This window comes from Dermacentor andersoni, chromosome 11 (genome assembly GCF_023375885.2).
Source record: "Dermacentor andersoni chromosome 11, qqDerAnde1_hic_scaffold, whole genome shotgun sequence".
In the NCBI taxonomy this organism is placed as follows: Eukaryota; Metazoa; Arthropoda; class Arachnida; order Ixodida; family Ixodidae; genus Dermacentor; species Dermacentor andersoni.
Genome location: NC_092824.1, coordinates 102,452,637 through 102,518,639, shown reverse-complemented (window position 1 = coordinate 102,518,639; position 66,003 = coordinate 102,452,637). Strand labels below are relative to the sequence as shown.

The 66,003-nt window shown below is 45.6% G+C and overlaps 1 long non-coding RNA gene and 1 other non-coding gene across 2 annotated transcripts; one reads left to right on the top strand and one right to left on the bottom strand.

Annotated features, from left to right (window-relative positions):
* The first annotated feature begins 5,986 nt into the window (after window positions 1–5,986).
* Window positions 5,987–64,918, top strand: LOC140214022 (uncharacterized). Its single transcript, XR_011890922.1, has 3 exons — window positions 5,987–6,343; window positions 52,843–52,980; window positions 64,811–64,918. It is a non-coding gene; the product is annotated as an uncharacterized lncRNA (long non-coding RNA).
* TRNAS-GGA (transfer RNA serine (anticodon GGA)) lies at window positions 10,376–10,450 on the bottom strand. Its single transcript has one exon. It is a non-coding gene; the product is annotated as a tRNA-Ser (tRNA).
* Window positions 64,919–66,003: the final 1,085 nt, after the last annotated feature.

Sequence of the window (66,003 nt, the reverse complement as noted above, 5' to 3'; positions counted from 1 at the left end):
GCTCAAGAAATATCACAAATAGCGAGAGTATGTAGAACCATCACGGGAACATCAATCCTGGACAAGATCGTGATCAACCCCATTACGGATCCAGCACAGTTCACTAAAGTTCATCAATAATTCGCAGAGAACATAATTGTCGCACCGTTACCCAGGAATATGCATCCAACACATAACATCAACAGGAGAGTTGCACGAGCCAGGACGTTAATCAAGAAAATTAATAAAGGGCGTAGAGGATCACCAGGGCAAATGCACCAACTGCGCCACGGTCTACACTAGCAAACCTGAAGTCGCTAAAAAAGTTGCCATTGCGTGGGGTAACAGACGATAGATACACAGAAATACATAGTGACTCGAAAGCGGCTATTTTAGCTTTCAATAGGGGCAACATTGCCCCCCAGGCTGCGAGAATAATTAACATAAGAAAACAAATGTTAAACATTACATTTGTTGGTTCCAGGCGCAACTTGGTTCACTTGATGACATTGCTGTCAATCCAAATGAATCGGCCACCCGCCGTGGTTGCTCAGTGGCTATGGTGTTAGGCTGCTGAGCACGAGGTCGCGGGATCGAATCCCGGCCACGGCAGCCGCCTTTCGATGGGGGCGAAATGCGAAAACACCCATGTACTTAGATTTAGGTGCACGTTAAAGAACCCCAGGTGGTCGAAATTTCCGGAGGCCTCCACTACGGCTTGCCTCATAGTCAGAAAGTGGTTGTGGCACGTAAAACCCCATAATTCAAATGAATCGGCCAACAGCGTCACCCGCGAACTTACAGACCAGGCCACTTCTACATATGTCTTTGATTATGCTGGATGGGAAAACCTACAGAGAGATACACTTATTGCATACTATGAAATTACAAAACATTACTACATGGGAAGGAGGGAGATTGCACCCGTTCACTATAGGGTAAACAGAGCACAAGCAGTTACACTTAGGCACTTAACAAACACTGTCTTATTATTCACCTGCACAAATGAAGGAATGGTATGACATTGCAGACATGAATATTGTATGCAAAGCATGCGAAAAGGAGATATGTAAGCTTGAACATATGCTCTGGGAGTGTGGGTCACTCGGCCCTGGCATTCCCGGAATCGGTTTTTAGGAATGATTAGATCCCACGATCATATCCCTCAAGTCCAAGCTGTCCAGTACGCCCGTGATAGGGCTAGGAGGCTTGACCTCCCGGTCCCAACATGGGACTAGCCAGGCAGGTGGCAACACCTTATACAGGACCAAAATAAAGTATTTTTTCCTCCTTCCCCTTCCTCGCGGCTCTGCTCACACTGCACCGAAAGAGTGCGCGCGCAGCTATATGGCTGTATTTCATGTTAGAAACTGGCTTCGGACCAAAGCGAAGTCAAAATGTCGGTTTCATTTTTCGTGAGGTTGTATACCTGTTGCAAAAACAAGCTCGTGGAAAAAAATAAAAGTGAATAAACAGACGTTGACGGGGCCTACGTCTAGAGAAAGGGGAAAGCCGATGCCTTCAATATAGTAATTGTACCACTTCTAAATGAGCCGAATTTGCAATCGGGACGTCTGAACAAAAAACATCAGAAAAAGAAAACCATCAGATTTCAGTGCGCCGTTATTATCTGAATTCGTAGGCGCCATTGAACACCAGCTGCTGCCTAGAGTACGTGTTCGAATAGGTGTCGTTGTGCAGCTACGCAGTACTGAGTCCGCTTTATCACATCTTTAGTGGCTTTCTTGATGACCGACGCTGGAATTCTATGGCAGACATCAGTTAGCCTTGCCTTGAGCTCAACTAACGTCCGTCTCGATACTATAAACACAATATCCCACATAACCCAAATGGAAGAAATCGAGTGGAGGCAGGTCAGGTGACCTAGTTGGCCAATCCACAGGCCCGTGCCGTCCAATCTATTGCGCCTGAAAAGCTGGATCCAGCCAGTTTCGCGCACGGCTTCTGCTGTGTGCTGGTGCCCCACCCTGCTGATACCACAGAAGAGGAAGGCGTGACAGCGAGACTTCGCTGAGGAACTCATCCACCACTCTTTTAAGGATTTCGTCCACGTAACGCTGTCCAGTCAGTGTGTGATCGAAGAAGATGGGACCCGTCATAGCACCGGCGTAAATTCCGCACCACACATTGAACGACCCCTGGCCCAGTGCGCTTTACTCAGTGTGGATTAGAGTCACTGCAAAAATGTGCATTAGACAAATTACCTGGGCGTTTCTGAAAAGATTGGCTTCATCTGTGCACATCATGTTGCTAACAAAGACTGGTGGCTCATCGACTTTTGAGAGGAACCAATTCAAGAAATCTGGACGATTCTGCAGGTCCCTACCTTGCAAGCGTTGGTGCTGGTTAAAGTGGTACGAGTGAAAGGCCGAGTGATTTAGAATCCTCCAAACTGATGACTTGGAAATTGATAACTGGGCGGCCACGTCTCGCACGCTAGCATGGTGTTTGTGGCAACAAATGCTAGAACATCAGTACGTAGGCTGTGACTCAAAGAGTCCTACGCTGTTGTTTCTGGGAGCTGCCGGTTTGTCTCATGTTTTCATAGTTTCTGATTGCAGTCGATATGCTAGGTCTACCGCCACACTTCCATGAAATATATATTTGCGGCCTTCGTGTTGCTATTTGCAGCTCTCAAGGCAACGATCATGTTTTCCTCCTGCTCATTAGAGAAAGACATGGCAACTGGGACGAAACAAAACGCATCTTTAAACTTTTGCACTGATGCTGTCAATTTGCTTTTGTGATGGTAGGTTTCGTGGCAAGAAAAAAAAGGAAAAAACAACAACAGAGAACCATTCGCGCACTTTACGCTCAGATAACAGCTATCGCAGCTTTTTTTCCAACATCAAATGCGACGCGTTACTTCAGCAGAGGCCCGGAAGATAAAGCTCGATCACGATGTTTTTCTTTATTTCCTTTATTTCGTTCTGGCTAAATCAGAGAGAGCCTCTTCGAGGGCGTCGTTTTAAGATGCAGTTGCGAGCGCAGTCACGTGGCATTTTTCATTATTCGCGGGGTTTATTCATCAGTCGGGAAGAAATTAGTACGCAGTCAGTACGTCGCTGAATGTACCGCAGTTAGATGTACCTTGGCTGTGCGTACAAATCCCTCACTGACACTTTGATAATTAGGATAGTACGTCTCGGGGCAGATAGTCATTTACATTTATCAAAATAACTGTCAGCAACGAAAAAATTACTGAAGGCTACTCTACTGCACTGAAAACAACATGCCCTGAGTTCTTTTTTTCGCATTACCCAATTGATCTTTTTTAAAATGTTTGTGCATGATAGTCAATTGGAACAGCCTGCATATTTTATGACCTCTGCATGGAAGTTTCGATGTTTATATCCCTAATAAATGTTGTAATGTTGTAACTTATTAAAGGAGTTTCTCTTTTTTTTTGGAGGAGTCGTTAGCATTGCTTACTGGAAAGAGATGCAATACTGAAACACATATCATTCGCGGGGCCTTTCACACACCGTTGACAAAAGACTCTGCTCAAGGGATCACTGAAGTCTGCAGGTTCTTTAGGGTCAAAAAGGCACGAAAAGGAATTTGAAGCAAGGTGAACATACAGCAACATATTCATTATCTATGCGTAGGCTTATCCATAACTTTAGAAATAATTGTTAATAGGCTATCTCCTCGGTTTTCAAAAATATAATCAACTTTGTCCAGTGTCTGTATTTAAATGTATTGTGCATGTGCAGGGTGCTTACAGTGGAAATTTGAAACCATGTTGAAGTGAAAAAAATACGGATGAGGCAATCGTCGCTGATGATTCTAATGCGCTGGCGATCATATTATCAGGATTGGAAGAAATAAAGGGAAATTGTGAATGAGAAGTCGTGCACGTCCGCGCCAACAATGATGCAGTAAGCTATTAGCGCAGATAAAATTTTAGGTGGAAATCTAGGGACAAGTCAAAGGAAACCTCAAATGATGTGGGTGACAAAACACTGGTAATGACATTTTAGGTGCGTGTTGTGTGGTGGGATGGGGGGGGGGGGGGGGGAGGCTTAGGTTTCGTAATCGCTGGAGGCCCCCGGCGGAAAACTTCGGAAGGGGCTCGGCTTCCGGACCCCCCCCCCCCCCCCCCCCCATATTCAGCGCCTATGATTCGAGGCCCTCTCTTCGTATAAATGACAGCGCGCACTGTTTATGAACTGATCCACACGCAAGTTTTAAATAGCTCATCACGCGAGAACTTCTGACTCCCTGGTAGTTTGTGAAGTTCAAGCTGTCGAAGTGAGCGGTAACCAATAATGCGGCGACAACAGCCAGCTATCAAAGGCGGAGCTTGATCACGTTGTCCATGATTTTCGTATATGAGCGTGTTATGCAGGTTTTCCCGCATAACTTGAGCGAAGGTTTTAAAAATGACAGGCACTCCGTACGCGAGTTGAACCGAATGCATAATGTCGCACTGGCCTAGAGTTAATCAGCCTATTTTTATTTTCCTCTAAACTAACGGATTAGTTATGTTTAATTAATCAACATTTTGAGTATTGGGTGCAGACCCCAAATGTGATACGCAAAGTTGTAGAGCACCTTGAGAAACCTCTCAATAAATTGTTTCCAATACGATCTATCTCACGTGGTCCTTCTTTCCGCATTACAAAGAAAGCTCGCGAAATATGAAAAAATACGACGTGACGAGGCGATTGCGCACTGTTATTGTGCTGCTCTCAAGCGTGCGATGGATGAACAAGGTCGGCTGCAGCGAGACTGGCCCGCGACAGGGCGTTATATCTGGTGTAGACATCTGGGCATGCGGATCTCATCGCGTGACGGTGCAAATGCAGGCTGCTGGCCGAGCGTTGGCGACCTTGTTCATCCATCGCACGCTTGAGAGCAGCACAATAACAGTGCGCAAGCGCCCTGTGACGTGGTATTTTTAAATATTTTGCAGGCTTTCTTTGGAACGCAGAAGAAAGGACCACGTCAGATATTTCATGATGGAAACAATTTATTGACAAGTTTCTCAAGGTGCTCTATAACTTTGCATATCACACTTGGGGTTGCAGCCAATACTTAAAAAGTTGATTAATTAAATATAACTGATCCGTTAGTTAAGGGTAACACAAAAATATAGCCTGAGTAACTCTAGGCCCGTGACAACATTATGCGTTTGGTTCAACTTGCGTCCGGAGTACCTTTCATTTTGAAAACTTTGCTCAAATTATGTGGGACAACCTATATAGCGTAGTATGGCGTGTCATTTATGGGAATAGTGTTTGTTAGGGTTCAGTATGCCGGAAAACGCAGAATTTGTCCGTGCTAATTGAGTTGCCTGACTAATACCTAGTCACGTAGTTCTATAGGTTGCGACGAAGCTGTGGCGACTGTCTTTTGCTCTTTAGCAGTTACGCTTTCGGTGCTTGCGCTCACAGATCCTTATACTTCGCTCAAAACAGCTTCAAAGCAATAACCTTACGACGTGCTATCATTCCATAAGTATCTACTGACCTATATACGCTGTCCGCGTACGCGGCAGACAGCGTCTCTGGCGCTGTGCCAGCAAGTCAAGTCCAGTGCTGAGTCACAAGAAATGTCACGATGTCGATAGTATATACGTATATCTCTGAGCATTTCCGGAAGTTATCGCCCAAAAAATATCGCTCCTAAGGGCCGCAGCACCGTGGGCTGCTAGGAAGCCTACGTACGCGTGTGATTACTACACTTTTAAGCAAAATTGCACCTTTTGCGTCGTATCTTGCCACACAATAATAATCGTCACCTGTCTTGTCCGCATCTTGTCTGACGCTGCGAGCCCGGTACTTTCAAGTCACGAACGGCAAGCTAGTTACCGGCATGACATAGCATTCTCGGCAAGAAAGTAGCGAGCGCAGCGTTTTTAAGAACGGTAACGCAAGCAAGGCAGATCACGATTATCATTGTGTCAAATATACACCCCAGGGGTGTCAATTTGTCTAAGAGTGTATGTATGCACTCCCTACGCTCGGCGCGAGAACTTCGGCCCTCGTGGCGTCTCCGGCGTGACGTAGCCGACGCTGCGGGCCTGGCGTGCCAGATAGGCCAGTCGCCTCCCTGATACCTTTCCACCCTCCGCCTCCTTCAGTTGCGGCGCTTGCGAGAGACACTTAGGTCGTTTTAACCCTTTAATATCTGCGATGTGCTCGTGTGCCGCCTCCACCACGTGTTTGGCTGCAGTTTTTTGGACGGATATAGCATTCGGCGCCATCCCCGATTTCATCAGCAACATGTGACAACATGAGCGACAGCGCAGGAAGCCTGCAAAGGGCGCGCTGTGCCCGCTGCTTGAACGCGGGCCGGAGCCTCCAGGCCAAGTTTTACACTTCGCCGCGGACGAAGGGTAAGCAAGGTTACCGTTGCTCAGAAGGGTATAAGCGCAGGACCAAATGTAACAGCTATAGGTGACGTGACGATGGAAACAATCCCGACGGTGCGAGCGACAATCGGCCAAGGTGAATGTGGAAAAAAGCACGTCGAACGCGACACGCAGGACGTGCCTGTTCACCGATACACTTCGCTAACGCGTCTAGGAGCCATTGTCTCCAACTCTTTCGCTATTGCTTTATTTGAACGGGGGCTGCGGTAACCCAGAATGAACGGGTGGAACAAGCGCTGTAGCCAGTCGCGCAGGGCGCTCATATCTGCTGCGCTGGGCAAATATTTAAAAAAAGTACATTATGGGGTTTTACGTGCCAAAACCACTTTCTGATTATGAGGCACGCCGTAGTGGGGGACTCCGGAAATTAGGACCACCTGGGGTTCTTTAACGTACACCTAAATCTAAGTACACTGGTGTTTTCGCATTTCGCCCCCATCGAAATGTGGCCGCCGTGGCCGAGATTCGATCCTGCGACCTTGTGCATCGCGGCCGAACACCATAGCCACTAAGCAGCCACGGCGGGTGGCAAATATTCCATGCGCAATATGCAAGTCGAAAGATTTCGCAAACAATTCTTAGCTGAACATTCCTCAGAAATGGTTACAATATATAGGCGCATCGGCTCAAGACTGCAGTCCTGAAAGCCATACACCGTTGCTTTATATTCTCCGCGACATTGACCGAAAAGGCTAGTAAGGCGAGACAAATTTTGCTGCTTTTCTAGGAGCAATACCAAAGCTATAACGAATTTTCGGAGGTTTTTGCTGCAGTAGAAAAAAATGCACGCAGAAACATCTCTGGGAGTTGTCTAGCTATGCGTAAGCATTGTGCCAGTTGCTTATCTCCACGCAGCACGGTGGCATAGGTAATTTATGAAACACGATCCAACCAGTATAAACCCATCTGAACCCTTATCGGTCGTTGTAAACACTATCGGACTAGATACGACCCTTATCAACCCTTTTGGGTTATCAATCTTATCGTACTCGATTCATGACAATGCATGACAATGACGCAATGACGATGATGAATTGAGAATAGAGACATGAGCTGAATTGAATGACGATGACTACGGGAAGCTTTAAGGAATTTTTCCACTGTACTGCGGGCGCAATCGGTGGGTAATGCGCGTGGGGTTTCCTGGAAACCCTACGCGCAGGAAACCAGCACCCACCCAGGCTTCCTGGTGTTACAGGAAACCATCATGTAGCCGAACACACCTCACCTCTGGAAGCACCTTCTGAGGCCTCTCTGATTTATCTCGCTGCTGAAGGCGCCAAACCTGCGAAATTGAGAAACGAGCAAAGAAAAGCTAATGATTTACAAAGACGCCGTGGCAGAAAAAACAGCCGCCAGTTTCCGGTACCAGCGCCGCCACTTGGTCCGCACTCCTGTCTTGTTCACGTTCGGTTTCCTCATCGGTCAATGACACCAGGTACCGTGCCCAATAAAACTCTTCCTCCACTGCCCTTTCCATATTATATAGGTTTAAAGAAAAGGCTACACTGGCCATGATCAGTTGTTAACGTTTTAGAAGGGAGCAGAGTTGGTTCCGAAATGTCAGGTTTAAATATCTTCCGTATTTGCTTGAAGGCGTTCTTGAATTGCTAATTCGTGAGTTATGTTCTTATCTTAATTTATTAGGACAACGTTGCTGGTCCTTCGCCGTCACTGCAACCTGCCGTGGTTGCTTAGTGGCTATAGTGTTCAGCTGGAGGTTGCGGCATTGAATCCCAGACGGCGGCCGCATTTCGATGGGGGCGAAATGCGAAAACACCCGTGTGCTCAGATTTAGCTGCATGTTAAAAAACGTCAGGTGGTAGAAATTTTAGGAGTCCTCTACTACGGCGTGCCTCACAATCAGATCGTGGTTTTGACCCGTCAACCCTCATAATTTTAACTTTTACCTGGTGCTACAACGTGTAGGCATAAGGTTAAAAGCTTTCGAATAAAACCTAACGGCTGATGCGACACCTTGGCAACATTGAGCATGTCATCTATAGTCACTGGTTTCACGCGGGAGTGTTAATAGATGATGCATGTTCACCCATTTTTCTTAGAGATGTAGCTTTCAGTATTTTCCTATCGAAAGCATAATGAAAGGGTCCTTCTGTAGAGAGTGGTATGGCCTAAAGGCTATTTTGAGCGATTAGCCGCACTGCATCACTCCGTGGTAGCTTACATTAGATGAGCCTTGGTATCTTTAATAAATTGTTTTAGGCTCGATGGAGACACTTAAATTGTTTGCAGGGAGTCACCTTAGCTTATTTTGTTGTTTGAACGGTAGTGTATTTTACCTAGTGTCTATCTATAAGGACAGGAACATCTAACAAAGAACCAAAATTCGACATGGCGATAAGATGGTATTTCTTGGGGTTTTTCTTTTCCAAGTCAAGAGGAGCGAAACACAACTTCACCAATATTCTTTACCTAGGGGAAATTATCATTCCACCGAAATGCTTTCGGTGTTTGTCTAGGAAAGGCCAGAGAACTGAGTACACGAGCAAAGTGAATGACATGAAAACAGTGATAAGGCACTGAATGACATCATGGTACACTTTTCTAAAGAGACATTAAAGAGGGAAAAAAGTTGTGGTGCAGTGCATTATCCTTGCACATTATCCCTAAAGAAAATCCACTTTCTGAGGAGATTTGGTCAACCAGAAAAGGCGCAAGTACGAAAGAAAGGTGTCAAGGACACCTTGAGCTCCCTGCACTAGCTTATCCTGACGTCATGGATTTTAACGTCATCAGCTCTAGTCCAGCTAATGTTTGTAAGTAAAGACGTACTGCACTATATTCTAAGAGAGTGAAAGGTTAAACTTAGAAGGTTTCGAGAGCCTTTAGTGAGTCACAACGGCCCAAATATCAGAAAATGCGTAGACAGTCGTGACGTCACACCTTCCTGCCGGCGCCGGGTTATCAGCGCGCGCCTGTAAAACAGAAATTTGGCTTTAGTGCACTTTACAGAAATATATTTTTGAAAGAAGACTTGATCAGGCTAAAGTGACTTAGTTTTTTCTTTCATTTCCCTTTAATGTAAGCACGTCGTGATGGCTTCGCTAAGCCATTTGGTGAAGTAGGCGCTTTTTACCCTTTTTTCGGCCTCTATTCGTAATGTGGTTATTTCTGGGTGAACAAACTACTGGTGACCGGATATATTCGTACAAATCCTGCAGGTATGAGAAGATGAGGAGGGGAGGAAGGGTAGGGAGTGTTACCACATTGTTGGAATATTATCTCAAAGAGGTTGGCACCAGATAATCGTTGTTCCAGTGCAAGAAAGCTGAATAACCAGCGGACCAGCGACTTTATTTGCACTGATTTATACCGACAGCAGCTGGCCTCTCGCAACTGACACCACCACCTTGCATCTCGAATATTGTGCTCATCTGCATCCAGCCTACTCCGCGTCCGCAGTGGTATTGACCATTGTGGCCTCCGAAATACTTGCACTGATGCCGCCCATCTCGGTGCTTTTGTTGTTCATGAAGCCTCATAGCAATCGTTTATCGCTAAAGCTGTGCGATGACGCTGTGGTAAGCCCGCACATGAACCACAGGGCTGCAGATTAATCCGCAGTAGCACCGTAAGATGCTACTGCGCCATATGGTTTTCTTCATCTTATGGTGACGGTGAAGCTGTGACTGGAAAGCAGACAAGCGGCAAACACAACTGCACATTATTCATCGCTACACTTAGCTGCACAACCATATAGTATATGACAAAGTTAAACATTCAGTTTTAACTTCACTGCTGCCTTTTGCTAGTGTGCTCCATGCCATCCACTGCCGAATGAGACTGAAAGCATGGGAGATCAACTAACTTAATTTCTTAATATTATTTCATAAAATTTTCACAGTAAATAATTTGTTGTACCTAATTTCATTTTAAATAAAGGGAAAATCAGACATCCACCCGTTCGTAGCAATTGCTACAAAGGATACCCATACGGGTTCCTCGAAAGAAAAGCCTCATAGTTGAAGAAAAATTCGTCCTGGTCCGGGACTCGAACCCGGGACCACCGCCTTTCCGGGGCAGCCGCTCTACCATCTGAGCTAACCAGGCGGCTAGCAGATGGCAGGGCGAAGTCGAATTTGTCGACAACACGAAGCAAAAGCAAGAGTTTGACGTAGTAGTTCTGCGGAAACCCGCAAGGTGGAGAGGAGTAATGAATAAAGGGAAAATCAGACATCCACCCGTTCGTAGCAATTGCTACAAAGGAAACCCATACGGGTTCCTCGAAAGAAAAGAATTTCATTTACTTGACGTATTTCGCTACTGTGATGATCCCTGCTTCTCTTCGCCGAATCCATTCGGATGCCGTTTCCAGTGAATAAAGACCGTTGCCAGAAAGAACACTGACGTCAGCACATTTACATTTAAGTACGAGTTCTAGAGTGACGTCGATATCCAATTCTATGCGCGTAGGCACCTCACGTTCGCTGGGCCCTGCTGAACCATGACATCGTCTAGGGTTTGAAAACAAGCTTTGAAATGCTAAACGGAGCTGGTTTTCATTTTTAATTTATTTCCCTGCTAAGTGCGCAGAGGGCGTGTGCACGAGGTCGCCTACAAGCCGAGATTCACGCGCCTGTGACGTATACGAATCAATGCCTATATCCTATGTAGTGCGGTTCTCTAAGTAAGATAGCAATGTACCCAATAGTAATGGTGGCGTTTTTTTAATAATGACCTTTGGCGACGACACGAATAAACTTAATAATGGCCACCTTCAACACAGCCGTGGCCGCGGTCTAAGGTAATCAATAGAAATTATATATAGGTGTGGCTTAGTGTTTCGATGGTTTAATTTGTTGGTATTGCAGTTGAGTGTGTCTGCCCTAAAAATCATTTCTGAAAACTGAGTCTTCATTGAAACACCTTTTTCGGGAAGAAAAGGGTATGAGGGAGAAAAAGAAATAAGGGAGGTGTATAAAAAATCTACAATGAGAACAAACAAACAAATGAACATGTATACCCGATAAAATCAAGCTGGCTAGGTGACTATATCAGCACCCCGTTTCAGAGGGGATGCCAGTAAATCGTCGTCATCATAAAATTGCATCGTACCACTTGTCTTGCGATGTGGAACGCGAGCCCAGTAGCGTCTATTCGTGCTTACATTGAATTGCCTTTGCATATTATTACACCATGCGAGCCGCCATGTAGCCGTTGAATAGGTAGTGGTACAAGGTAACTAGTAAATTCTTGAGGAAGAATAAGATTATTGATATGTATAAGAATTATTCTAATGAGAAATATGTATCGCATACCCGATTAAATCAAGCAGTCAAGGTGACGGTCATCACCCATTTTCAATGGGGATACCAATAAATAATAATAATAATAATATTAATAATAATAATAATAATAATAATAATAATAATAATAATAATAATGATTATCATCGTGTCATGCCACTTCTTGCGCGATGTGAGATTCATGCTGCATAGCGTCGATACGTGGGCATTTTGTACTGCAGTTGCGTATTATTGCACAAGGAGGCACGCCATGCACAGTTGCATAGGTAGTGGTAGAAGGTAGATATTTAAGAGAAGGTTTGAGGAAGAAAAAAAATTAAGGATATGTATGCAACAGATGCTAGAAGAAAAAAAAACATGTATATAGCGAACCTGTATAAATCAAGCGGGCTAGGTGACTTTGTTAGCGTCAAATTTTTAAGGGAATGCCAAGAAATCCCCGTCATCATGATTAGCATCGTATCGTGCCATTTTTCACGCGATGTGACAGGCGCGCCGTCCAGTGTCGATACGTTCGCACCTTGCATTGTAGTTGCATTGTATTGCACCAGGTGTCCCAACATGTAGCCTTGCATGTAGCTCAGGGAGGTTATATAAAACTTCTAGAGTGGCAGTCCCAGCCGCCGCCTATACTGGAGCGAGTGAAGCCACCAGGGGCGATATCGCTCAAGCTTGTTAACTATTGATGTTGCCTGTGAAAGGTGTTCGGTGCTGTTGAAATTCCCCTACTACCTACTTCATCGCAGGTTCCATCGAATGCAGCTGAGACGATGTAGGTTACAATATTCTCCCTAAACGCAATGAAAATGTCTGGCCTGTGGAAGGAACGAAGAGACTACAGGGAGAGCTATGTTGTGTAGAGGAATTATTAGCAAATATGTGCCTGGTAGTGTAGTACTTCACGATCATGGAAGCCAGTGTTGTGTGTAAAATGGCTGCTTGAGGCATGTTCTTCTTGGACTCTTTCAGGGATGTACTTTCGAATGTGCAGGGGAAACAGCATCCACAGAGGGAACGGTAATGACATCATCCGTGGTACCTGTTTGGGGATAGTAAGTCGCATTTCGCCGACAGCTTGCCTGAATCTGGAATTATTTTGCGTTTTGAACCACGCAGCTTATATGCAAGCGGGTCGTTTTCTGGTTTCGTAGCAGGTTAGGACTGAAGCAGTTAGCCTCAGCTGTTGGTAATCTACAAGACGAACCCTTTCGCAAGACCGAGATAGACAGGCAGGCAATTGTTACGTGTCGATTCCTAGCTTTTATTGTTAGTTTGGGACAGTTGCTGCACTATAAGAAGGCTATAGCGCAGGAGGCCGCCAAAGTAAGCATTATGAAGCGTCACCATCGAGCGGCAGTCGCTGCATCACCGAGATCCCGCAAGAAAACTAATAATGTGGTATGCGCCGGAGATTCGCCCCCATAACATTGTTACTTCCGGTGTCCAGGAGAGGTTACGGTCGATCAAGGCATCCAGAAATTGCTTTGCTTGTACGTAGGGAAGGGCTCGGCCATTAAGTAGTAATTGGTTATCCATGCGCTTGCGAGTAAAGGCCACAGCAGCGCCCCTTAAGAGTAAAAATTGTAGCCGCTACTATGTAAGATATGATATGGTTGGCACCAGATAATCGTTGTTCGAGTGCAAGAAAGCTGAATAACCAGCGGACCAGCGACTTTATTTGCACTGATTTATACCGACAGCAGCTGGCCTCTCGCAACTGACACCACCACCTTGCATCTCGAATATTGTGCTCATCTGCATCCAGCCTACTCCGCGTCCGCAGCGGTATTGACCATTGTGGCCTCCGAAATACTTGCACTGATGTCGCCCATCTCGGTGCCTTTGTTGTTCATGGAGCCTCATAGCAATCGTTTATCGCTAAAGCTGTGCGATGGCGGTGTGGTAAGCCCGCACATGAACCAGAAGGCTGGAGGTTGATCCGCAGTAGCACCGTAAGATGCTACCTCGCCATATGATTTTCTTCATCTTATGGTGACGTTGAAGCTGTGACTGGAAAGCAGACAACCGGCAAACACAACTGCCCATTATTCATCGCTACACTTAGCTGCATAACCATATAGCATATGACAAAGTTAAACATTCAGCTTTCACTTCCCTGCTGCCTTTTGCTAGCGTGCTCCATGCCATCCACTGCCGAATGAGACTGAAAGCATGGGAGATCAACTAACGTAATTGCTTAATATTATTTCATAAAATTTTCATAGTAAATAATTTGTTGTACCTAATTTCATTTTACTTGGCGCATTTCGCTACTGTGATGATCCCTGCTTCTCTTCGCCGAATCCATTCGGATGCCGTTTCCAGTGAATAAAGACCATTTCCAGAAAGAACACTGACGTCAGCACATTTACATTTATGTACGAGTTCTAGAGTGACGTCGATATCCAATTCTATGCGCGTAGGCACCTCACGTTCGCTGTGCCCTACTGAACTATGACATCGTGTAGGGCTTGAAAACTGGCTTTGAAATGCTAAACGGAGCTGGTTTTTATTTGTAATTTGTTTCCGTGCTAAGTGCGCACAGTGAGCGCGAACGAGGTCATCTACAAGACCCCATTCACGCTTCTGTGACGCATACGAATCCATGTCTATATCCTACGTAGTGTGTTTTCTCGTAGTAAGATAGCAATGTACCGAATAGCAATGGTGGCTTTTTTTGCTTAATGACCTATGGCGACGACACGAATAAACTTCATAATGGCCACCTTCAACACAGCCGTGGCCGCTGCCTAAGGTAATCAATAGAAATTATATATAGGTGTGGCTTAGTGTTTCGATGGTTTAATTTGTTGGTATTGCAGTTGAGTGTGTCTGCCCTAAAAATAACTTCTGAAAACTGAGTCCTCGTTGAAACACCTTTTTTCGGGAAGAAAAAGGTATGAGGGAGAAAAAGAAATAAAGGAGGTGTATAAAAAATCTACAATGAGAACAAATGAACATGTATACCCGATAAAATCAAGCTGGCTAGGTGACTATATCAGCACCCCGTTTCAAAGGGGATGCCAGTAAATCGTCGTCATCATAAAATTGCATCGTACCACTTGTCTTGCGATGTGGGATGCGAGCCCAGTAGCGTCTATTCGTGCTTACATTGAATTGCATTTGCCTATTATTACACCATGCGACCCGCCATGTAGCCGTTGAATCGGTAGTGGTACAAGGTAACTAGAAAATTCTTGAGGAAGAATAAGATCATTGATATGTATAAGAATTATCCTAATGAAAAATATGTATCGCATACCCGATTAAATCAATCAGTCAAGGTGACGGTCATCACCCATTTTCAATGGGGATACCAATAAATCATCACCATCATCATCATTATCATCGTGTCATGCGACTTCTTTCGCGATGTGAGATTCATGCTGCATAGCGTCGATACGTGGGTATTTCGTATTGCAGTTGCGTATTATTGCACAAGGAGGCACGCCATACACAGTTGCATAGGTAGTGGTAGAAGGTAGATATCTTAGAGAAGGTTTGAGGAAGAAAAAAAATTAAGGATATGTATGCAACAGATGCTAGAAGAAAAAAAAAAAAGATGTATATAGCGAACCTGTATAAATCAAGCGGGCTAGGTGACTTTGTCACCGTCAAATTTTTAAGGGAATGCCAAGAAATCCTCGTCATCATGATTAGCATCGTATTGTGCCATTTTTCACGCGATGTGACAGGCGCGCCGTCCAGTGTCGATACGTTCGCACCTTGCATTGTAGTTGCATTGTATTGCACCAGGTGTCCCAACATGTGGCCTTGCATGTAGCTCAGGGAGGTTATATAAAACTTCTAGAGTGGCAGTCCTAGCCGCCGCCTATACTGGAGCGAGTGAAGCCACGGGGGACGATATCGCTCAAGCTTGTGAAATATTGACATTGCCTGTGAAAGGTGTTCGGTGCTGTTGAAATTCCCCTACTAGCTACTTCATCGCAGGTTCCATCGAATACAGCTGAGACGATGTAGGTTACATTATTCTCCCTAAACGCAATGAAAACGTCTGGCCTGTGGAAGGAACGAAGAGACTACAGGGAGAGCTATGTTGTGTAGAGGAATTATTAGCAAATATGTGCCTCGTAGTGTAGTACTTCGATCACGATCATGGAAGCCAGTGTTGTGTGTAAAATAGCTGCTTGAGGCATGTTCTTCTTGGACTCTTTCAGGGATGTACTTTCGAATGTGCAGGGGAAACAGCATCCACGGAGGGAACGGTAATGACATCATCCGTGGTACCTGTTCGGGGATAGTAAGTCGCATTTCGCCAACAGCTTGCCTGAATCTGGAATTATTTTGCGTTTTGAACCACGCACCTTATATGCAAGCGGGTCGTTTTCTGGTTTCGTAGCAGGTTAGGACTGAAGCAGTTAGCCTCAGCTATTGGTAATCTACAAGACGAACCCTTTCGGAAGACCGAGATAGACTGGCAGGCAATTGTTACGTGTCGATTCCTAGCTTTTCTTGTTAGTTTGGGACAGTTGCTGCACTATAGGAAGGCTATAGCGCAGGAGGCCGCCAAAGTAAGCAGTATGAAGCGTCACCATCGAGCGGCAGTCGCTGCATCACCGAGATCCCGCAAGAAAACTAATAATGTGGGATGCGCCGGAGATTCGCCCCCATAACATTGTTACTTCCGGTGTCCAGGAGAGGTTACGGTCGATCAAGGCATCCAGAAATTGCTTTGTTTGTACGTAGGGAAGGGCTCGGCCATTAAGTAGTAATTGGTTATCCATGCGCTTGGGAGTAAAGGCCACAGCAGCGCCCCTTAAGAGTAAAAATTGTAGCCGCTACTATGTAAGATATGATGACATGTTGAAAAGCGCTCGCTGCACTCTCTGTTGAGTTACTCGACGAGATTGCGACGCAGTTCATCCGCAAGTGTCTATCAGCGTGCATTGTCATATGTACTCTAGCTGGCAGGTGCTTTTTCAAGTGAACGAGGGTGATGTTGAATGGTAAAAGAAGGCAAACAACTGTCTCTTGTGGAACTTTGTTTTTCAACATCGAAGCAAGATGTCAGACCTTCAGGAGTTGTTATGAAAAGCTGCCGTCCTTCAAGATAGTTAGATATCCACTCATAAAGCGTCCGCAAGGCCTACAGCTTCAAGGGGCTCAAAAATTTAATGATGTAGAACAGAATATCAGGCGTATTTGATGTAAAAAAATTACGACTGGAATATACGCGATTCTACGATGGGAATCAGCGATATTATACTGTCCAGTGCTGATTTATTCTCCCAAAAGCCATTCATTTCTTTTGGATAGATGCTTCGCGTTTAGAGAAACCTGTTATTCGCTTATGGATCAGTTTTTTCTGTTAGGTTCCCTACGCAACTGAGCAGAGCTATAGGTCGGAAAGATGCGTAGCTGTTTCCCTGGGTTGATCCCAAGTACAATTTTTGTGAGTTTCCATTTGACAGCCACTGTACCACTGGCCCGCGAAGTATCGTACACTTCGAGTAGTTGGAGGTGACAGTTGCGGGAAAGCTACGCTATAGCTTGATAGGTGAGTTCATCGATACCAGGAGAAGAGTTTTTGTTAATATCACTGATAGCCGCTGAAAGTTCTTTTTGTGGTTAATCCTTCGTGTAAGGAAAGCTCAATCAAAGGGCAGAACCACTGGCCTGGCGTACGCAATCTTCTGATGACACGCCACATGCTTATGCACACCAAGCGTTGCACAAAAATCCCTCCACCGCTGTGGACCTAATTTTGTGAGACAGCGTCCAATTTGGCGCTGTGCTCGTCGAGAAGCACGCAAATCTTCAAGATCCTTAGTGCGTAGTCTTTTTCACTCCAGCCGTCTTCGCATAGCGCAAAGGTGCTCATACTCTTCATCATTGGCAAGAACATCAAGGTGTCGGAATGTAGGACACGAAGTTTCCTTCAGGCAATGGGCTATTGTCAGTACTAGTTCACTTTTTCGAGTTGCATCTGTAATGCTTCGGCTAGAGGCATCTCTATAAGCATCCAAGTCTGTGCGTCCAACTTTTACGGATTGTGTACTTTGTGTTACTTCGTGTATATGACAGTGCTATGCGCGAAAGAGTGTCAGGTGTATAATTCCCTGCAGTTTCAACGTGCGATGAAACCCACTAGAATTTCCCATATGATATCGAGGTCCTTAATCAGCGCCAGAGATTGTTTTGATAAGTTGTCACAGATGCAAGCAGCGCTATTGTCGTAGCGCTGACTTGGACTCCATGGGTACTGCGACATCTTGCGCAGTATGGGTCCTCAGTTTTGGCATTGCAGCGGGGATATCAGCAGTTTCAAATGTTGTAGGTCGACAACTTATTTCCGTCGCTTAGTTGCGTATAGGGAGCTAAGAGATCCAGCAGCCAGATCATGGCACAGCAAGGGATGGTATGTCGAATGCCGCTGTGCTTTACTTTGGCCGGTAGAAGTGCGCGCTTTGCCTGTAGCTGGGGTACACCGATGTTTCAGGTAGTGTGCTTAAAAAAGTATGGCAGGTCTAGGCGACTCTTCGAAAAGTCGAAGCCTAACACCGGACAGCAGATACCAGATTTGTAGAGTGCCATTAGACTGGCTGCTAAATTCGACAGACTTTTCTTTATCATCGGCGAATATTTCTAGAACATGCAATGTCACAGGCTATTGAACATTAAGGAGCAAATATTCTGTTTCCGTAAGAGATTCGCTGACTTTCTTAGATATTTCTCGTATATCAGCTAAAAAATATATTCATGCACCCTTAAGTTCTTTTCGCGCACCTAGAAGCTAAAAATGAGTTATAAATAGGTAGGCTTGAACTTAGCTCCACCAAATCCGATAGTATGCGACGGCACATTTAGTTTGTGATGCGTGTGACGTCTTGAGAGCTGCGCACGAGTACGTCACGGGTGACCTTCAACACTCTCATTTATCAAAGTGACGTTTGTATACCTCGTGTCCAATGTGGCTTGCTCGAGTACACTCCACACACCTCGAATTTTGTAGTACACACCTCCAAAGGGGGCGAAGTGCGCATTTAATGGTGTAATGAAATGCGTGAACGATGGTGGGATTTATTTTATTTTATTCATTTGCAAAAGGCGCGAGCGCGTTGCATGAGCGGTGGGTATTACAATGGCAGTAAACACCTTACATCAATCGGCATAGTCATTAATGAGGGAGTCTTTGAAAGGAAGGTGGTTGGTCACCACGGCAATTTGTGTGGCAAGGTCATTCCACACATTGGCTGTGCACGAAAAAATGAGGCTGCTGAAAAGTGGATGTATCAGCTCGTTCAGGGTAAACGGCATTCAGGTGGTTGTGGCGCGATGCACGATGCATCAAATGGATAGGCTCGTTCTCGCCTGGTGGGGAATTAAATAATTTGAACTTCTTAAGGGCAGCCCAGTGCTCTTAACATTAGGCCCCAGTGAGAGCCATGCTTATGTCGTCTGTATCAAAGTTTCTTTTTGAAACATCCGGCGTGTGCGGCACGTACCATTTTTAATATTCTTCCCTCGTAACAGTTAGAGCAATACAACCACATGTTAGAATGCACTGCCTTCGGAATCGGCCCACATTTTCTGTTAGCTGGGCACCTGCAAAACGAGCGAAATCTGCCTATAATGCTATCACATTACATCTGCCCTTTCATGAAGCGTTCAGGAATAAACATTATGATAAAGTATATCATGATACTTTAAAAGAAAGGAGCACACTCCGCATGGGCTGGATGTGTTCGTATATACTTCACTGCTCCTTTCGTGACTGCAAGTGAGGGATCTTGTTCAACAACAGTTCCCTTTCTTTTGCATGGTGTTCCGCTATGGCCGGCGTACGCGTACGTCACGGGTGATCTCGCACACTGTCAATTATCAAAGTGGCATTGTTATACCTCGCATGTCTTACGAACTTGGAATGTCCTGCACAATGTTACGTGCTCCCGTAGGCTCCACACACGTCGAGTTTCCGAGTACCTGCATCCAAAGTGGGTGAAGTGCGCATACAGTCGTGTACCGTGCGCTTGTTGCCGAGTGTCGATTTCTGCTCAGGCGTCACAAGTTATGTCACGAAGCATATCACTCTGGACACTGTCCCCGCCACTGGAAATAATGCCATATATCCCTGAAATCAGTGCGAAAAAGAAAATGCCTCGAGTAACAACCCATCAGACTGCTTTCGAATATGTGCACAAGGTATATGCAACCGCAACGTACATTTTGGCGGATGGCTCTACAACTCAACGCCGCCCATGGTGCGGATTTTTTCTGCCCTCTACAGGGCAAGGATTCTCGTTTCGCCTTGAGCGAGCGACATAACCTACGTAAGCTGAGCTTTATGCCATTACGGAGGAGCCTCTGTATTTCACCACAAGGCTAAGATTGCTGGCCATTGCACCGTGTTCTTGTGGATACCTGGCCATGCGGGTATTTCGGGAAACGAAAGAGGGGATGAAGTTGTCCGAAATAGACTGCAATACCGAAATTTCACGTGAATATTTTTTTACCTAAGCCGACGCTTCGAACATGGCAAAATAATTTGCCAATCAAGAAAAAGACCGCCTCTGGAATCTGCCGCTTCACCAAGACAGCTTTCCGCGTTATATTGATTGAGAAGTGAGATCGAAAATTACATGACTACTACGTCGACATTTAGAGAAATTGTACCTTCGTCTTCGACTGAACATGGCGTACATTAACAATTATCTGTACCGTACAGGGCGTACCACTAACCCCTACTGTGATAACTGTGGCAGCTCAGAGACAGTGGCGCACACGTTACTTCAATTTCCCCCGCAACACGACGAGAGACAATTTTTGAGCGACAAATGGAAATTATTTGCCACGATCAGATAACGGGACCCAGCATGTTAGGTTCAATTCCCGACCCTCCAAACAGCGGCGGGTTTTAGATTTACTGCTCGAATATCGGTCAGAAATTGGTCGAATGGGAAAGCTTTAAAGATTCAACATTTCGTAAAGAAAAGCCTAAGTTTACCCGCCATCTCACCTGTAAGTATTACTATCAGGCCCACTTGCTCATTTCAAATTTATTTTTATTCTTTTTTAAAATTTTTCCGCACTGTGCTCTGGAATCCTTTCATCCCATTCCTCATCCCAATGCAGAGTAGCATGCCAGTGATTGTCAGAAATCTTTTTTTCTAATAAAGAGTATCTCTCTCTCTCTCTTTCTAAGTGTAATATTTATTTTCTGCTGCGCAGCCTCACCTAAAGAACGCTGTTCAATGAACTATTTCTGTTACGCATGCAGCGATATTTGACTTGCATTATATTTATTGATGCAAATATTGAGATAATGCTCACGTGAATATTTAATTTCGATGCAGAAAGCCCTGGTGCTTTCGAGTCACGAGTAACGTGAACCTTCTCAGACACTGCTTTTGTCGTCATAAAACATCATACTAAGCCAGCTGCAGTATTGTTAAAGAAGTTTATTTTCTTGCGTAGCGCATTTATTTTGGATTTGGCTTAAGGCAATAAAAAAATGGCACATATAAGGTTAACTCAACTCACGCTCCTCAGGTTTTTAGAATTCACATCAAACAACAGCGATGTTTCGAAATTGCTTAATGATATTGAGCGCGTTCAAAGTGAAAGACCTCTGGCTCAAAGAATTTGAGTAAAATGTAAAAAGTGCGGTGCTTTGTTAAATGGCGTTTTGTTTTTTGTGTGCTGATGACAATCGGCCAAGCTTTGTCTCCACGGAATGTAATCATAGAGGCCGTACGTGACTTACTTGAAGGGCAGCTCACAACTTTAGGTCCCTCTAAGAAGTGCGTTTCTGTTGAGAATAGACTCTACACCAGTCCTGGTAACAGTAGGTTTCTACACTACCTTGATATAAAAATGCAGTTGTAATTATAGAAGGGACAAAAATCCCAAAGCGAACGCTTCAGTAACTGAACTTCTGATGTTTATTGCTCAATTGACGAGGTATTAAATGTGCAAGATATGGCCGAGCACAAAACACAGGAAAGGCTTTTCAACAGTTGAGTCATAGAATTTGCTCAAAATGGTATGAGAGAGAAAAGGAAAATCGCATAGCAAACTATCTTGCAAGAAATTCATGAATAGAGCGTTCTTCTCTGCCGAGTGTAGGTCTTAAGTGCACGAACTTCATCGTGACCTTTCTGAGTATGTTGACCCTATGACGGACTCCCCGTGCACAGGCGAAGCAAATGTCGAGCATATTGACACGTGTACTTATCTTTATCGGGCGACCACGTTCGGCCACCTAACAAATGTTTTCGCGCAGCGCAGGACGCGCCTGCATGTAAAAGAAATTTCTGGAATGTTATCGATGGTTCCGTCCACTGTCTTTCACCGCAACTTGTGTAATCTGATTGCATGCATGTGCGACGCGAATAGTGTAGAACTTTGTGGAAGACACGCGGGTCCCATCGGTTAACCTGGAACATTCGACGACTGATCTATAAAAGCCGACGCGCTTGACCCGCTGATCAGATTTTCGACGATCGCCGACCGTGTTCGCCGCTATCGTTTTACTATAAGTGTAGCCTCTTTGTGGGCACAGGTTCGCCAAATAAAAGTTAGTTTTGTCTTTCACAGTATTGCTACTGTGTTCTTCAATGTCACCACCACGTGACAATATGCTCTGGCTGCTGAATAATGACACTCGGGACACGTATCTTGGTCGTCCTTTGTCACTGTCTGTGCCCAGGTTGGGAAAGATGTGAAGGCGGCTTTAGCTACAAGTCTCCAAGACAAAGAAACTTCGTGTGCCTAATTGAGGTTATGGCGAAGTAATTAGACACACGGATAGATTAAGGCTTGCTAGGTTGATGGGTTGGTGAGTTGGTGATGCATGCTCTACGCATATCGCACAGAAAGACGATGCGCAAGAAGGGCAGTGTACCTTCCGTTTTGCTTTTGTGTGTGATGTACGTAGAAGAAGATAAAGAGTACCGTATGCTCAGACTTGTTCGTTGAATCTTGTTTTGTGGTGTTACACACGAATGCTACGCAGGATTGTATTGTTATAACAAATATATTTTTTAACCAATGCGGGTCAACAGCGCTTCTCGCATGCTAGCTGCTAAGTGTCAGATGTGACAGGCTGTCACTCGTCAGCACTGGAGTGTCTACCACTTTTCTTGACAAGATGCTCGTGACCTCACTGAAGTCGCTGGCAAGGAATGCGGATATGGTAATGCATCACGCCAGAGTCATTCTTTGAACTTCAACAACATGACTTTGCGGTGCTACGTCAAAGTCGTTCTACACGATACTTATCTTTATTTATTTCTTTACACATACTGGCCCAAGGAGGAGGGGTTGTAAACTAAATGACAAGCGAGTAACAGACGATGCGTGACAAATGAAAGGTCTGAGAATACAAGACCAAAAACAAGAAAAAACTTCGGAAATAGAATAACTACATGAAAGTACGTTCCAGCTCTTTTGCAAAGTTATCGGAACCAATGATGCTGTCCGGCAGAGAATTCCACTCTTGTATGGTTCTCGGAAAGAAGCTGCACTTGTACGTGTTGGCCATGGCAAAAATTGGAGTTCAGGAATGTTGCTTAGTATGTCTGGTTCTTCTGGTAGAAGTCAGTTTCAGACAAACGGGTAAAATTACATTGAGTTGCCCAGAAATGTACTTATGAAGAAGTGTTAAACCGCTAATCTTCCTGCGTGTTTCCAATGTTTGAATGTTGTTTTGTAGCATTAAAGTAGTTGGCGAGTCTCCCATCTTATATTTCCCATAAATAAACCAAACAGCTTTTCTCTGACAGCGCTCTAATTGTTTAATGTCCTTACTAAAATTTGGCTCCCATACCAGTGCAGCATCTTCAAGCTTCGACCTTACACAGGCATTATAAACTGCGATTTTCGTACTGATGGGTGCATCTTTCAGTTTTCCTTTAATGAGCCACAGCTTTCTTAAAGCCGATGCTGTGGTGTCAAGGATATGTGTAGACCAGGTAAGTTCATTGGTCAGCATAATGTCTAGATACCTGTACTTCTCAACTTCTGTAATAGGACTGTTCGCTAATGTATAGTAATGAAATGTATAAGTAACTGGGCTGGTTTCTTTCGAGTAAACCCCATGAGTACAGTTTTCGCCCTATTTAACTCCATACCTCAACGGACCATACAACAACATACTTATTGACTATAAATCTCAACTGCAGTCATGGCCTAGTGTACAGGGCGTCCGCCACGGCTGCAGAAGGTGGACAGTTCGAAACCCGCCGCCGGCACCCACCGCAAAAAAAAATGATGTATATATATATATATATATCTTGGGTACAGGGGCTCCCAAACCCGGTGCCCGGTAATGTTTGGGGTGTTCGGCCTGGAAAGTGCACCCCAATGCCGCATGCCCTAGTTTCGACATGTAGCCCGGAAGGGTGGATATGTTCACTGCCCATAATACGGACACGTCTTCACAAATCTCAGATACAAAAATCCGCCTACTGACGCCACACGAGGGCTTGAAGGACAAAAAACCAGTTGCAGGAAACATGATAGCGGTCAGGGCAAATTGACATACAGGCCTTGCAGCTTAGCATAGGGGGAATGTAAAAAAAAAGAAGTAGACATGTAATCCACAGCCATTTCTCGCGCAAGAGGGATAGCGCCATGGGGACAATGACATCACGAAGAGGACGTCTGCCATTACGATGACGGCGGTACTACTGAAGCGACGGCAACAATTCGTCTGTTGATATTTGACACTGTGAAGAGCTGTCCTTGCGAGGGTCAACGCCATGAAAGCTGTGCTACAAATGATGGCGACAACCTAACGACAAAAGCTTTTTCACTGACAGCGCAGTGAAGAACTGCATTTGTGTTAGGAACCCTACAAATGACACCGGCTGTAAAAATACGGCTGGGATCAACCATAATTCGCCTGATCTAAGATATCTGAGTGTGTCTATGTGAGCAAATAATAATTGCCATACAAATTCACCCGTGACGTCAGGGTTGTTTATTCACATTTGAAGTTCATAGAAGAATTAAAGGCTAAATCACCCTTCCGTTTCTCTTTTGGTTTTCCACTTAGAACGGTTCAAATTGTGGTATTGGAGCTTTATACTGCAAATTTTCGAAGTGGTACTTTTAACTAAATGTAGCTATGTTTAATAGATCAGTATCAAAATTTTACACATGTCGATACTTGCATATGTACAAGCTGTATGTCAAATGTTATTCCCGTGTATTTCACAGTGGCTCCAAGGAAACGATATAAAATGGGGACAAAGCATCGCGTTCGATCACTAATCTACAAGAAATTATTGGTTTGAGTAGTAAACGTAGTATTAACCACCTTTAGACCAATAAAGATTACATATCTCCCTGCAAATATCTGAAATTGTCTTCTGTATGGTATTCGTGAATATATTTCCAACATCTGCGCAATGCACAAATAACGAATGGTAACATGTGTAAATCGCAGACAGGCCCGACAAAATTATTGGCAGAAGAACTACCACAACACAGCAGCTTCCTTTCATAGCAGAATCAGTGAATATGAAATTATTGTGCCTTCAGATAAGAGAAAAGCGCTCTAGCCATCGCTATTTCGCAAGTCACAAAATGGCCTTCGGTATATATTTAACAGCCAACTTGCGACCCAACGCTCAGAAGCCGAATGTCTTACCCATTGGGCTAAACACCTAAATTTGCAGAAAGTGAATATATATGAACCATATGAATATGCTGTACTGGAGGTAGAAAACAAGTGTCGAAAGAGAAGTTTCTATGAAGGCTTTGTTCAATGATTTAGTGATTGTGGAATGAAAGCCACCTCTAGGACCCCATGTAGAGCCGACTTGGAACATTGTAGGCATAAGGAATGTTCCCATTTTGCAAAACGTTACTGCCAAACACGCCACATCCCTGAGGCGCCTTTCATTGGGGCGTTATATCAACGACCCAACTGCCACCGATGTCTGAGGGCTCATGCGCTATCGCGTCGCGCAACACTGACAGATAAGCGTTCATTGAGTTGATAAGGATGATAATGAGGTAGTAAGGGTTATATGGATCTCATCAAGGTTGATAGTGGTTCGACAGGAATGGAGAAGGTGCTAAAGTTCGAAAGGGTTTACGATGATTGGAGCATTTACATTTTATGCTCCAAGCGTGAATTAGTGTTCGATGCTAAACGTTGCCTTTGTTTCTTTAACTCCTCTCGAAAAAAATTTGAATCATGATATAATATTTTTATAGCGTACGTTTCTGTCCCAATCTGATTGAGCTCCTCTTTTTGTATCATTTGTTGTGCTGCTTTATGCTCTCTATATATTGCGTATTTCATGTTGAGGCATTTCCAGGGGCATTTAGTCCTGCTGCCTAGAGTAGCTTTCATCCTTGAAAGACGTCTCCGCATTTCTGGTGGAGAAAAAAAAAATTAACTTTAGCATGATTAGCGCCATGACGCGTTCCATCGGCGTTTTACTGGTTTCGTGAAATTGCTTGTTGGCATGCAAAACTAAAAGGAAGAAATATTTGAAAGCAAGTAAACTTCAATTCTCCGTCTTGGCAATGAAGGCGTACTTAGTTCAAGCTCTCACATATTTCTATGGCTATCCACTTCGTGCTATGAGTCCGAGGCTGGCAGCAGCAGTTGAGCGTTCGACCCTTCATCGAACAAGTACAGGGTTGCAGTGTATTTACTAAAATATATTAATGTTTACGTCTTGAAATTTGAGGGCAGCCCCATACGTGTTTTCATTTATCGAGATATTGGCTGGCACGGAAAATCTGTCTCGTGGTGCACGTTATAAACGGAGCGATGCGTGGCGCGGCTGCCTCGCTAATCGGGAGATCGTGAGAGGGAGCGTGCGGGTGCCGTTCACAACAGCCTCCGCAGACAGAACTCCGCTCATCCAGCCCTTTGTTTCCATAGAGACGACGCGCGTTACTCTGGCACCATATCGTAGCCATTGGCGCCACAGAGCCCGTCTTGCGCTTTTATTGCGATATCCATTATATGGAGACTCCAGCCGCATTTCGGCCGTGGGCGTCGCCGTGAGGTGCCGTGTAAGGTCCAAGGGCGATAAAATAGTCGCCGCGTGCTGTATGCGGTACGTCCGAGTGAAAACATGCAAGGTTTAGCAGGCTCAATCTCGCGCACGCAACGGAATAAAGTAGAGAGGAAGCTTGGATAACCTTAGGGGTAGTAAAGAGGATAGTGCTTCAAAATGTCTTGTGTTGTGGTCCCATTTTGTCACTTTGTGTCTACCTATGAGAAAAGTAGGCATATAAATGTTAGAAAGGTTCGCTTCGAGAAGGGTATTGGGCTATATCTTGACGCCATTTACTTAGGTGATGACGATGCTTACATAGGTACGATTTGGTTGGTCATTGAGTGACTGTGTTCAATATATTCCAGGCACTTTCGTAGAAATAATGGTAGAAATAATCGTGCTTCCGTTGTCTGGTGCTCGGCCGGTCTACTAGCAATGACATTATGGCGCGAGATTGTGCTGTCTCCATAAAGTATTATCATTCGCATTACGAGCGGAGCGTTCTACCTACAAGAGACAGGTGTAGCGGGGTGACTATCGCCTGCCAAAGCGGTGTAGAAGATGGGCTCACGGGCAGGTAGTGCAAGAATAAAACACGCTTGCACGCTCAATCTGAGTGGCCGCGGTGTCGGCCACTTCCGAAATTCTGGTGCACCATGGCTGGCCGGCCTTAATAAACCATGGCCATGGCGGCTACTTCTTCGCGCCGCCTCCAACAAATTGCGGACCCCGATGACCTCCTCTATCTGGCGCTCCCTCACAACAGCTCTCACCATTTGAACCATCCCGTCATTTCGCATCTCGTCGGCCCACATCACCTGCGTCCACCCGCTCTGATCATCAGCACACGCCGGCCCCAGCAGCACACCTCTACTCGGTTTGTGAACGTCCTCCCCAGCTCAAAGGCAGCAGCACAACGACTCTTTCTAAGGAATTCATTGGGCACTATGTATGCGCTTTCGGCTATTCTACAACTGGCTGGTCCCCTTCCTTGGACGTTCCCTCAAGCTATTCACTTTCCGTTCGAGGGCACCTCACTCATCACCGATACAGAGGCTCTCCCACGAGCTCCCCTAGGCGCAAATTTCACTCTTTCAGGCACTGCCACGCCACACGCACAACCTTGGTGATGACTTCAGTGACCACCGCAACCCTGGTCCTATCTGCATTCGAGATTTCACCTCTAGCAGCAGCAGGCGAAGCTTCCGATATTCATTACTCACACCTTTCTTGGATGCATGAATTATCGACTTTTTCAGGAGTACCACCCAGTTTCTTCAGCTCGAGGATCACATTTGCGTCAATAACACGAGTGACCAACTCTTTCGCTATCTCCACGCAAGTCCCGAGCTGCCATATGGTCTACTGTTACAGCTCCTACTTCTACAGGCCCGGGCATCTACGAGAACCAGTGGCAGGTTGCAATTTGGCACTACGGTATCACTGTGGCTGCGTCTCGGTCACAACCTACACTGTCGGTGCTGCCTGGTACACCTCTCCCAGATTGCGTGAACCCGACACTACCAATGACCTGGACTTCACCATTGGACTTAATTTCCATCGCACTTTGCACTATGAGGGGGGCCCTGTAACAGCGCGACTTCCACATCCAAAGCAGGTGAAGTAGGACACGGGCTCACGTGCAGGTAGTGCGAGAATAGAACACGCTATCGCACTCGGCCTGAGCCATGTGGAAGTCGGCCGCCTTTGAGATACCTTTGCACCATGGCCGGCCGCCCTAAATAATCTGTGGGCATGGCGGCCACCTCTTCGCGCCGGCTCCCATAAATTGGTGAGCCGGGCGACGGATCCCAGCTACACCAGCGTCAACCCACACAGGCTGGCACACCGGGAAATGCAGACACGCATCTAGGAAAGAAGTGCGTTGTAGCAGCCACCTTCTGAAAGCTGGTAGCCAGAATGTTTGGAGCATTCATAGTGAGCCCACCACAGCTTCGCGACCGGTTTGTTATTCCCCTCTACTACAGTGCTAACTATAACTTGTGAGGCTTCCACAGCATTGCAGAATAATCTCGGCTATCAAAGGAAAGTCATATCTCAGGCTCGCTCATAGTATAGTATGTCATAGTCATAGTATGGCGTCATGTAGAAAAACGTTCACCTAGTGCCGCTGGTCTACGCGCTACCTAACCGTCTATTGAGGTAAACATTTCCTACAGCCATAATAATGCCAAAGCTTTTGTTTGCTTGAGTAGTGTCTTTGTACTTGTGTGTGCCGCGGGTGTCGTTCATGAATCCGATTTTCAGAAGCGACATTTTCGCCCGTACGCTGTAGTAAGTGTTCTTGAAGGGGAACTGTCAAGCAAACGCTAGTGTCAAGCCATTCGCTGTTCAACGCGCGAGCATTCGAAAGGTCAACATGAACGTAAACCCGTCTGTCGGCTTGTGCATGACAAACGACAGGAGATGAGTGGGAAGGGCAGAAGGCACATGGCGTCATGGGAGAGGAAGCGTGCCACGAGGTGGGGAGCACAGGTGCAGCCTGTGCGCACGCGGGTGCAGGGGAGAGGCAGATGCGTGCGTCCTACGTCATCTGTTCCAGATTATGATTATGATGATGATGTTTATTGGCATACCCTTTGCAATGGGGCAGAGACAAATAGTCTCTTGGCCTGCTTGATTTATTCAGGTTTTGTTACATCTATCGCTATCTAGCCTTTTGCCTGTCAGATCTCGATCTTAACTTTGGTATTTGGAACCTCTCTCACTATACTGTACCATTACCTACACTTACAATGACGCCGGGTTTGTCAATATCTTCCGTGCTTTTCTTGTACCAATACTCTCATCGTCTTTTATGGACCAATGGGAGCGACGTGCCACCTGGAACAGAGCAAATGAAAGAGGAGCGAAGCCATTGCATGGAGTGCCCTGGAATGTGGCCCCGCACAGTTGCACTTCGTTTACGGGAATTCGCCCTATCTAGTCTACAGAAGTACCGGCGTCCTTAAATAGACTCTGAGGGCCTAATGGCTGCATGTACGACATGATTTAATAGAAAAAAAATAAACGGACACGGCATGAAAGTAAATCCCGTGACTGCCATTTTCTTTCGTGCCGTGTCTCTTTTCTGTTTTTTTTTTATTTCGTTCCTAAATATTGTTATAGAGTCGGCCTCCGTCTTGATTCGCCTAAAGTCACTAGATTTTCTGCTTTTTTTAAAGAAAGCGAAAAATATGGGGGGATTTTAGTCTCGCCCAGCGAGTCCATATCCACCGGGCGAAACAAATGCATCGACCTGGCCTTTCACAACTGGTATGCCACAGAATACGTAAAGTACGTAACCTGCCCCTTCATGGATCACAAAGCCATACTAGTGGCCCAAAGAAAGGACCCCCCTCCAGAGACAAGTGGAGACGGCATATGGTTGTCAGACATGCCCAAAATACTCCGAATAAAGACAGCATAAGGAGCCGTTTACAACCTTTGATGAGTGCCCGACTCATAATTCCGCGCGATGTGGGAACGCGACAAAGGGCCGAAACGGGGGAAAAGTAATGTTAACTCGTGCAGTCACATGAGTCGCATTGATTACCCTCATTTCGTTTCTTACTTTTGTTTATATCGAACACGATGTATTGCATGTGCGGTGCGTTGTTATATTGTAGTCAACGTATGTACCTGCATTGATAAGTACTACAGTTGTACGTTTGTCTACCGGTGAATAAGTTTTCTTTTGGGCGCGGCGGCAGTTCTTGTCGAGTGACGGCAAGAACCATCCCTCAAGAATCGTCACTCATCTTTTCCGTTGGGCGTCAGTCGAGAGAGTGACGACGAATGTAACAGACGTGGCCATTGGAATTGGTCACGTGGCGACTGGTCTTCGCGTCAGCGCTCATTTTGCGTGTTTCCTGATGCATCGTCCCCATTTTGGCGCCGCCCACGCAGATCGGTGTGCTCATCATTGCTGTAACAACTGCCGCATCTGCTTCCATAGCGTCGATGCACGCTTTCACAGCAAGCAAAACGTATTCCATTCCATGCCTTTCAACGCGATACCACCACATCGCGTGCTTGTCGCCAGTAGAGCAGTGCTGCCATTGCGCCACCGATCTAAGTGATTGGGTGAAATTCTTTGGTGCTGCAGAAATTCAGAATTACGAAAACGTTGAAGCCGAAACTGAAATAAAAAAAAATAAATAGAATCATTACCTAACGAAAGCATAGAAGTGAAACACTCCCCCGTACCCTTATCTCCGCTGATTATCTACAGCTCGCCTTCAGTTTTCGTTCGCCAACAGGCGCGAGTGACCCTTGTCTCACTGATTGCTTTCTCGCTCAAAGCTGTTTTTTTCCGTACGCCTCTTCGGGATTGCATGGATCATACCGCTAGGCATACCCCTAATAAAGGCTGAAAAATTGGTAGCATGAGCTACGACGTCATATGAGACATCGTGCTTCTGCATAGGTATAAAATCATTTTCCTTCCCTCCTCTCTCTCCCTGTGATCTTTGTTTTCCCCTTTCCCATTCCCCCGGTGTAGGGTAGCCAACCGGACGTTATTCTGGTTAACCTCCCTGCCTTCTACTTTTCTCTTCCCTCCTCAGGCGTGTCAGTGGCGTGTCTTTGATGCTGCTTAGCCTATTTGAAGTAGCGAAATCTGTGTAGATGCGATTCTGTGGGGAAAATGATGGGAATACGTGCGGAGTAGCTCACTTTGATGGTAATCAGTGCCATTGCGTATGAGGGCTTCCTTCTCTACCGAATCATGCAGCGGCTGTTCGTAGTGTCCACTAGGTCTTAAATAGAAATTGTTGTAGGCCTCATCATCATATCGTCATCATAATCAGCCTGTTTTCTGTCCACTGCAGGACGAAGGCCTCTCCCTGCGATCTTCAATTGCCCCAGTCCTGCGCCAACCGATTCCAACTAGCGCCCATGAATTTCCTCATTTCATCGTTCCACCTAGTCTTCTGTCGTCCTAGATTGCGTTTCCATTCTATTGGTACCCTTCTGGAACACTAACCGTCCAACGGTTATCTAACCTGCGCATTACATGACATGCCCACCTCCATTTCTTTCTTGTGATATCAATTGGAATATCGTCTATACGCGTTTGCTCTCTGATACAAACCGCTCTGTTTCTGTCTCTTAACGTTATGCCTAGCAATCTTCGTTCCATCGCTCTTTGCGCGGTCCTTAACTTGTTCTCATGCTTCTGTGTCAGTCTACAAGTCTCGGCCCCATATGTCAGCACTGGTAAAATGCACTGACTGTACACCTGAGTGAGTCGGCCAATGAGTGAATTTGTTGACTTGTGAAATGTAGCGCCTCTCCCGACGTATAAAGCTAATCACAAAATCGTCTCAAAAGTCGCTCTTCCAAACAACCACATACCGAAGGCCCACGAATTCTCTTTGAACCGTCTGACGACAATTTCGAAATGTTAAACGCTGCGCACAAAAACTTGTTCTTCGCTGACAAATGTTACAAATAAGACGCCATGGATCCACCATACCATAAAGGCCAGACGTTAGAAAGGTCGCCAAAGTCCTATTGGATTAGGTCCAGAAAGACCTATACGCATTTTGACATTTGTCGCAAAGTGTATGATGCTTAAGTATGAAAAGGCCGTTCAAGAATCTCAGAATGCTGGTTTTCTTCGGCCTGCGACTGTGCAGCGGCATTAAAATGAAGCCTGCAAACTACACCTATAATCAAGTGTTTACGTGTCTTCCCATTCAAGACAAGCACATGTCTAATGGCACCGAGAATACCGCTGCAGACAAATTTCTGTTGTACTCGTGTACTCCTGGTGGGAAGGGCGAACGTTCGTCCTCAGGCACATTATAGGTGCTAGGAAGTGTTCATAATTGTACGAATCTGACAAGAGTCGACATCAGTGGTAAACAATCTTCAGCTGTTTGCTTCTGTTATGTTACGAAAGTGAACGCCATTATATTGCTGGCAGCCAAAATTTTTTAACAAGCAAGTGTTTTAGGCCAGGCCTCACCGGAAATGTGTCAGGTGCGCGCATGTCACGCAATCGTCATCACGCAAATCCGTGAGATTATAATAAGCTATTTTGTGCCTGCCCACCAATTAATAAAATAGACATGAAGATCTTAGAAACGCCAGCTTTATTAAAGGATTTGTGCTCTTGATGACGTTTATTGGATAAAATCTTGCTTCTTGAGTGCCATTAGTTTTTTCACTGAGAATCTTGTAGAAAGATGGCAGGCAGTTTGTGCAACATTAAGAGTCGTAAAGAAGATAGTGCTTCAAAAAGGCTTGCTTTATTGCCACACTTTTTTCATTTTGTGTGTACCTGTGAGAAAAGTAGGCATATAAATGTTATAAAGGTTCGTTTCAACGAAGTATTGGGCTAGATCTTGACGGCGTTTACTTAGTTGATGAGGATGTTTAGGCAACGTTTGTATGGTCATTGAGTGATTCTGTACAAAATATTCCTGGCATCCTGAACAATTATTATGGCAGACATAATCGTGCTCCCGCGGGTCTTGCGCTTAGACTTGGCCGGCGTCCACGAGCAATAACGTTCATGGCGCGTGTTTGTGCCATCTGAAGTAAAGCAGGTGAAGATGACAAAGGTGGGCTCACGTACAGGTAGCGCGAGAATAAAATATGCTATCCCGCTGGACCTGAGCGGCCGCGGTGTCGGCCACTCGCGGGATCCCGCAGCACCCTAGCTGGCCGCCCTAAATAAACCATGGCAGCAGCGGCTGCTAACTCTTCGCGCCGCCTCCAACAAATTGGTGACCCGGGCGACCGAGCTCAGCCATGCCAGTGTCAACGCACCAACTCTGCCTAGCCGATTGTGACGTGGCCGCAAAGGGTCCGGCCGACGTTCCGCGGTTGTAGCGTGTCCGGGAATTCTACACCGACATGCCGAACACCTGGTTCATCCAGCTGGACAGCGACTTTCTTCTTAATACGGTTCAAGGCTCCAGCTGTCATCCCCCGGCCTCGACCTTACGCGGACTTGCGGGCAGCCGTCCTCGCTCACAACGTCACTTGGAGCGCTCCGTCAGAACGGCTCTAACCATCTGAACCATCGCGTCATCCCGCGTCTGGTCGGCCCACATCTGCTGCGTCCACCCGTGCTGATCGTCAGCATGCGCCGGCCGCAGCATCATACCTCTACTCGGTTCGTGAACCTCCTCTCCAGCTCAAAGACAGCAGCGTGACGACTCCGTCCAAGGAATTCCTGGTCCAAACGTATGCGCTTTCGCCTATTCTACGGCCCACTGCTCACCTTCCTTGAACGTTCCAGCAAGCTGTCCACTTTCCGCTCGGGGGCACCTCACTCATTATCAATACAGAGGCTCTCCTATCGGCTCTACTAAACGCAAATATCACTCTCGCAGGCACTGCGACGCCTGAAACACAACCTTGGTGATGACTTCAGCGACCACCGCAACACTGATGCTATCGGCATTCGAGATTTCACTGGAAGCAGCAGCAGGTGGGGCTTCCGAAGTTCTCTGCTGACACCTCGCGCGGATACATGGCCTAGCGAAGTTTTGCGGGAGCAGCTCTACCATGTCGTTTATTCAGCTCGAGAATCACTTCTATTTCAACACGAGTGACTTACACTTTCGCTATCTCCACGCAAGTCCAGAGCTGTCAGATGGTCTACTTGGGAGCTCCAACTTCTACAGGCCCGGGCGTCTACGAGAACCTGCTGCAGCTCGCGATTTCGCACTGCGGTATGACTCTTGCTGCATCTCACTCACAACCTATAGATACGCTGCCGGTGCTGCGGGTACATGTCTCTCAGATTGGGTGAATCTGACACTATCAACGATCTGGAGTTTAGCATTGGACTTTATTTCAATCTCGCGTCAAACTAGGAGTGGGGCCCTGTACCGGCGCGACTATCGCCTCCAAAGCAGGTGAAGAAGCAGACGGGCTCACGTGCAAGAAACGCGAGAATAGAACGCGCTAGGGCGTTCAACCTGAGCGGCCTCGGAGTGGGCCGCCCCAAGATCCCACCGCGCCATGGCTGGCCGGCCTAAATAAACCGTGACCATGGCGGCTACCTCTTCGCGCCGCCTCCTAAAATTGGTGACCCGAGTGACCGAGCCCTGCCATACCAGCGTCAACCCACATAGGCTTGCACGCTGGGAATTGGCACCAAATGAGAAATGCAGGGATTGCGCACAAGAAGAAACCAACAGGCATCTAGTAAAGGAGCGCGTTGTAGCAGGCTGTAGCAGTCACCTTCTGAAAGCTGGGAGCTAGAATGTTTGGAGTATTCATAGTTAGCCCACCACAGCGACACGACCGGTTTGCCAGTCTCCTCTACTACAGCTCTAGCTATAGCTGGTGATGCTTCCACAACTTTGCAGAATAATTTCAGCAATCAATGAAACAACACCTCAGGTTGTGCAAATTACGGATCATAGTATGGTGCCATCTAGAAAAACAGCTGTTTCACCGAGCACCGCTTGTCTACGCAGTACCTAACAGTTTCTTGAGGTAAACATTTCCTACAGCCTGAATAATGTCAGAACTATTGTTTGCCCGAGTAGGGTCTTCATACTTGTGTGTGCCTTGGGTGTCGTCCATGATGTCCATGCCCAGAAGTAACGTTTTTGCGCGTACACTGTAGCAAGTGTTCTTGAAGGGCAAATGGAAGAGCCGGTGTCAAGCAAATTCCATTGACTGATTTAACGAAGTGAATTCTCCTTTACCGCTTTTACGCGCGAGCATTCGAAAGGTCAACGAGAACGAAAACCCGCCTGTCGGCTTGTGCGTGACAAAAGACAGGAGAGTAGTTGGTAGGGGAGGAGGTACATGGCGTTACGGGAGAGGAAGCGTGCAACGAGGAGGGGAGCACAGGTGCAGCTGCTGCAGCGTGGCCTGAGTGAAACAGGAAGAGGCGTGCGTCCTACGTCAGCTGTTCCGGATGATGATTTTGATGATGATGTTTATTGGCGCTCCTTTGAGACGGGGAAGGGACAAATAGGCCCTTGGCCTGCTTGATTTAGTCAGGTTTTGCTACATCTGTTGTTGTTTTGCATTTTGCCTGTCTGATCTCTATCTTAACTTTGTATTTAAAACCTCTCTCACAATACTGTACCATTACCTACACTTACAATGACTCCGGTTCTGTGAATCTCTTCCCTGCTTTACTTCTACCAATACTCTAATCCTCTTTTACGGACCAATGGGAGCGTTATGCCACCTGGCGCAGATGCAGTGATAGAGGAGCGGAGCCGGTGCGTTTACTACGCTGGAATGTGGCCCCGCTCAGCTGCCCTTCGCTTTCGGGTATTCGCCCTAACTACTCTGCGAATGTACCGGTGTCCTTAAATGGACGCTGAGGGCCTAGTGGGCGCATATACGACCTGATTTAGGGGCGAAAAAGAAAGACACGGCATGAAAGTAAATGCCGTATCTACCATTGTCTTTCGTGCCGTGTCGGTGTGCCGTTTTTTTAAAATTCGATATTAAATAATGCTATAGAGTCGGCCTCCATCTCGTCTCGCCTAAAGTCCCTAGGTTTTCTGCTTTTCTTTAAAGAAAGTAAAAACTATCTAGGGATTTTAGTCTCGCATAACGTGTCTATATCCACCGGTCGAAACTAATGCATCGACCTGGCCTTTCACAAGAAGTTTTCCATTGAATGCATAAAGTACGTAACGTGCCATTTCACGGACAACAAAGCCACTAGTTACTCAGAGAAAAGACCCCCGCTCCAGAAACAAGCGGAGACGGCATGTGGTTGTCCAACGTACCTGAAATACTCCGAATAAAGACAGCACATGGAATCGTTTAAAACGTTCAAAGAGTGCCCGGCTCACCATTCCGCGCAATATGGAAACGCGCAAAAGGGACAAAATAGGGGAAAACTAATGTTAACTCATACTGTACGTCAAATGAGTTCCATTAATTACCCTCATTTCGCTTCTTACTTTTGTTTACATCAAGTAGGATGTATTGCACGTACGTTGCGTGGTTATAGTGTAGTCAATGTACGGACCTGCATCGCTGCGTTGTACGGTTGTACGTTTGTCTACGGGTGAATATGCTTACTTTTGGTGCGTTGGCGGTTCTTATCTAGCGACGGCAAAAACCATTACTCAAGAATCATCACTACTCACTTCTATTGGGTGTCACTCTAGACAGCGACGCCGAAGGGTACAGACGTGGCCATTGGAAGTGGTCTTTTTTCATGTGTTGTGGTGCAGCGTCCCGTTTTGGCGCCACCCACTCAGATCGGCGGGGTGATCATTGCTGTACCAATGGCCGCATCTGCTTCCATAGAGTTGATGCCCGCTTTCGGAGCATGAAAAACACATTCCATTCCGTGCCCTTTCTTCGACGCGGTGCAATCACATCGCGTGGGTATCGCCAATAGAGCAATGCTGTAATTATGCCACCGATTCACTAGATATTCGAGATATTCAATAGATATTGAGATATTCGCCGTCGATCTTTACTCCTAAGCCTTCCCAGTTTAATAGCTTGAATACTTCTTCCAAGCACACAGTGAATAGCATTGGAGAGATTGTGTCTCCCTGTCTGACCCCTTTCTTTATAGGTATCTTCCTGCTTTTCTTGTGTAGAATTAGGGTAGCTGTAGAACATGTTTAGATATTTTCCAAGGTCTTTATGTAAGTGTTCTGCACTCCTTGATTACGTAATGCTGCTATGACTGTTGGTATCTCTACTGAATCAAATGCCTTTTCGTAATCCGTGAAAGCCATATAGAGAGGCTTATTATACTCTGCGGGTTTCTCGATAACCTGATTGATGACATGGATGTGGTTCATTGTAGAGTATCCCTTCATGAAGCCAGCCTGTTACCTTGGTTGACTAAAGTCCAATGTTGCACTTATTCTATTCGAGATTATTTTGGTAAATATTTTATATAATACTGGGAGTAAGCAAATGGGCCTAGAATTTTTCAATTCTTTAACGTCTCCCTTTTTGTGGATTAGTATAATGGTTGCATTCTTCCAGTTTTCTGGGACCCTTGCAGTCAATAGACACTTCGTATAAAGAGCAGCCAGTTTTCCATGCATTATATCTCCTCCATCTTTGCTTAAACCGACTGTTATTGCATCTTCTCCTACCGCTCTTCCTCGTTTCATGTCTTGCAAGGCCCTCCTGACCTCATAGCTAGTTATAGGAGGAGTTCCTGTTTTCTGTTCATTACTGTTTCTAATTGAGGTATCCTGCCTCCTGTGAGCACTGTAAAGGTCAGTATAGAGTTGTTCAGCTGCTTTTACTATATCTTTGAGCTTGCTGATGATATTAAGCTGCTTATCGTCTAGTGAATACATCTTGGTTAGTCCTATGCCAAGTTTCTTTCTCCCTGATTTCAGGCCTCCGGTATATTTTGGTATGTTATATTATTCTACAGCGTATCTAGCGCCTATAGAACCGCTTCTAAACGCCTCTTTGGTTAGAGTAGCGAGCCCTCCGCCGCGCTAGCGCTGAGTGCCGTCTAAATTCGCTATGACACATACTGCTCGCTCTTGTTTGTGCAAGCTCCTAACTCGCACATTTGATGACGAGAAGGTATGGCTTGTATCATAAGGAACTCTGTGCGTATTTTAACGATTGTATTTGGAACTTCGTGCGAAGATTTGCGGAACGAGGCTAAAGAACCAATCCACCATGCACGTTGAGGTATATTTAAGGCAACAAACTAGATTGGTCGAGAATACTTCCGACCTAGTTATAGACACCTCCTTTCACATAACTTCGTGCATGAGCTACCGAAGTCTCCAAAGGTTACCCGGTCATGGTACTAACGTCTACAAAAGTCCTAGGAAGAAAAGCGAAGTCGTACTATGATGCATATAAAATGAAAATGTCACCAAGTCGACAGAACGCATAGCAGGCGCATTTTAGCCATTGTATTCGGCATCGTCGGAATGAATTTTGATGACGAAGTGCTTGACATTTCTTTCGAGTGCTGTTATAAAACGGAAATAATGCCCCATAGCAATGAATGTTGAGCATAAAAGAGCTCATCGTGGAAAATCGTCTCGTAGTGTCGAAATCCGTCGCGCCGGACAACGAACGATTCTTCTATATAGTGAGTACAAAAATTGCATATCGAGTTTCAAATAGAACACGACAATATATCTCGAACTTATTAAAATTATATGTAGGCTGTATTTGCTTTCCTTTTGCATGAGCACAGTTTCATTTTTCAATTGCATTCAGCATGCATTGCATTTTCTGCGGTGTCTTCTTCATCACATGAATATTAAAAACTTCCATATTTATTCGTAGGAAGTGAATGAAGATACTGTTCTCTTGTGGTCATATCTGTGAGCTTCAACTGAATGTGGTGCAAATTCTTTGCCTTCTTGAACGCCTCGACATCAAGGTGTGCAGAATTGCAGGAAGGATATTGCTGTCGCATAGTCGTTAGTGTGTAAATGGACTTCTGGGGTGTGTGGCGTGACTAAAGAAAATTGGGATAAATTTTTTTTGCATCTTGCTCATAAGTATACGCAATCAGTCGGCCAATTTGACGTTTTCCCGGCAACTGCTCTGCACTTTTAAGTATTTACAGAATGGTAATATTTTAACCTGCAGCAGTTGCTTATTGCTCATTGCGTATGGCGTTGCACGAATTCACAGATTTATTTGCCAGCCGCCGTAGCCACCACCATCATTCTGATGGTGGTTAAAAAAACACTCGTGTACCCTCCTTGGGCTCGCGTAAAAGAACCCAAGGTGGTCAAAAATAATCCGCAGCTACCACGATGTCCCTCATAGCCCACAGGGCAATTTCGGGACGTTAAAAGCCGCAATTTACTTTTTGTGTTTGGAATATTGGGCTGCTTGCCTAGTGCGTCGTAACTTGAAATTTTTTATCAGTATTGAAAAACAAAGAGGTGGTGTAAATTCTCCAAGCGTTATAAATTTCGCAGTATTACAGGACTACAAATGTAGCAGCGGTGCCATCTAAGTTCCCATTCATGTTTGAACACATTTGACATTTATTTTCAAAGTTGCAAAACGGCTATATTGTTCTTGACTTTTAAAAGAAACTTTCTTATTCTGTTCCTTTTTCGTTATATTTGCTCTCGTGAATTTTCTTTGTTTATTTGAAGATATCTGCAGTTACCCGGAACATTTTATTTTGCGCCTTCACTATCGTGAAATAAATTCGTGTTTGAGTTTCCACTGTTTTGAAACCTAACTACATTACTTTAACTAATGCACTTCAACTTGTACAAGATAGCGCCGTCTGATTCATCCTCTCTAACTACAGCAGTACTACTAGTGTAACAACATTTCGAACGTGCTCATCGCCTTGGTCGCTATTCACCGAACCGGCACCGTCCCATCATTATCAAATTCGCGTCATATAAAACGAAAGAATCAGTCCTGTCTAACGGCCGCAAACTGAAAGGCACAAATTATAACGTGAGTGAAGATTTTTCACCCGCAGTTCGGAACGCCCGAAAACATCTTATCGCCTACGCTAAAAGGCAATTTATGCCTTTTTTCCATGTGTTTCCAAACGTTCGTTCCAACGTTCTCAGAGCTATGAATATGACGATTTGACGAAATCCGTGGAAAAGATTCAGTAGCAATCATCGCACAAGATACATGCAGTTATTAACCGCCCTTCCGCCCCTAAGAAGGACCTTTCCTTATCTGTTGTGTACACTAATGCCCGCAGTTTCATTCGCAAGCCAGACGCAATATCAAATATCCTGACGTCATCTAACAGCAACTTGCTAGTTCTACTGAAAACCTGGCTCACAAGTGGAATTAGGGACAATGAATTAGTACAAGATTTGCCAAACTTCGATGTTTATCGCTGTGACCATCAAGGGGCACGCGGGGGGTGGCGTTCTTATTGCTTGCAGTTGTGAATTATCCTGTACACCAAGTATTTTTTCTTCCAACTTAGAAACATTATGGTTTTTTATTCGCTCTTCCCCTCGATATGTCCTTCTAGGCGTGTGCTACATGCCACCTACGAGTAATTCAAACTTCTCACCAGAACTTAACAGTACTTTATGCCAGATTACAGCAAGCCATTCTAACGCTCATATACTTCTGTTCGGTGACTTCAACTTCGCCATTATTGATTGGAATAACCTGACTTCTGCAATAAACAACACAGAGGCGAAGGCCTTCGTGCACCTCCGTTTATATGCTAACTTATCGCAGCTTATCACAGAGCCGACACGCGTAATGCACGACTGCGTAAATATTTGGACCTTGTACTTACTGACCATCCAGAGACATTATAATCGGTTACGTACCTTCGTCCTATTAGCGACCACAGTGTAATTCATGCTACATTTGACTTTGCCACAGCTCTGCGTGCTCTTTCCAGCAAGGCTATCAATCTATATGAAAAAGCAAACTTCGAAGCTATAAACGAAGAATTGTGCATTTTTTTTTCCGGTCTCTGAAACCTCATTCAATGGATGATCTGTTCAAGACAACTGGGAACTGTCTAAAAATAAAATGAATGAACTAGCAAACAAGTATATTCCGAAATTAACATTCTGTGTGAATCATCAGAAACCCTGGTTCAATAACAATTTAAAGAGGTTGGAAAATGAGAAAGAGTTTTTTGTAATGCCAAGCAGAATCCAAGCCCAGCTTCATGTGATAAATATTACGCCGCTGAGCGAGAATGCTTACAGGCTGTCCGCAAGGCCGAATGACCCTTTTTCAATAGTAACCTACCTAATATGTTAACAGACAACCCCAAAAAATTTTGGAAAATTATCAACCCAGGCAACACACGCACCATAACTCTTGTTAATGATATGGGGGAAATCATGCCTGAAACTTAGTGCGCACCCATATTTAACAACGCATTTTCGTCAGGATGTCCTAATCAAAATAACGTTCCATTGTCTAATGTCCCATTCAACATAGCTTCTAGCATGCCGAGCGTGGTGTTTTATCCTGATGGTGTTCTGGGCATAATTGAAAACCTTAAGCTTTCATCCTCAGCAGGTATAGATGGTATTAACTATAAACTGCTAAAAAATACAAGATATATTTCTTCATCATTCTTGTGTCTTATGTTCTCGCAGTCACTTTCTACAGGTTCCATGCCTCACGACTGGAAGGTGGGTATATAAGGTCGTTCCCATCTACAAGTCTGGTAATAACTACACACCACTAAACAATCGACCCATCTCTCTAACTAGCCTTCCGTGCAAAGTCAGGGAACACGTCATCTACTCCCTGAATATGAATCATTTGGACACGAACAAATTTTCTTTATTTGGCACAGCATGGGTTTTGTGAGGGTTTCTCTACCGAAACGCAACTAGTTTTGTTTCTGCCCGACTAGCACGTACACCTTGACTCTAACCAACAAACTGACGCAATTTTTCTGGACTATAAAAAGGCCTTTGACAATGTCTCTCACCGCCGCTTACTACTAAAGCTTTCTTCTTTGAACTTACACAGTGACTTACTCAAATGGCTCGAAGCATTCCTTACTCATCGCTACCAATTCGTTTCTGTAAATGAAAAATCACCCACTCTTCTCCCTGTAATTTCCGGTGTGCTTCAGGGATGAGTTCTCGGTCCCCTTCTCTTTTTAATTTATATTAATGATTTACCCCAACATGTATGTTGCAAAATACGAATTTTAGCCGATGACTGCGCGATTTACCATCCAGTTTCTAATGCTACTGAAGAAAACACTTTACAATAAAGTCTTAAAAACGTGCAGTCTTGGAGTGAACATTGGCTTATGTCTCTTAATTCAAACGAATGTAAACACATATCTTTTACCCGCCGCTTAACCATTTCCTGTCCTCTTATACAATAGTAAACGTTCCCATAGAATAAGTAGAATCATTTAAGTACTTGGGCGTCACATTTTCTCATGATCTCAGTTGGGGTACGCATATTTCCAACATACTTTCATCAGCTAACAGAACTTTTGGCTTCATGAGGCGGCACTTGCGTGATGCCCTGCAGAACGTAAAACTCATAGCTTTCAAATCCCTTATCAGGCCGAAAGTTGAATACGCATCACCCATCTGGAATCCATATCAAGTCTATCTTGTTAATGCGCTCGAGTCCTTTCAAAACCGCGTCGTCAGATACATCCATTCATCCTACTCATATGACGTAAGCACATCATCCTTAAGAGCGAAATCTGATCTACAGCCCCTTGCACGTCGCCGCACTATAGCCAGCCTTTGCCTCTTTAATAAGTTCTTTTACAGTTCCCTAATTCACGAGTATATCACACCACCCGCACGCATATCGCTACAAACTGTGCATCGATTACAAGTCTTACGGCCACGCTCCCATACAACTGCTTTTTCCTCGTCTTTTTCCCCGCACAGCACCAGACTGGAACGCCCTTCCCCACCATGTCGCTGAAATCACTAGCTCGACATCGTTTTTCGAAGATGTGTCTGTGTTGGCTGGAAAATAACCGGCTTTTTTTCACGCGATATTCTTTCTGTTTCTATGTACTCGCGAAAATGTAGCTTTCTTCAACAGCTTATATCTATACCTGTGTTTATGGTGTATTATCAACTGCACCCACCCCTTATGTAATACCCCTAGCAAAGGGGTCCTTAAGGAAATAAAACTGAACTGAACTGAACTGAACATCTGCGAAGACCGGTATTTCACTTCCTAGTCCATAATTGCGTCGCGTGCCGTTTCGAGTGTGCCTCTTCCATAAAGCGTAATGAGATAATTATTTAAGCAAAATAGTTATCTCAATGACTGCTTAGCATTCTTCCCTTATGGAATGTAACAAGAAAGTTGGATGTATTCTTTGCAGCACAACCACTTTCTTAAATTCATTTTCGTCGTGCACTTTGCAAATTTGGAATCACGTACCCACGGAAATACAAAAAATAACCAAATACATCATTTGCCATCCCACTCATTCAGCTTTTATAGGCAGCAAACCTATATGAACGTTATTGTATTTAGTTAACATTGCAGAATATATAATAAATAGTGCCGGCACTTTCTCATTGTGTTCTCTTTAGCACATTGAACTGTATTTCTTTCTTCATTTGCTGTTTTGTATTTTCTGACATTGCTGCACCTGGCTGTTGAACATTCTTCACATTGTTTGCTTGTTGCAGACGTTCCTAAGTAAATTTTTTTCTAGCACACGTATTGTTTACATTTTGTGAAATCTTACTTGCTGTTGTGTCTCTATCTATGGCATTGTACTTGATATTATTATACCTGTCTACATTTTGACAGTGCACTTCTCCTTCCCTCTAATGATAAGGCAATTGAGGGTACTTGAAATGAATGGATGAGTAAAATAACGCATAATGAAACGAAGGAAAACCACAGCGAGAATATTTCTCGCTGAGTTATTGATCTGTTGGATAAATTATGAATGCCTCCTTTTTTCTACACAGCAATACCAAAGCATGACTCGCGAGTAGTACGGCTGCAAATACATAAGCGATAAAAGCAAACATGATTTCGGTACAGGCGGCTTTAGCAAGCTATACCCCGGTGCTGAGCGGACTAAAAAAGTTGCCAGAAAAATTGTCTACAATGACTGAGGAGCTCATCAGCGAAATTGCGCTGGTTGTGTTTACGTGATTTTTCTTCAATTTAGGATTAGGCCAAACATGACGCTAATTTATGACATCGTGGTGTTTCGATTTTTCATAGGCTAGGCTACAGCAGCCCACTCATACTCCTTAAAGTTAGCTTTAGTTTAGCTGCTCGCATGTTAGGCTACGCATAACCGCATTGCACGCGATGACACAAGCAAAGCTTGCCTTCTAAATGATATCCCCAAATTAAAAAGAATTATTCTTCTGAAAGTACTTTTAATCGAGCAAAGTAAAATATAGATATTTATTACACTGTTGTGCATCGTTGTGCATGCCGCGCATCGAAGTAGGACAGTCTGTTTCTTGTATGGGGAACTAATGTAAAAGCGACATACTTTGACATGTTGTGCAAGGCGATATCCTTTTTTTTTCTTTCACGTCTTCTAGCATATTAGCGGGTTGCCACTTGCGAATGCCAATGTTTGCCAATGTATGCGAATGTCTGCCAAAGTTCTGGAGCTGCCACTATGAAATTCTAAAGTCGACCTTCGTTACTTCCTACGGTTACTTCCTTTCTATAGTCTCTGGCGTGCACTCCGTGCACTCAGCGGCTAGAAATCACCCCTTGCGCATCGCGTCGTGAGGGCATATTTCCAGTGAGACCTTATTAACTAGGCTTTAAAATGGTCACGTGACCTTCACTCCCCCGTGCGTTTCCTTGCTCCATATTTGAAGCTCGCATTTAGCGTGATTGACCGCAGACACTCCCCTCGGCAGCATCACTGTTGCAAAAGGCGCATCGGCACTTTCTCTCATGTAGTGTCATGCCAGAAGTGTTGATTCTGTGGATGTAATATTGTGAAAAATTGCTGTTAATTCTGCATCGAGACGAAGACTTAAAAAATTCTCAGCGCTTAGCGCAAAGCCAGACAACTCAAAAACAAAAAAAAAGTGAGCCAGACCTTCTGCGGTGCTATCGAATCGTAGTTAGAGACTGGTTTTCTTTGGGCACAATTTCAGCAGCGTGCACATTTGTTTACGAGGCAGGTCTTCATACAGCTACATTGGCAGAAAGAAAGGACAACGTTCCATCCTGAGCTGCCACTCAAACGAAAGATCGTGTGCGCCCCAGTACGTCAGCATGCATGCGCAAGAACAAAAATAAAAACTTTCTATATCAAAAAGAATTTTATCCTAAGCGAACTATGTCCTCCTCTGCCAAGATGGCGCTTCATACTTATCAGTTTCTTACAAGATAAAAGAAATCTTGTAAGAAATCTTACAAGAAATAAGGCATTCTTTTGTATGTTTGAAACCCTCTGCATATTTTTTGCTAAAGGTTTAGCGTCTGTAATCCCTCTACATTCGTTACAATTAGTCTGGTATGAAGGTCTTTTAATTATTGATGTGCTCAATTAAAGAGAAAGCCCCAGTTTGTGAGAATTTGGTTGAATGTAATTCTTGCGAGTCTGAGTACTAGTGAGCCCGGCTGTTGAATTTTAATTTCTTGCTGAGTCTGAGCAAGTCCGGAATGTTTTACTGACATAGCCTGTAACATACTCGCGGCCGTTAGGCCACGACAGGAACGGAACGTACGCACACGCCTGGGAACGAGACAGGTAACAAACCAGCGTTTATTGTCAACAGTAGGGTGGCTATATAGTAATCCAGGAGAGAGGGGGAATGGAAAGGGGAGATAGCGAGTTAGAAAGAAAACTTCACGCTTGCGCAGTGTGTAGCCCGCACTATGACACAGCGGCCGATACAACACTTCTTCCTCCTAAGATCGGTCAACCGGTCTCCTCGTCCTCGTCGAACGTCGTAGGACTTGAGCGGGTTCACTTGGCACTACTGTTCCGGATGACGGAAGTGCCGGGAAGGCGCGGTCAGCATGATGATCCTCAACTGCAGGTGGCAAGGCAGATGCTTCCAGTCTCACATAGAGCTGTGGCGCGGATTCCTCTGGCCTGAATGTAGCGCGGTCCGGGCACGCGTCTTCCGCAGTGTCAGGTGACTGCGTTTCTGTAGGCCGACGACGCACCTGGTCCACGTGCCGCCGGACAATTGCTCCAGGTGTTTCTGCTGTAACCATTCGGGTCCCAGATGTAGATGTCACATGTCCTGGTATCCATTTGTCTCCTGCCCCATAGTTGCGAACGTGCACACGGCTCTCTAGTTGGGGCAGCCACTCCTGGTTATCAAACGGTGTGTCTCCACTACCCTTCGGGAAACACGTATCCAGGCGCGATCTAATCTGGTATCCGAGAAGCATCTGTGATGGCGACTTCCCGCTCTTCTGGGGAGTCCTTCTGTAATTGAGCAGTAGCCGCATTAGTTTGTGCTCCAATTTTCCTTCCTTCAACTTCCGAAGACCATCTTTCACTGTTCGGACAGCTCTTTCGGCAGCCCCATTAGATTGCGGGTGGAAGGGGGCGGTCCTAACGTGCGACATCTTGTTGTTCTCGACAAATGTTGCAAATTCACGACTAGTGAATTGTGTTCCGTTATCGGAAACGATCGTTCTGGGCACGCCAAATCTGCTGAATATATCTCGCAAACAGTGGATTGTAGCTGTCGTGGTAGCTTGCTTCAGAGGAAGCGCTTCTATCCACTTGGTGTGCGAATCGACTAGCACAAGCACCATCTTGCCTTCTATCGGTCCGGCAAAATCCACATGGATGCGCGACCACTTCTCAAACGTTTGTGGCCAGCTTGCTGGTGGAGCGGCTGGCGGCATGGGCAAATTGTCGATGCAATTCTTGCACTGAGCCGACATTTCCTCAATCTCTCGGTCTAGGCCTGGCCACTAGAACAACGATCGCGCAATCGATTTCATCGGCGAGGACCAAGGGTCCTCGCCGATGAAATGATCGATGGCCCCATGGCCCCAATAAATTAACCCATGTGCCACGGACAACTCCAGTCGACGGTCAAAAAATACCGCCAGGCAAGGCTCAAGGCCTTTCGAGCTTCTAGGCCAACCACGTAACACGTAATGCTTGACGCGATCTAGTGTCGAGTCGACGGCTGTAAGGTCCTTCAGCTCTCGTGTCGTGACTGTGCCTTCCTCCAGGATTTCCAAAGAAAAAAACGTACTCTTGCGGCTCTTGGGGCTCCATACTGGGACCGGGTGATTGCAGCGGAAGTCTGCTGAGGGCGTCCGAGTTCAGCAGTTGCCGTCCGGGAGTGTACTGAAGTTTGTAGCAATATCCTCCGAGATAGAGGGCCCAACGCTGAATGCGGGCTGCAGCCGGTCGGCTCTTAGCAATCCGAGGAGAGGCTGGTGGTCTGTAACCAAGGTGAATTCACGGCCCAACAGATAGTCTCGGAATCTCGTGACCCTAAAAACGAGTGCCAGTGCCTCACGCTCCAGCTGCGAGTAATTCCGTTCGGCTTTCGTAAGAGTCCTTGAGCGGAATCCGATCGGTCTGTGGACGCTGCCTACTGTGTGAAACAGTGCGCAAATGCCGTGTGGGGAAGCGTCGAACTCCAGTTTCAGCTCCTTTAACGGGTCAAACACTGTTTGGCCTTGGCGAAGGCAGTTTCCTGGGGCTGGTTCCACTGCCATCGCGCATTCTTTTCTAGTAACCGATACAACGGGGACAGCACGCTTGACATGTTCGGCAAAAACCTTGAATAAAATGTTAGCATTCCGACAAACGAACGCAGCTCGCTCACGTTACGAGGACTCGGTGCTTTCATGATGGCTTCCACGTTCTTTTCAGTCGGCTGAAGACCGATAGGACCGATACGGTGTCCCAGATAAGTAACCGATAGCTGGCTGAAATTGCATTTGTCGTATCGCAGCTTTACGCCATGCTCTCGAAACCGCTGCAACACTGTTTTCAGCCGAGCTCCGTTGTCTGCCGCCTTTTCAGACACAAGCACATCATCTAAGTATGCCTGAACTCCAGGCAGCCCCGCTAGAATGGTATCCATCTTCCTTTGAAATATAGCGGGAGCAGTGGAAATGCCGAACGGCAGCCTGTTGTAACAGAATAGGCCTTCGTGCGTATTAATGACGCACAGCTTGCGCGAAGCCTCGTCTAGTGGCACCTGGTTGTAGGCATCTTTCAAGTCGAGTGTACTAAAAACTTCACCACCGCTTAAAGACGCGAACATGTCTTCAATCACCGGAAGGGGATACTGCTCAAGTGCACCAGCATGATTCAAGGTGGCCTTAAAATCCCCGCAAATCCGGACTGTGCCATCTTTTTTAAGCACTGGTACTATGGGGGTCGCCCAGTCCGAATATTTTATGGGCGATATCGATATTATACACTAGCCGATCCAGCTCTTTTGCCACCTTGTCGCGGAGCGCGTACGGAAGCGGTCTCGCCTTGCAAAACTTGTTTACCGCACCGTCCTTGAGCACCAAGCTGGCTGGGGGTCCCTTCATCAGGCCCAATTCCTCCGAGAAGACATCTTCGTAGTTACTGCGTAAGGCATTGATGTGGCTGATGGCTTCTCCCGTCACTTCTCTTTTACTGACTTGCAGTACCGGAACTCCAGCCCTATCCAGCAGCGTTAACAGGTCTCGACCGCACAGGCTTGGTCCGGTGCAGTCTAGTACTATGAGCGTGCATTCAACTGACACACCTTGGTGCGCAACAGCTAGCCGAAGCTCGCCTAACACAGGCAGCCTTCCAGCGTAGCACGAAAGTTTCAGATGTGAAGGCTTCAAATTTGGCCAGTGTTTGCAATGCTTATCGAAAACCTGTCGCGCTATAACGCATACTGGTGATCCTATGTCTACTTCCATTGCCAGTTCTACGCCGCCCCAATTGAATGTGCGGCGAATTGGCGGCTCGAGACACTTCGTTCTCGCCGACAGCAAAGTCCAGATATGAGCATTTTCATAGCAATCTTCCGATGGGGTTTCTTGCACTGTTAGTGTTTGGCCACGAGGCGCAGGTGCAGCAGCCCCGAGTTGCTTGTCGCGGCGATTGAGACACATTTTTGCGAGATGTCCACGTTGACCACAGTGATAACAGCGCGCTTTGTCCCAGCTGCAGCTGTTAGCGTCATGTTTCAAGCTTCCACATCTACTGCATTGCCGACATGCTGCATTTTCGGCGCTTTCTCTCGGTGTTGGCCGGCGTCGCGCTTGCACTTTCAATAGTGGCGTTACTTCTGCGGAAATCTTTTGCGCATCGTTTTCCGCGGCTTCAGCCGCTATTGCTGTCGCTTCGGCTTCTTCTAGCTTGAGCTCTTTCTTTGCCAAGAGTTGTTTCCGTACTGCACTTGAGCGTACACCGCAGACAATCCTGTCTCGGATCATCCTGTCAAGGCAACTGCCGAAGTTGCAGTTGTCTCCGATGCGGCGGATCTCGACGAGGAAAGCCTGAATAGATTCTCCTTCCAGTTGGCAACGACTGAAGAATTTGTAGCTCTCCGAAATTTCGTTCCGTTTAGGGTCATAGTATTCATTCAAGGCTTTGATAACTTCGTCATAACTCAATGAGTTTGGAGCGCGGGGAGCCACCCTTCCGGCAAGGATTTGAATGGTCTGCGTGCTCAGTGCAGCCACAAGAAGTGCTCTCTTCTTACTTGACTCAACGATACCATTTGCTTCGAAATACGCCTCGACTTTGATCAAGTACGGCTTCCACTTATCTGTGCTTTCGTCGAAGCTCGGGAGCATCTGGAAAGCCATGGAAATTGCTGGCACGGCTGTCTTCAGGGCTGGGGTGTCTGGGTCTGCCTTGACTGCGTGGGTGTCGTCTTGACTCGTCGCCACTGTAACATACTCGCGGCCGTTAGGCCACGACAGGAACGGAACGTATGCACACGCCTGGGAACGAGGCAGGTAACAAACCAGCGTTTATTGTCAACAGTAGGGTGGTTATATAGTAATCCAGGAGAGAGGGGGAATGGAAAGGGGAGATAGCGAGTTAGAAAGAAAACTTCACGCCTGCGCAGTGTGTAGCCCGCACTATGACACAGCGGCCGATACAACATAGCCTGTAGGTCTTTTTCAAGCACTCCATTTATAAAAGAGATTGTTATGTATCTTGAAAGACAACAGACGAAAATGCCCAAGAAGGTCTATCGACTCGGTCGAATGGCCGATGGTATGGTTCAATGGGTTGTAATATACTGGTGGGCTTAAGGGACGGAGGCTTTGCGTCCGGCATTCCCGACAGCCTTTGACATACTGTTTGAGTATTGCCAAAATCAAGGGCCAGTAATATTATTTTTCGCGGTCTGGCGAATGTCTGAGAAGATCCTAGGTGGCTAGATGTGGGCTCGTAATGGCGAACAAAAAGAATGTCTTCCTGCAAGCTTTTTCGAACCACCAGAAGGTAGGCACAGTCATTCGAACTGTGCGTTTTCATTTTGCGTATATTGTGTAGTAGACAGGAGGAAGTCAAAACACGTGATAGATGGCGTAGTATAGGTGTGCAGTGGCCGTCTAATAGGTAAATCAGAGGTCGAATCTAGGTGTCCCCCACGATGTCGTCTGAGCAAGTTCGATGCGTTAATGGCACCCAGGAAGCCGCCATCATCCTCTGTTTCTTGACTGGCAGATTCCGCGGGTGCGCGTGACTGTGTCCGCGTCTTCGTGCTTGCGGCTAGAGTTACAAACAATATGAACGCCGCAATCCTGTATCTGCATGCTACATTATGCTTAGTCCTTCTCAAGCATCGTGCTTGCTTGCCAACCAAGCATGAACATGGTGGTCCAACACGACTTTGAAGCAAGTGATATAGAGATAACAGCGAACGTTTGTGATCGCTCCCACGACGGCGAGACACTCCTTTTTTGTGATCGAATAGTCCGCCTCGGCAAGGGACAGCATGCGGCTGGCAAAGCCTAATAGTGTTTGAATGCCGTCTTGGCGCTGAACGAGTGCTGCACCAATACCAATGTTACGGCGTCGGTATGTACCTCGATGTCAGCCTCGTCGTTGCAATTGTCAAGTACGGGTGATGACTGCATGCGTTGTCGTAATTCAGTGAAGGCCGTCGGTTTATTCGTCCAGGCAAATAGACGAATGCATAAAACGTCCATAATACGCACACAAGCGTTAGAAACGCCGGGTGGCCTTTTCACGGGCTGGAACAGGAAATGCGGCTACGGCGGCAAGTCCGTAGAGATGGAGCCAGCCTCTTCTGGAACTTACATGTCCGAAGAACATGAGCTCCTCATATCCAAAGGGGAACTTTTGCTTGGAGTGCGCGATTCACTGTTTGATGGCTTCTAGTACATTCCTCAGGCAATGAAGGTGTTGCTCAATTGTTTCAGGTGAAACAACTACGTCATGAAAATTCACTAAAGAAGTCTGCCACTTTAGTCCAGCAAGGACAACATCCATAATTGTCTGGAAGGTTGTCGGGCTGAACATAAGCTGAAAGAAAGCACTCAGAATTTGTAGAGGTCGACGGGCGTGACAGGATTATAGAGTATGAACAAAAATAGATTATATGAAGGCTTTGTCACTTTCAATGTCGCTTTAGCGTTTAACTATCTGAATAAAAAATATTAACAAGCTTGCACGAAGAAATTCTACAGTGCCTTCTTGAAATTTTTAAGAACATTTGTTTTGACCACATATCTTAGTTACATAAGCAGCAATTAAAATTCACGTCCTAAAACAAGGGAGAGATTCGTCCTTCGCTAAAAAATTCAGGAGAACTTGTGTTCACAAGAAGACTATGCACAGTACTTCAAAACGGAAATCTTGAACTTGTCTGTTATGTACCTTTTAGAATATAATGATGCTTTGAAATCCAACTTAGGAGTTTTTGGAACAGCCAGATCAACCATAACTAACCTTGTATTTCGTGATGGGTACACTCGTGATGCATTTGTACTCCAACAACCGCGCCTATCTATATTTCTTGACTTTGAAAATGCTTATTACACTGCCAGAATCAATTGAAAGCAGGCAATTGTTCACATCAAGATGCGGACTTGAAGTGATTAACAGTGATCGAAAGAGGTAATCCTCAGGCGGAGCCCAGAGTTTGGAGGAAGTGAGGCAATGCCTCACGATATCACTGACCCATGTTGTAGCTTTCCATCCAGCCTATGGTTTCTTTTGGTCGCCCTTTGTTGGTGCCTGCATGTAAGGAATCTGAAGTGCCTTCTCATAATGGCAGATGACCGTTCGGGGGACTGCCATCGCCGTAGCCTCCTCTGCACGAAGCTGGAGATGGACCTGTTGACTCTGGCTGATTATGTCGTAAAAAGGCTCCTGTACTTTGAGTTAGACGCGAGTTGAAGAACCCCAGGTGATCAAAATTTTTCCGTAGTCCCCCAACAATGCGCACTTCAGAATAATAACGTGGCTTTGGCCTTTGAAGCCCCAGGATTTAATTATTTTTGAATTAACTCTTGACATTGGAGAGCAAGATACTTTTTTATGACCAACCAGCGAGCCCACACCATAACCCTGACTTTCCTAACCGTTGTCGTCACAAAATGAACTCTGGTTGCCTTTACGTATTGCTCACTTTCAAGCTACCCTTCTGACCAGGTTTAAAGAAGTCAATCACGTTGTAATTGTTGAGCAAATTTACATACTTTTGTTACTTACGTCTTGTACTGGTTTTCAGTGCATATGAAAGAAGATGAAAACATTAAATATGATGCGCTATCAAAAGATATATTGTGTTGCTAGAAATTTCATATTTGCACATTGGCAAACCGGCGAAAGTGTACGCCATACATTTATTCCCATTTTCGTTTTTTCTTTTCTCATTTCTAGGTGTGCGATTTTTCTGATCCCTCTGAGGCTGCGGCATGGTTTTTAAAGCAGTGCTGATTGGCATCTTTCTGGGACTGGGAAGCAGACATTTAACAGGAGCTTACAAATATACAGTAGTTTACAATGCAGGAAACGGAAGTAAGTTTTTATTATTTTCCATACACCTTTTGTTACGTTTTAAGAGAACGACTCCACATAGATGTGCATGTATTCATTGCAAGTTTAGGACCAAGACCAATTGTAGTAAAGAGGAGAGTCAGAGGCAGGGGGAAAGAATGCTCAAGAACATTCTTCTATCACATTACCATGATGATTTCATTACTACATTCCAATCCGGCTGAGTGTTCCTGTAGGCCAAGCGCAAACAAAAAATTTTTCGTGGTCTTTGAAAAGTGACATAAGGTCATTGAATCATCAGCAAGCGCAAATAAGACTGCAAGCTCACCTTGCTCTTCACTAAAGAGTATTGCTACATTTGGCGTTTAAACAATTAAATGGCGAGCAAGTGAGATATGATATACATGACGTGGAAGACAGTGGATATTCTTGCATTCAGAAAACTAAATAGGCACAACGCCAAATAACTTGAGTGATTCATTGCATGAATCACCACCTGCAAGGAAACGGAATATTGAGTAAGCAGTGGTCTGCAAATCGACATACCGTGATATCTGTAGGCGATAACCGCATAAATGCCACAGCACTCACCATAGAAATAGATGTTAGCGAAGTCATATACTGCCCTTGTATGGCTAGAGAAACCCAATTTGCTTGAGAAGAGGCGGCAATATACAGGGTATATTTAAAGAATCACCTATGGTAATCGCAGTATTGCAATCGACGAACCGGATTACTCGAAGGGGCGCAGAGTACATCCACAAAAGATCTAAATGCGTAATGCAATTAAAAAAATTCCCTAATTAAGATATTTAGTGATTACAAATTATGACATGTATCCTAATTTACGGATTGTAGCTGGTGAGTTTGCAAGGTCTGTATACTTAGAGCAGTTTGTGAGGTTGGCACCGGCTTACAGATAAATGTCTCCAAATTGGTGTCACGCTCAGTACTTTTTCTAAGTATATACGCCATGTAACCTCACCGGCTACAATTTGTAAATTGCAATATGTGCCCTGCGGTAACTAGATTAAGCTAAATTAGTGCAATTTTGTTAATTTATTGGCTATAGTAGTGTTTCTAGCTAAAATGAAACACTACAATTAAAGCTTTTCTGCGGAACTGGCGCCTGTCTTGTCTCCATTTATTGAAACTTCGTTCTTCACTACCAGGAGTAATAAAAAAAAACGCGAGAGAAACAGAGAGATTGCAAATATTGCAAACAAGAAAGACCATGTACATTTACAAGGATAATCCGGAAGAAAGAAATCAGAAGGGAAAATCTGGAGGAAAACACAAAGAGCAGTGCTTTGCTATTTTAGGCTCGAGCTCATTGCCTAAGGACCGAAATATACCGGACCAAATATTTGCAACAAGTTGAGGCATGCGTCTGCTGTAGCAAAAATCTGGAGACAACCTAGCACATTCTAATGGAATGCGAAGCTTCACCCAGTGAGGCCCGCAAGTAGCGTACACCTCCCAGAAGCGCTTGGATTTAAAGTGGACGATAGCATCAAATGGTCAGCCGTCGAGATGGCCAAGAGACGTTTAGAGTATTGCAGGAAAAAGGCAAGGAAGAGATTCATACGACCGAACCTGTTACAGGCATAGGCAGCGGTACGAGGTAGATACACAAGTTTTAAGGAACAGAAAAAAAATATTAAGTAGATGTACACAAAAAAAAAGGCTAGAAGGAAAAGCGTGAGTCACTTACCTGATTAACTCAAGCATGCTAGGTGACCGTATGTCGCCGCTCCGTCTCAAAGGGGATGCCAGTCAATCATCATCGTAATCAAAGCGCGAATGAGGAGACCCACTGGAGTAAACGATTCGTACATGACTCGTTTCGACGGTGGCGATACAGTATGTCGTTATATTGATGCACTGTTAAACGCATTACCGTTGACAGGCATCGTGAAGTGAGTTATGGCGTATTTTTTCTGTCGGGCGACGCAGATTTCTCGGTGCGAAAGGTGCATGACAAATATTCTCCCCTCATCAGGGCGCACACTCGCATGAATATGTGCAGTGGCGATTCTCTTCCTCACCTGGGCCAGAGCATTTTCGAGAAGCTATAAAAGGCAGTGCGCATCGCAAACATTCGACACAAAGCTTCGAGCTTTGAGCCTTAACTTTTGCTTTTCGTCGAGCAGTGTGTGGAGGTGACCGCTGTTTAGGTAGCGATGTAATTAAATACGTTCTTATTCTTGACGTCGCATTGTCTCTACTTGGGTTCTTCTCCCTTGCTTGGCAAGCTCCACACCGCTTGGCTAGCCCTATCCCTGGGGACTCAATAGCCCCTTTTAAACACCTCGTACCACGGATTCCGATCACACCAGTGGTTTAGCAGTTTTGCTGCTTTGCAAATCAGCCGCCCTTTCGACAACACTTTATTATTGCACAATTATATGGACACTTCAGGCGAATTATCTCCGTCGCTGTCAGCGTCAAATGAAATCAACACTTTATTTTGACAATCAAGTGTCGGAGGACACGGTCAAAAAGCCACAGTCGGCTTGACAGCGGAGTGTGCCCCATAAACATGGCAAGTGGGGCACGCGACTACATATTGTTTTGTATGCGTGCATGGTAACGTACATGATGCACACAAAATACATGCATATTTAAATAATTCTATCTATAAAATGTCGAACAGGCTCAAGTACATAGCTGTTGGACAAAGAAACGAGAAATGATTAAAATAATCAAGCTAAAAGAAGGGATGAAAAAAGCATTGCAATACTACCATGTCAATACTATACATAGTATGCATCTCATGCCAATACTACCAATACTATACAAATACTATACTAATACCAATGCTACCATACAAAGCAAACATATCATACCGTACCAAAACCATTCCAAATACCATACTATAGCAAAAATGTCATAGCAACATTTACGTTTCAGTATTATATTTCTGAGAAAATCTTAAGTTATGTCATTAGGTCGCTCACCTGCATACCTATTGTCGGTTCCAGTCTGGTAGTTGTTCTATTCTAAGCAGCAGACAGACGCTTCGGTGGCAGCAACGCAAAAAGCCCTTTATTCAAGGCAGCAGCGTACTTTTATAGATAACGCTGCATGCCGGTCAGGCACACGTCATTCTCGGTACAATCTTATCAGACCGCCTGGCCGATACAGAACATTCCTTCCTCCTTAATTAAAGCTACACGCGTTTCTTTCCGCGCTCAAAGTTGGAGGCTTGATAGCGATCAGGAGGACGCCTTGTGCGATTACTTCTTCGCAGATGGACCTCTTCAGGTGATGCCATGGTTGATGGGGTGATACTTGCAGGCTGCGCTGCTGAGTGTCTTGCCTCAGGCTGCGATGCCGGTTCCTTAGTTGAACTGGAGTCATCTAAGCGAACATCCTCAAGCTGGTCCGCAGTAGGACCACCAATCAAGGAGTCAGCAGGCGTATTTTCTTCGGAGGGTGTTGGTAGAAAATCTCGTTGAATACGGGTACTTGGAGTGGACTCAGGATGCGCTTCTTTTGTGACGTCCGGATGGAATGAAGTCTTTGATCCCGTAATCCAGCTGGGTCTCAAGTGGTCGATATGTACAAAACGAAAATGGTCACCGACTTTGACTACAAAAGTAGAGTCGCTAACGCGTTGTACCACGACAGCTTCCTCCCATGACAGGGTTTCCCCTCTCGTAGTCTTGACGAGAACTGTGTCACCGGCTTCCATCTGCGGGTCCCTTCCTCGGCCCTCGTTGCGATGGGTGGTGTCTCTGTCTTGACGGCTGCGCATATCCTGCACAAAACTTGGCTTTAGGAGTGAAAGCTTCACTCGAGGTTGTCGTTTCAGGAACAGCTCAGCCGGCGTTCTTCCTGTTACGGAATTCGGGGTGTTCCTGTAAGCCAGCAAGAAGTCGTTAAGCCGTTGATGCAGAGTTCTGTTTTCACCTGTTAGGTTATCATGAAGCACTTGCTTGAGTAGAGTGGCTTTTGTCGTTTGCACTAGCCTTTCTGCTGCCCCGTTCGATGAAGCATGGTACGGTGGCGTACGTGTGTGTCGAATCCCGTGAGAAGAGGTGAAATCGGCGAACTCCTGCGCAGTAAACTGAGGTCCGTTGTCGCTGATCAGTTCCTCCGGGTAGCCATACGCTGCAAATATCTCCTTGAGACAGTCGATTGTTTTTGACGTCGTTGTAGTGCGGAGGCATTTTGCTTCCATCCACTTTGAGTAAGAGTCTACTAGAAGGAACAAGTTGTAACCATCCTTCATGGCGAAATCAACATGAACTCTCTGCCAAACACGGGTTGGATAAGTCCATGGATGCAATGGCCCTGGTGCCTTCGCAGGCATGGTCGTTTGGCACACTGTACATCGACGGACAGTGTCTTCAATGTTCTTGTCAATCGATGGCCACCAAACAAATGACCTAGCGAGCATTTTCATTCTTTGCATTCCAGGGTGCTCTTCATGCAGCAATGTTAATACTGCTTCTTTAAGTTCGTCCGGAATGATCACTCGCTGACCCCACGTGACACAGCCTTGCTCGTAAGATAGTTCGTTTCGACGAACGTAAAAGGGCTGAAATTTATCATCGTAGTGCGCGGGCCAGCCAGATAAGGTGAACTGCACGACTTTGGAAAGAAAGCGGTCCCTTTTAGTCGCGGCAGCAACTTTGCTCGCTGTGAGAGGCGTTGCCTCAAACACTGCAAGACATTCTTCAGTGTCGTCTTTATGCTTGACCAAAAGTGGAAGCCTTGAAAGTGCGTCGGCAACTTCCATGTTTTTGCCGTTTCTGTAGCGCAGTGTGTACTGATAAGCTGCTAAGGTGATAGCCCAACGCTGAATCCTGGCTGCGGCCAAAGAAGGAATTGGTTTATCCGATGCCAAGATCCCCAACAGCGGTTGGTGGTCTGTATACAGCGTGAATTTGCGCCCGTATAAGTATCTATGAAACCTGCTTAGACCAAAAATTAGGGCCAGGGCTTCCTTCTCGCCTTGCGCGTAGTTGCGCTCCGCTGCACTTAATGTTCTGGAGGCAAATGCGATGGGTCTTTCTGAGCCATCGGGCATGACGTGAAAAATTACGGCCCCAAGACCGTAGGCCGACGCGTCGCAGCTTAAACCGATTGGCTTTTTCACGTCGTAAAAAGTCAATACTTGACTGTCGATGAGGCGCTGCTTGGCTTCCGCGAATGATCTTGAGCATGCGTCCGTCCACACCCAAGTCGTGTCCTTTTTGAGCAAGTCATACATTGGTGCAGCTACTGTAGCTAAATCTTTGATGAATTTTGCATAGAAATTAAGCAGGCCCAAGAAGGCTCGCAGTTCAGTTACGTTGCTTGGCTGAGGTGCTTCCGTGATTGCCTTTATCTTTGTTGCGGTTGGAAAAATGCCATCTGATGTCACTTTGTGTCCCAGATAAACAACGGATGGTTTGAAAAATTCACACTTCTGTTGTTTTAGGGTAATATGATGCTGTGACAGTCGTTGAAGCACCTTTTCCACCGTTTCTTGACAGTCGTCTATGTTGTCGCCTACGACGATGACGTCTTCGATATAGCAACCCACTTTTGGAATCCCTTTTAAGACTTCGTCCATTAAAGACTGAAAGATAGCGGGTGCGCTAGAGATACCAAATGGAAGGCGCTGATACTGAAATAATCCGAGATGAGTGTTCACCGTTAGCAGCGCTTTGCTTTCCTCAGCGAGCGGCACTTGTTGATAGGCTTGCGATAGATCCAAGACGCAAAAGATTTTGCCTCCCGCGAGCATGGAGTACAAATCTTCCGGCAATGGCAATGGGTAATGCTCTGTTTTTAGAACAGGATTAACCGTGACCTTGTAGTCACCGCATAACCTTAATCCTGTGCCGCCTTTCTTCGCGACCACCACCAGAGGAGTTGCCCAGTCACTTTTCGTGACCCTCTTTAGTATTCCGGCTTGCTCGAGCTTTTCCAACTCCTTTGCTACTTCGTCTTTGATAGCAAACGGTATTGGCCGTGCTTTTGAGAATACTGGTTGAGCCCCTTCCTTAACAAAGATGCGAGCTTCGAAGTTTTTGACGACACCCGGGGTGCTCTTGAAAACCTCGGGATACTTCTTCCGTAAAGCTTCTACCCTCTGCTCCGGTGTCTTATCCGTGGACAGACTGTATACTGCTTTCCAGTTTATCTGCAGTTTTTCCAGCCAGTCCCTTCCCATGAGAGCGGGCATTGGCGTTCCGTTTCCCTGCACTACCACTATGGGCAAAGAGATCTCGCTTCCTTCCTGTTTGACTAATACGTTTGCTGTTCCAAGTACCTTTAGCTTTTCTCCTGTGTAGGTGCGCAACGACACCTTTGATTCCACACATCTGACATGCGGGAAATACTGCTTATACAACTGCTCTGGTACGATCGTGACCGCTGCACCGGTGTCAATTATCAGCGAAACAGTCTTCCCTTCAATGTTTAGGTCGACGCTGTAGCCCCTTGAACTTTTGCCCGAGTAGAACACAGTGTGACAGTTCAAATCTTCAGATTCGTCGTCCGTGGTGTCAACATATCTGACAGCTTTTTCTCCTCTTTTGCAAACGGCTTGCAAATGCCCTTTTTCCTTACAATTTCTGCAGGTGTGGTTCCGATACCAACATTTTTCTCCCGCATGACGCTTTCCGCAATGCCTGCACGCACTTCGTTGCTCTCCCTCTCGCTTATCTTTCGACCATGCAACCGTCGTCGATTTCTTTTGCTTATCACGGTGACGTTCGCCTTGAATGACGCTGACGCTACAGGGTTTTGTGTCATACTCATGCATTTGCTTCGCCTGCTGCGCAGCTAGCTCTTTTTCTAGCGCTGTTTTGCACGCCAGTTCGAACGTCAAGTCAGCCTGTGCAAAAAGAGCCCTTTGCGTCTCTTCGTCACGCAAACCGGCCACTAGTCTGTCCCTTAAGGCATCATTTAAGAACGTGCCGTAATTGCAATCTCTTGCGAGATGCTTCAGTTCAGTGATGAAATCCTTGACACTTTCATTTTCTTGCTGCATTCGGCGATTAAATTTACAGCGCTCTGCGATAATTGAATGAGCAGGGCTGAAATGAGCTTCCAGAAGCTGTTTAATTTCTTCAAAAGTCTTCTGAGAAGGCAAATGAGGAACAGTTATCTTCTTTAGCTCTTCATACGCTTGCGCGCCGAGTACGTTCAGAAACAACTTGAGTTTCTTGTCTGCAGGGACATCATTTATGTCTACGTAGTTCTCGAAGCGTTCAAAATACGAGCGTATGTTTTCGATTTTTTGGTCATATTCTGTCATTCTGCCGAGCTTCGGACCACGTCCGGGTTCTGCCATAATGAGCAAATTTCACTTATCTGCCCAGCCGTTTTCCTTGATGTGCCTTGTCCGTAGTGTCGGTTCTTGTTCGCTTGCTCCAGCCAGCCGCTGAAGTCCATGCAAGGGCTCCGTGACGCCTTGCTTCTTGACGTTCTTGCGCTGCTCCAGTCGATGAAGTCGTGGCTGCAAGGGCTCCGTGTCGCCTTGCAGCGTAGGCGGTTCAGCCTCGTGACTGCTGCTGGCCGGCGGTGGTTTGCTGCGCGCCGGATCCCATCCTCGTCGCCAGATGTTCTATTCTAAGCAGCAGACAGACGCTTCGGTGGCAGCAACGCAAAAAGCCCTTTATTCAAGGCAGCAGCGTACTTTTATAGATAACGCTGCATGCCGGTCAGGCACACGTCATTCTCGGTACAATCTTATCAGACCGCCTGGCCGATACAGAACAGTAGTTAAGTTGTTTAGGGAGTTGACAGCGTACCACGTGTTGACTGTAATATGGTCTAAATCGAGGAATATGCCAGTAATCATTATTGCGCGGGGCGCAACGTTTTTCTTGCTGGGCTAAATTGAGGAGGGAGGGAAAGGAAGGGCTACTGCTCCTGCGGTTTGTTTCATATCGATGCAATAGCAACCTCGCTGTGAGGCGACGTGTCAAGCCCACGTGCGATAAGATCCCACTGTACCGCGCACACCGTATGCTGTATAAGCGTGCGAGGAGAACCGAGGAAGATGGTGGCTTGATGCGTACCCAATATTGAAGGTCGCGCGATAAAGTGCGTGCAAAGCCAAGGGAGGGGGGAGTGGCGTGAACACATCCTCCGACAAAAGGCGCTAGGATATTAGAACCTCACTAGTATAAAAAAAAAAAAAAAAACTCGCCCGCCTTTTGAGTAAAACGATTCTCGATGATGTGTGTCATTGATTTAAATTAAGCTTCAAATAAATGAAATACATTTTTCTGTCCCATCGACTTCTTAGTAAGCGAGGTCTACCCTATAGCCATATGTAGTTCCCCTGCAAATGTGCCGATGGCAGGCTCCATTCTTTGCGGAATGGTGAATAAAACAGCAAACGCAACCTAAACATCCGCACTAGAACATATGCTTGGAAGCTCATTATTCATTTGATAGAGCTAATATGAACATTTGAGTTGAATAGCACGCATATTTATCTCCTGTGAACGCCAACCACGTCTTTTCGGTGCACGTGCTCTCGCTTAGTCAAAATTTTCGCGGTAACCATGGTGGCAACTGTGGTTTACATGGTCGCTGGCAAAACAGCGTCGCGGGTTTCCGTCTCCTGGGCTGGCCGTTCCGGGTGCATTCGTGGGCAAAAACCGCTGACCCCTCTTGTCAAGATGCGACGTTTTGTCTTACCGGCTCACCAGATCTTCACTTAGACTGACACCCACACGGTGTGGTACCTGCATAATTTAAAGCTAATTGTCACAGAAGTACCTGACCTCCGCGAGGTGCGAGGGGCCTTCATAAAGTATTTATTGCTGGTGCCATAAATTTTGAACAGGCGTGTACAATAGTTACCGAAATGAGAGTACGTCTCTCTAGTTCACACGGAATATAAGATTATATTGTTTTCTTAGGTATTCTACCACGGAACAGCGTTACGACAATAAAATGGATATGGTATCGCCCACAGGAAACGATAGTTGAAACACAAGCAGTGTTCAGCTTTCTCTATTTCAAGGAACCCAGTGCCCAAGAGATTCATGTCGGGCTGGTGGCGGTATACGGCGACAATGCCCGAGCTTATGACACCATTGTGAAATTGCGCAGGCTGTTTTAATGCTGTCGATCAAGCCACGATGATGAAGAACGGAGTGGCCGACTGTATCTCGATAGTGGACCACAACTTCATGTGCAAGTGGATGATCTAGTGCTTCATGACCTGTAGATAACTATATACACAGAGCAAACTGCGCCGCATATTAACAAGCTTATTGATGGCTGAGAGTAAACGCCCGTGAGAAACTCATCTCTTAACTTCTGTTCTGTGTTATAAGAACTTTAGGAGCACCTCTCGTAAACGCGCGGAGATGAAAGCGCTACGTGCACAGCCATTGTCGTGCCATGGTCGTCATGCAGTCATCATTCAATTGTCATAATGTCACCGCTGTTGTCATGCTGTTGTGATTCGATTCGCGTAATGCGTTCATGGAAATGTTGCCATCGTAGGCATGCTTTTATCATCTCCATCATCGTAATTACATCGTTGTCACACCATCGCCACCGCTAGGCTGTCACGTCGCCGTGTATAAAACCAAAACCTGTTGACGATAACTTGTGCTACCATCAGCAATCACAGTTATCAACGTAAGTAGTAGGAAGTATATGTCTGGTGTGTTCATTCCTTTTGTGGCACGAGAATGCTATTGCTTTAAAGCAATGAAGGGGGCTAGTTGGCGGACGTTCATGATTATATTGCGCTTAGTGTTCGACTGAGGATATTAAGTGAAGGACAGGGCGTGGACGTACGTAGCGCTACGTATGTCCGCGTCCTGTCCTTCACTTAGAATTGTCAGTGTAACGCTAAGCGCAATGTAATCATGAGCTGTTACTTTACTTTGAAAAATACATTTGATGAGTTCCGAACGCATTTTTGTTTTCATTTAAGCAGCTGTAGCTTTTGCCCCGCCCATTACAATAGATGTAAAACAATGAAATGCTCTCATTTTGTCGACGATGAAAGGATCTTAAATAAAGTGAATGTTACAAGCAGTGAAAGTACAGTTTTATTTGGTCTAGGACCTGAGTTCTTTTTTTCTACAATCGTTGCAGATTGGACAAATTTTAAAAATTGAAGTGTTAAGCTGAAAAACACTGCCACACGCCTACAAGAGATCCTTAGTTTTCGAAACTATAAAGAAACAAACAATGTACTGCTGCAAGATAGGTGTACGCCAACAATTTGTGAAAATGATGCTTACGAAACGCATATTCGATAGTGCTTTCCACCGCAAAAGATATGCATAGTTCTGGAAGCTGCGTAAAAACTTTAGTTTTCTATATAATACGTTCTACAATCGTTTCCCAGAATGACTTCTCCAAACTTATGTTCAGTATAATTTCGCCGTTTCAAATGTTATTAATTATTTCACTGATGACGTTATCATGTATACATTTAACATAGCTTTTATGTTCCTTGTTTGTGGAGTGGTTGAGTTGAAAACTAGACGCCTAATTTATAAAGATTTCGTCAATTTCCTGCCTTGAAAATCGTTCGCAGCCTCAAATAAGTAAAAATTTAAGTAATTAGAATATGTTACCTTGAAAAGGCTTGACCATGAGCTTCTCATTTCGTATATATGTATCTATAGTTGAACTCAAATAGCTTTTTTATTCCTGTTACTCACATGCATACTCCACATGTAGTTGACCATGAGCTGAACATCCAGAGAAACTTTTCTGCTCATCGGAGCGTGTTCTCCTACGGTACATGCGTGCTCTAAGCCCCCCCCCCCCCCCCCCCCCCCCCCTCCCCCCATGTGTCTTCTCTCGCGCTCGTAATGTAACTGGTATAGTTAAGGTCTCTCTTCAGAGATTTCGAGATGGGGCAACCCTTACCCCTTCTGTAACTTGAGGCTGCGGCCCAGCATTTGAAGACCCAAAAAATTGCACGAATTGCTCTGTCCCCGTGTCTGCTGCGGACGCTCCTGTCTACTATGGCTGTGTCCTGCGACAAAAGTCACCAGAGCGAGAGAATGCTTTGAGATGCCCGGATAGGGGCAGATTAGCCCACAGGCTACGAACAGTTAATTACGGATGATTGGTTCTACAGGCCACTTCTGCGTGCATATCTTACACATCCTAATATAATAACAACCACGATGGCCTCACGACGGCGTAGGAGACTGCATCATGACATACATATAATTTATGCCACGAATATAATCTCATTGCATTCATACAAGTCATGTCATGCATACTAAGAACACATGCAGCGCAAACCTTTGGTCAAACGCCACAGTCGACCCAGGCTGATTAGGTAATAATGAGAGTTCAGGGTGCCGAAAGGGTGCAGTGTGTGTAGTCTGAATAAGGTGCGGTATAATTCCGTACAAGATTCAATGATGTCAATGTGTACTTGCGCAGTCAATAGAGGTTAGAAGCAGAATCTTGCCAAAGTTCTGGAGTGCTGCTTAGAAACTGACGTCTGCTGTCGAGCCAGTTGGTACATGCCTAGAAATGGTTTTAGGCGCAAGAATAAGACACGGACAAGAGAAAAAGTGCGCCGGTACTTGTCTTGCTCTTTTCCTTCTCTTACTTTTGTGCGTAAAACCATTTCTAATGTTTCGAAACTTTCGCTTCATCAAATCTGAGCCGTGGCGGCCGCATTTCGATGGGGGCGAAATGCAGAAATGCTCGTGTACCGTGCATTGTGTGCGCGTAAAAGAACCTCCTGGGGTACACTTATTCCACACTCCCCCACTACTTCTTGCGTTTTAATCAGATCGTGGTTCCGGCCCGTAAGAATTCAAAATTTAGTTGAACTTGAACTCTGCATTTTTTTCTTGCTTTCTTGTTTTACCAGTAGTAGAAAAATATATTTTTTTTTCAGCTCACTGCAACTATAGCAACAAAGTATTTAGGTCGACGATGGAAAATAACGCTTCGTGTGAGCTGTGGACATGTAGCGTCAACAAGACCATGGTCACATTATTAGGGTAAGATGGCGTTTCTCCTCCCTGAGACAAATGTCATAGAAAATTACAGTGCGACAGCTCGCCATGCCATTGGACATCACGAAACTGCTGTCTTTCGGAGCGTCTGTGCTTGGACACTGACACAGGAATGTATGCGTCGCCTTAGAAAATTAATTATTGAATCAAAGCGATTTCATTGTTCACCGTATTATTAATTTTATTCCTTCTTTGTTGCCTCATTTGTATTATACCCCGCAGGGGCGTCTGCGTCAGCAGGCGTTTGGTGTGTTGCGACACCACGTACCCGAGCACACGACAGTTGAACCCTCCCGCGTGTAGCCGTGCGCGGCTTAGCCGTGTCTGGGGAAAAGGAGATCCTGGGGGTTGAGCCGATGCTGGGTGTTTGGACCTTTAAGGCCCCCCGGCGGAGGCAACACACCTCTTCGGCCTCGGCTTCACATAGGCGGCACCTCCAGACTGACCCACCTGGAGGAAATCGGCAGTCGCCTCTTCCTGTCTCTCTCTCTCCTCAAACCTTCGTCTTTCCTGTCTTCTTCGCTCTTCCAGTTACTTCCTTTCTTCACGGCGGCAAGGGTTAACCTTGTGTGAATAGCCAACCTAGGTTATTTCATATTTGGTTATAGTGGTAATGTACAGCTGGCGTTTGCAGGCCGTGTTTCACAGGCCCTGCAGCGTCCCCTTGTAGGACTCCATGGTGGGTGGCTGGCGTTACTACCGAAATTACAATCTCTTATGGCTTCTTCTTTCCCCCCACTACCTGATCGCTCCCTGAAGAGGGGGCGCACGGATGATGTCTTAGAATTTTTTGCCCGTCAAAAAGAAATTTTTCCTCGATTCCATGTAGTCCACTCTGAAACACCAAACAAACACGTTCGAACAATCACACCATTCCTCGTGTCCAAGTCTCTGACGCAAGTTTTTGGTACCGGTTACAAAGCATCCAGAATGGCAAGCGGTGATCTCCTCTTGGAGCTCCACAACCTGAAGCAATATGAAAAGCTACCCAATCTAGTATCATTTGGCGACGCCAAAGTAACAGTAACACCGCATCGTACTATGAATACCAGCCGTGGCGTAGTCTCCGATG